This window comes from Mustela lutreola, chromosome 6 (genome assembly GCF_030435805.1).
Source record: "Mustela lutreola isolate mMusLut2 chromosome 6, mMusLut2.pri, whole genome shotgun sequence".
NCBI classification, from domain to species: Eukaryota; Metazoa; Chordata; class Mammalia; order Carnivora; family Mustelidae; genus Mustela; species Mustela lutreola.
Window position 1 is genome coordinate 31166539 of NC_081295.1, and position 72089 is coordinate 31238627.

The 72089-nt window shown below is 38.2% G+C and overlaps 1 protein-coding gene and 1 pseudogene across 1 annotated transcript; one reads left to right on the plus strand and one right to left on the minus strand.

Annotated features, from left to right (window-relative positions):
• The first annotated feature begins 29003 nt into the window (after positions 1 to 29003).
• Positions 29004 to 52178, plus strand: MCHR2 (melanin concentrating hormone receptor 2). The gene is made up of 5 exons (XM_059176323.1): positions 29004 to 29206; positions 37499 to 37708; positions 42204 to 42398; positions 45281 to 45400; positions 51863 to 52178. Exons 1-5 carry the CDS (start codon positions 29025 to 29027, stop codon positions 52176 to 52178), a joined length of 1023 nt encoding a protein of 340 aa, XP_059032306.1. The 5' UTR covers positions 29004 to 29024.
• Positions 52179 to 54554: 2376 nt separating this feature from the next.
• LOC131834862 (small nucleolar RNA U3) lies at positions 54555 to 54628 on the minus strand (annotated as a pseudogene).
• Positions 54629 to 72089: the final 17461 nt, after the last annotated feature.

Below are 72089 nucleotides of genomic sequence, written 5' to 3' on the forward strand. Positions count from 1 at the left end.
AGAAATAGTAAATGCTTTTCAACGAGGATATTGCAGTGGAAGTTTCAGTAACAGGTAAGAATTAGCCCAAGAGATGGATGAGGTGGGAGTTTTTTCCTCTTTCCTCAAAGGTGCCCTGATAAAATCTCATGTGTCACATTTGCTAATAATCACACACCCTTCTAGGATCTTGGCTGCTAAATCTCCCACTTTGAACTCTCTGTAAGTTCCCTTTAAATTCCATTTCCAGCATTCTTCCCCTTGGCTTCTCTGCAAGAGATTTTAGAACACATACTCATTTCGAGGCTATATCTTTTTACATAAAACATTAAGGTAAGTTCCAGTTCTAAAGTTTATAATCAGTGACTCCATACTTGCTTTTAAACATTCTGATCTGTTGAATTTTGGAGCCAATTTCTTTACTCTCTCAAGGTCTTTTTTTTTTTTTTAATATGTACATACATGACATTTCACCATGGCACTCTGACCACCCAGATTCTAGAAGGAGGAGGATTCTGAAAGATGCTGCAATCACCATTAATCATCATAGGGACCACTTACTGAGCACTTACTACCTGCCAGGCATGGTTTAAGTGCACTTGTATATGCCATCACAATGAAGCCTCACAGCATCCCTAGGAAGGAAGCACTTAATAGTCCTCATTTTACAGAAGGGTCAACTGAGGATGAGAGACATTAACAAACCTGTCCAAGGTCAAACAACTAATAGTAAATTACGAGGCTGGGATGGAATCAGGGCTGACTTGTCTTCCTAACCCTGTGAGGCTCTCTTGGGTAAGAAGTGACCCAGGTCCGGTTTTATAAATGTCACCTCATTTGCTAAGTAGCAACTGATCGGATCTGATGGGTTGGAAAGCATGAAGCTCATGGTCACTATGAAGCAGCTTTGTCAGCTTGAGTTTATAATTTGGGAGCTACTGAAGAGATTGAATCAGGCTAAGTCAAAGTTTCTGAAAAGAAACTAGCTCCTTGGTGTCATTGTAAGTTTCCCCTCCCTCCTCCCTCCCATCTTTCCTTTGAATCTTTGGGACATTAACAAACATTTTTGGGGAGGGGGGGGCAAGTCAGAATTCTATTCCCTCACTCTTCAGCTGAAAACATCTACAAATATCCACAGGAACATGATTACCAGTCACTAGAAACAATAGCTCTGGGAAGAGCAGAGACGTTTTAACATTGCATTCATGAGGGCTTCCCAAGCTCCTAGAAGATCTCAGGGCACATCTCCTAGAAGATGCTCAATAAAGGTGCTGATTGAATTAAGTGGCTTTAAGTAGCACCAGTAAACCCCCTGCTCGGGGCTGAGGCCGTTTCTTTCTCCTGGCACTCCCTTTGGAAGTGGAGGTAGGGTTGGCTCCAGACCTGTCTTAGCCCGCGCTCCCGACCCAGATCCTCCCACTCCTCCCCACCTTCCCCCAGAGGGACGGCAGCCCGGGGCGACTTTGCATCGAGGACCTGTCTGCTAGGTCTCCAGTCCCCGCACAGAGGGGCGTTCGGGCCGCTTGCCGCCGTGTCACTCCAGGGGGAGGACAGTGAACCCTCAGGTGACGTTTCAGCTGGCCGGAGCTCGGAGCCACGGGAGCCTAGAGTGGGCGCGTCCGAGGTGCTGGGGTCCGCGTTGGGGGAACTGTCCCCGCCGGCTCCATCCGCTGCCCCTCCCAAAGGGAGGGTTCACTACAGGTGTCCGATCTCAGAGAGCATCTTCTCTCCAGCCCAGGAAGGTACCGAGTGTGCTTCTGTGGCGGCGCCTGAGGGGAGGCGCGGGGGGGGTGGGGGGGGGCGGGGGGGGCGACTAGTTTCATACTCCGTGAAGAAAATGGAAACAAAAGTGGAAAAAGAAAGGCAGTATGGCTTTCAGGGAAGCAGCAGCTTCAGCTCAGGTGGAGCGCACGGAGCTTGTTTCTAGAAAGGGTAGAAGAGAGTGGTAACCGCGACGCATGGATCCCTGGGTTGTTTTCCTATCAGGATGCCTTTTCTGAACTAGAAAGGCCAAGGACATGTCCACACCCTTGGTACGTCTCTTGCTCAGCTTCTGCCTGTGTCGGTGTTCGCTCGCCCGTTTGGGCAGCCTTCTGTGACGCCCCCTCCCCACTTGGCTAACTTTAAATTACTCATGGATCACAGGAGGTGTGCAGGGTCTTCTGAACTCCCCTGATGGCCTCCCAGTTAGCAGGATACTGGGTTGAGAGGGATGGAGGGAGCCTAGATTTTGCACATCAGTCTGGGGCTTCTCAGAGCCTTTGAGAAATTCTTAAAGTTCTCTCTTTAGCAATGACAGAGCAGTGTGATTTCTTACGCTTCTTAATAAGGTTTAGCCCCCAAACCTTATTGGTATCTTCATTTGTAGTGGAATCTTCTTATTAAAACGGCCCTGAAGCTACTATTAAAGAATCAGGCAGAAACACAGAATTGTTTCCACTTGAGGTATGCACGGAAATTTCACTGAATTTAGCTCAGCACAGATTTACAGGTTGGGGTATTTTCAGTGAATGTTTTTTAACTTTTTAATATTGCATTTTCTACTTAAATATATTTGTTAGTATAATATAGTAGGCGGAGATGTGGGGAGGGGGTGCTGACTGGCTGGATATGACTGGGTTGGGTTGGTAACCCATTATTTGTATTTCATTTGGATCATGACATCTGTTTAATGTCACCATTGAATTGGCCTTTTGCAGAGCAGACATGTCCTCATCTATCATCTCATGCCACGACAAGATAATTACAAGGGCAATATTGTTTGACTTTTAGCCTAGTACTAGTTGTTATACTGCCCAAAGCAATCCAATTCCAAGAAAAGCGTTTTTCGAGCCTAGGGAATAAAGTACCATCAATAGACCATCTAATGTTTCTGAAATATTAATATAGACTGTTAAACAGAGATCAAGTTGGGAAAGAAAACCACAGGCACTTCAAAGAGGAGGCACGAACAGTCCTGTGGGTCCAAGATGCTGTTAGAGAACCAATTCCATTTTTAGTATCTGCTTAGCTTTTCCCAAACACCAAAAATGGATTTTGGGGCGAGATCTATTGCAGTGAGAAGTCCAGTATCAATCAAGAAGTGAGCCTTTAGCACTTAGCACAAGTTATGAGCTAAATGTATAAGGTGCTGTGGTTATCCCACTGGACATCCCAAGCTCCCCAGCTTACTAGGTTAGTCCCAGAGTAGGATACTGGGCTTTCTTTCAGAAGGACCTTTGGAAGCCCATTAGACCTGATGGATGGGGCAGTGTCTAGTCAGAGGTCCTAGGTCCTTAGGAAGGATACTCACATCTCACATGCCACAAAGTCAAAAGACAGAAAATGCTCCTGCGCCTTGAAGACCTCGCCTTTCTCTATGACACCCTCTCCTGGACTATGACACTCCCTTCTGTAATCCACAGGGAAGGAAGCCAAAGCTGTCACTTATCTTCTGTCTCATAGCTACTCATTCCCAAAACTTTGTACATTTATTTTTAACATTCTGATCTTCAGAAGTGAAATGAAATGAAATATGGATAGGGGAAACTGAGGAAAGCTGAAGATGGGGAAAGATCGGGCTGGGGCAGGAGGAGCCTTCTTTGTGCTTCAGGGGAGAAGAAAAGAAAAGAAAGAACTTTTTCGAGAGCCTACTCTGTTAAGCAATGTCTGAATGCTTCATTGCATTAAATCTTTGCAAGAAATATGTTAGGTAAAGAGTATCACTCTTATTTCACCAATGAGGAGACCACAATGAGGAGGTGGGTAACTAGCAGAAGTTACACAGCTAGAAAGTGACAGTACTAAGATCGGGCCTTAATATTACTGCCTGATTCCTCCAGAGAGGTAAGCATGCTTTACCTCTGAGGGCAGGTAAGAAAAGCCGGAGTGGCTCTGCTCTTCCTGTCTATCCACATCCCGGTTTTCTTTGGGAGTTGGAGCTTAGGCTAAATCTGCCAAAATCTATGCCCCAGGGACATGTATGGACACGAGGTCTCCTGCAGAAGAGGTGGACCCCAGAGCTGCTCCCCTTTTTCCCCATCCTTTATCTGCATCCCTGCTCTCATTCCTCTTTACCCCAAACTCTCAAATGCTGAGTGTCCAGAAACATTAGCACATGCACTTTCTTTCCCTTGAGGTCCCACATTCTCACCTCATGCTGGGTTTCTTTTTTCTATCCCACACCAAAATATTGGGGATGTTATAAAGATCCCGACAAATAAAGCAGGAGATCTACACTTAAGGATCCAGATGAGGCATGGCTTCAAAGTCTGCAGAATCCAAGCCCTGCCATTTCCCAAGCTGCTGGATCCCCTGGTGAGGGTGGGGTGGGGGAGGGGTGTTGAATGGGAATGCTCAGCCAGAATTAGGGGTTCCTTCATCTTGGGAGAGGGCAGGAGGAAAAGCAAAAGGAGACAGAGAGAAGAGAGGGAATGAGTCTTATCTAGGCAAAACTGTATGACTATAGAGAAGTGGTTAAAAATTAGATTTGACTGTGTAAAATTAGAGCTGACAAAAAATTAGTGCTGGCTAAATGACAGTCCTTTTACAATTTCTTATGGCTTGCAGCTAATTACCATGCAGCACAATAACAACTATGTATTTCATTAAATACACATCAGAGTAACTTTGGTACATTTTATTTAATTAAATAATAAAAGAATTCTTAACTCTTTCTATATACTCATCGTTTAAAAATGTTATTTAAATTCCAGTTAGTTAACATACAGTGTAATATTGGTTTCAGGTGTACTTATAGTGGATTCAACACTTCCATACAACACCCGATGCTCATCCCAAGTATGCTCCTTAATCCCCATCACCTATTTCACCCATCCCCCCTCACCCCCCTCCCTTCTGGTTACCATCCGTACGTTCTCCATAGTTAAGAGTCTGTTTCTTGGTTTACCTCTCTCTCTTTTTTCTCCCTTTGCTCATTTATTTTGTTTCTTAAATTCCACGTATAAGTGATATCATATGGTATTTGTCTTTTTCTGACTGACTTATTTCACTTAGCATAAAACTGTCTAGTTCCAAACATGTTGCTGCAGATGACAAGAGTTCATTCTTTTTTATGGCTGAGTAATATTCCACACTGTGTGTGTGGAGATATATAGATATAAATGTAGATGTATATATCTATATGTATAGATATATACGCATATATACACATATAGATACATACACAAACACACACACCTCACTTCTTTATCCATTTATCTATCGATGGACATGGGCTATTTCCATAATTTGGCTTTTGTAGATAATGCTGCTGTGAACATCAGGGTGCATGTGTCCCTCTGAATAAGTACTCTTGTATTCTTTGGGTAAATACCTAGTAGCACAATTGCTGGAGGGTCAGGTAGTTCTATTTTTCACTTTTTGAGGAAACTCCATACTTTTTTCCAGTGTGGCTGTACCAGTTTGCATTCCCACCAACAGTGGAAGAGTGTTCCCCATTCTCCACAGCTGCACCAACACCTTTTGTTTCTTATTGTCTTATTTTAGCCATTCTGACAGGTGTGAGGTGATAGCTCATTGTAGTTTTGATTTGCATTTCCCTGATAATGAATGATGTTTGAGCAACTTTTCATGTATCTATACATCTTCTTTGGAAAAATGTCTATTCACATCTTCCCATTTTTTTTATTGGATTATTCATTTTGGGGGGTGTTGAGTTTTGTAAGTTTTTTACAGATTCTGGATACTAACCCTTTACCAGGTATGTCCTTTACAATATCTTCTCCCATTCCATAGGTTACTTTTAGTTTTTTTTGTTTGTTTGTTTGTTTAAGATTTTATTTATTTATTTGACAGACAGAGATCACAAGCAGGCAGAGAGAGAGAGAGAAAGAGAGAGAAGCACGCTCCCCGCTCAGCAAAGAGCCTGATATAGGGCTCGATCCTAGGACCCTGAGATCATGACCCGAGCTGAAGGCAGAGGCTTAACCCACTGAGCCACCCAGGCAGCCCCTGCCTTTAGTTTTTTATATTGTTTCCTTTGCTGTGATTATTTCCTTTGCTTTTTATTTTGCTGTGATTATTTCCTTTGCTTTTTATTTTGATGTAGTCCCAACAGTTCATTTTTGCTTTGGTTTTCCTTGCCTCAGGAGACATATCTAGAAAGAAATTGCTGCGGTCAAGGCCAAAAAAGTTACTGCTTGTGCTCTCTTCTAGGATTTTTCTGGTTTCAGTCTCATATTTAGGTCTTTAAACTGTTTTGAATTTATTTTTGTGTATGGGTAATAAAGTGGTCCAGTTTCATTCTCTTGCATTTTGCTGTCCAGTTTTCCCAACATCATTTGTTGAAGAGACTTTTTCCCATTGTATATTCCTTCTTGCTTTGTCAAACATTAATTGGCCATGTAGTTGTGGGTTCATCTTGGAGCTTTCTATTCTGTTCCATGTATTCATGGTCTATTTTTTGTCAGTAACATGTTGTTTTGATCACTACAGATTTGTAATATAACTTGAAGTCTGGTATTGTGATGCCTCCAGACCTGCCTTTCTTTTTTCAAAGTTGCTTTGGCTATTTGGGATCTTTTGAGGTTCCTGACAAATTTTAAGATTCTTTGTTTGAGTTCTGTGGAAAATGCTGTTGGTCTATATACTCATACCTAATAGAAATGCTCATGAACCCAAGAATCTGGCATGATCAAACACACACGATAGTGTGTTTATTTTGTGACTCTAATATTCTGAAAGAACTAGATGGAAAGAAGAAGTTTTATCCTTAGGGATTTATATTAAGCATCTAAAACACTGGCAAAGCTTTTGCCACAATGAACTCTAGTCTCATACAGTCAGCAGTTCATTGCCACAATTTTGAAGTATGTAAGTACTATTGGGTTCTAAAGTCATCAAAAACATGAAGTTTCATTAACTGGTTCCCACCCTGTTCTAAATATATCCAATGTCCCAAGCCTTTTAAAAAACTAAGCTACTGAGACGCCTGGGTGGCTCAGTTGGTTAAGCAGCTGCCTTTGGCTCAGGTCATGATCCCAGCGTCCTGGGATCGAGTCCCACATCAGGCTCCTTGCTTGGCAGGCAATCTGCTTCTCCCTCTGCATCTGACTGCCATTCTGTCTGCCTGTGCTCACTCTCTCTCCATCTCTCTCTGACAAATAAATAAATTTTAAAAAATTAAAAAAAAAAACCTAAGCTACTCATTTTACAATACTCTGATAATTCATGTTCATTAAGACAGAAGTTTATTCTGGTTTTTTTTTTAACCCTAGAACTTGCAAATAAACTTGCATTAAAAAATGCCTTTTAAACTTGAAAATTGTACAAAAATAGCATGTATCACCACTCTTTTTTAAAAGTCTAGGTAAGTGTTTTCCTCCAACAGAATTATTAAGAAATTTAAAAGAAAAACTACTCTCTTTGGTAGAACACATATAAAAACAACTTTTCAAATAGAAATGGCATAAAATTAACTATTAAGGCATTTCATTGAGTAAATTCTACCTAAAATACTTTATATTTTCAAAATCTGGGAGGGAATTGATGCAGTGTGTTCTTTATAAAGAACTTCTATCTGAGATTTTCTCAAGATGTTTCTTGGTCCTTTTCAAAGAGCAATGACAAGGATAATCCATTAACCCAATGTCCCAGAGGCTCTTTGGAGCCGTTTGGGTCCCTAAAGGGAAGGGATCATTTCAGGGAAACTGTGTCTATTGCTTCCCACATCTTTTCAGTAGAGGTCAAAGACTTGGAGTCCAAGAGAAATAGGCTCAGTTTTCCCCTACCACTCATTACCAGGGTAATGTGAATTGTGAATTGCGTAATGTCCTTGACCTCTTAGCCTCTGCATCCCCATTTGCAGAAGGAAGATGACAGTAGTATCTGCTATGAATATGATTGTAAGAATTGAGATAATATACATGAAGTTTTGAGTACCATATCTGACACATTACACGTATTCTATAAATTTGCTTATTGAGACTTCTTTGTGTTGGTTTTCACGTCTTCTCCTTTTACATGAAAATCTAGGCAGTAATTTTAAATTTCAGTTGTATTTCTGTACATATGATCTTGGAACCCTCCTTGGCCATTGTAAATGTTTATTTTTAACAAGTACTTTATGTTTATTTTTCTCATTGGAGTCACAGGTGTGTTTGTGAGTGTGACTGCACATGTGTGTATGTGTAAATATTATCTAGCTCTTGAAGACATAAAGCCTGGTCTCTTCACTGACTGATAAATACCTTGAGACTTTAACCTTAGTCATGGGTAAATATTTATTATGGTCATTCTTGGAGAGAAATCCAGTGTGTCATTCATTATATTAAAAAAGTTATAGATCTAATGATAGCCACTTGTGCCCAAAACAATCAGCTGTTATATGCAAAAAAGAAAAAAAAGAAGAAAGGAAGGAAGGAAGGAAGGAATTGTGTGTCTTCAGCTAGCCCATCCTGACTCTCATTGATCCTTGAGAGTCAAAAGCGAGAGGCAGATTAGTCAAAGATGAAGGGTAAATTCTTTCTGTTCTGTCTCCCCCTATGACAAATGCTGTTGGTTGATTATTGTCTCCTTGCATTAAGTTTATGTGGCTGTGTGCATCAGGGGAGTCCACGTCCATCCTTAGTCCTAGGGTGGGCGCGGGGGGGGATCTAGATTATTTTAGACCAATCACTGTAATTGTGCTCCTCTTACTATTTATTAGTATAGCAATGAACAAATGGCGTAGCAAATGGCGTAGTTCCAGCCATTGATGCTTGTGGGGAAGTCTGCAGGAGAGGCTGCTTGGGAAGGACTGCATATTCTCCATCACTGTCCACAAAGAAGGGGTGGCTTATTTTCTGGTCTTTGTGCTTATGTGAGGATGTGGTGTTTGGAGCTGCTGCCTCCTTCTTGTATCCCTGGGGGGGACCAGCCTTGGAGAAAGGCTTACCTGATAAGGGAGCTGCAGTGGAGAAAGATGGAAAGAACCTAGAAACTGATGTCACTGTTAGGTCATCGAAATAAACAATCTTGGAACCACCACCATGTCTCTGGACTTGTCTGCTATGTTTAAGCTATTTGAGGTTGGTCCTTTTCAAACTGGAAGTTGAAGGCATTCCAAGTGATTTATAAACCAGCCAAGGAAAACCAAACCAGAAATGTCTTGCAAGAAACTATCCCTTGGGAGATCAAATAGGTTAAATATTCTGTCTACAGCTGCCTTTATTCAAGGAATGCACATTATCTCTAATGATTGTTAACCGTATTTTAATACCTTTTTTAAAAAGACTAACCCTCTCTAGGCTTGTTAATCTTTTTCCCTTTTATTTGACTTTATTATTGGCTTGCAAATATAAAAAATACATATTATCTTTTGTACCCACATTGAATTGTTTAAATAATTTTTATTTTTATGTTTTATGCCAGTGAAGTGAATTGTACTCTCATTCATGTATTTATCTAGATTTTATCATGTTTCCTTTTTATCTCTTTTTATACTTTTGCTCATTTTTCCTTTGTACTGTCTTGATCTCTTTTGCTTTCAGTATAGTTTATCTTTCAAATATGCATATTTCCACTTTCAAAAGAAGCATGACATAGTGGAAAAAAACACAAAATTTTGTGTCAAATTTTGGTTTAAATACTGGCCACTTTTTGTGGCCAATTCTTTACCTACAGAAAAGGAATGGCAGGGAACCCAGAATGTATTTAGCTGTAAAACCAACCCCAAACTCAGTGTAAGGATTAGGATGGCCTGTTAGAGGCCCTGAAAATTTGTAATTACATACCTATCAAAATTGGAAGAGGAAGAGGGAAAGAAAATGGGAGGTTTCTTGTGTGTTACATGTGAGTCAAAGGATAATTTACTCAAGCTGACAAAACAAGTATTTAAAATATAAAAAACCAATTGGGGCACCTGGGAGGCTCAGTGGGTTAAAGCCTCTGCCTTCAGCTCAGGTCATGATCTCAGGGTCCTGGGATCGAGCCCCACATCGGGCTCTCTGCTCAGCAGGAAACCTGCTTCCCTCTTTCTCTCTGCCTGCCTCTCTGCTTACTTGTGATCTGTCTGTCAGATAAATAAATAAAATGTTTTAAAATATATATATATGTAAAAACCAATAAAATGTACAAAGCTAAAAACTAAAAATATAACATGTTGGCCCAAAATGCAACAAAGAGGACAGGCCAGGGGTGCCTGGGTGGCTCAGTGGGTTAAAGCCTCTGCCTTCGGCTCAGGTCATGATCCCAGGGTCCTGGAATCGAGCCCCGCATCGGGCTCGTTGCTCAGCGGGGAGCCTGCTTCCTCCTCTCTCTCTCTGCCTGCCTCTCTGCCTACTTGTGATCTCTGTCTGTCAAATAAAATCTTTAAAAAAAAAAAAAAAAAAAAAAAGAGGACAGGCAGATACTTAAAGGCAAAGGGAAGAGCAAGTTGTGAAAAGGCAAACATGGAGCAGTTTGTGGCTGATTCCAAGACGTGAACCAGCTCTGTGGGAGTAGCAGGTACACAAGCTGAGGCAGGAGAGAGAAGCACAAGTCTGTCATCTAGCCTCACTGAGGTGGTGCACCTCGAGTCTGGGGACAATGTGGAGGTACTAAGCAGACAAATTATATCATCTGTTTAGTACTGGCTGCAGAGGGAGCAAGATAAGAGGCAAGGAAGCCAGTTATGAAGTTATTCCAGTAACAGAGACCAGAAGAGTAACCTACAGCATCCAAAGTCAGGGTAGTAGCAATGAGGCTAGAGACACGTGGGTGGATCTGGGGAAAGGAACAGAATGGAGAAGATCTGCTTCCTAATTAAACAGCAGGTAAGAGTGAAGGAGAAGACAATGCCAGGTGTGCAACTCGGCCAGCTGGGCGGAAGTGGTGCTCTCTTTGCAAATAGGGAACACAGGAGAAAAAGCAGTTTATAGAGGATGATTAAGTTTAGTTCTTAATGTATATTATTTGAGGTGCCTGTGGGAAATCCAAGGGTGATATTCAAGAACAAAGACAGAACTCTAGAATTGAAACACGCAGTGCAGGGTGCTGGCTGACAGTGCACGATTCAAGGCCAGACTGGCCAGTTCCTGACTCTGCACTTATCTGTAAAATAAGATCAATAATAGTTCTACCTCACAGGCTCATGGTGATAATTAAACCACTTAATACCAATTAAAATTCTTAAAGTGCATGGCGTGTAGTAAGACCTCAGTCCATATCTTCTTCAACACCATGATTATCATTTTAGCAGCAATACACACATATGCATGGGAACACACACAAAATTATTGAAATCAGGAAAAGATAAGATCTTAGAGAGGAGGAGGAGGGGTAAGAGGTAAGAGGTAGTGGCTTAGGACCAAACATTAAGGTGTGTCAACACCTTAAGGACTGAGGGAAGAGAAACAAGCAAAGGAGACTGAGCAGAAGATGGAGACAGTAACAAGAAAACTAAGCAAATGTGATGTTAAGGAAGTCAACAGAAAAGAGTGTTTTAAGGAGGAATTATGCAATAATGTTAGCTATTGCCAGGAAATCAACTAAAATAAGAATTCACTGTTTGTAGTCAACCATCAAATTATATAAGCTTGACAAAGGACCGTTTCACTGGAGTGATGAGACAAAAGCTAGACTGTGATCATCTCAGATTTTCTGTTTGGGGTGGCCTGGGTAGCTCAGTTGGTTAAGCATCTGCCTTCAGCTCAGGGTCATGATCCCAGGGTGCTAAAATCGAGTTCCACATTAGACTCCCCACTCAACCTCCTTCTCCCTCTAACTCTGCCTGCCACTCCCCCTGCTTGTGCTCTCTCTCTCTCTCTCCATCAAATAAATAAATAAAATATAGTTTTTAAAATTTCAAAAAATTCTCTTTTTGGAACAATTAGGAGAAGGCTTGCTTCTAAAAGTTCAGAGTTGCAGACAATGATAATAAAAGAGGAGAGGGTTCTAGTTACAGGAAGGACAATTGTCACATGTATTCTGCTGGTGTGGATAGTACTTTGAGACATAATTCTCTACTCATGACATCTTCTATGAATAAACATCTAAGCATGAGGACTCAGAAGCAAGAAAAAGCCTTTTCTAAAAGGGGTCTCTTAACGTCATGGCTGGCACCAGCTACATACACCTTGAGGAAGACCACTCTCCCTACAAAATATCTCACCACAAAGTACCTTTTGAGATGCAACAATTGTAACATGCCTTGGTACTGTTACATTCCTGAGCAGTCATCCTGAGTAGAACTGGGAAGAGGTGAGCTGATGTGCGTCAAACCTCCTAGGTTTCCCTAGGAGGCAGCTCTGACATGCACTAGGAAACACTGAGGAGCAATTCTGTTGTGGTGGGAGAGGAAGGGCCTAACCAAAGCAAGCAGTGGGGCTAAGAGAAGGAAAACCCAAAAAAGGCCCATCTGAAAGGAACACAAAGATGGTTGGGGAGCAAGGGGTCTCCCGCACCAAGAAATCACAGTCCAGAATGTGGAATTAGATGCAAGGTATATGGGAAGTTGTCAGGGGGAACATGGGTTGGAGAGAGAAGCTATCTGTTAATTCAGTCAAAAAGCAGATGTTGAACATATGCCACATGTTTACAGTAACTCACAAGTTGGGGGAAGGGGATTGTGAACATAGCACTAAAAATCACAAGATCTGTACAAAACCTAAAAGCATAGAGGCAGGTGAGAGGCAGGTGAAAAAAATGGAGGGTATTTCTCCAAGAAGGTGAGGCATTCCTAAAAAGAGGCATTCTCCACATCACCAAGGAGGGACAGGTACTTTCATGCAGAGAGAACATGAGCAAAGGCATAGATAGAAAATTAACAATGACAACAGCAATCTCCAGCACTTATTTCACACTTCCTGCATGCCAGGTGCTCCCCTATTCCAACTCATGTCCTCAAAACAGCCTTACAAAATGGGCTCTGTCATTCTCATTAAACGGGTAGGAAACTGAACTTACAAAACATTGAGAAATTTACCCACTTCTCAGTCCTGGCAGGGTAGAACCTGGATTCACTCCCTGCATCCCCAGTGGTTTTGGGGGGTGGGGGATGGTGGATTTTTTTTTTTAAGATTTTATTTTTTGGGTGGGGGGAGAGAGCATGAGAGAAGAGAGGTCAGCAGGAGAAGCAGAATCCCTGGGACTCCAGGATCATGACCCGAGACAGTCACTTAACCAACTGAGCCACCCAGGTGCCCCCAGCATCCCCAGTCTTATACCCACACTCCACTGGCCAGGTCCCCTTTGAAGAAAAGGCTTTTCCCAGAGGCCAGACTTTAGTTTTGAAGAAAACAGCTCAGGTCATAGGCTGATGCCCAGGATTAGATTGTCTTTATGGCCACCCTTTTCATTTTTCTTGAAACTCTTACCTGTCCACAAAGAAGGGGTGGCTTATTTTCCAGTCTTTGTGCAGAAAAATACCAATCATTTTTCTCTCAATTCTAGTAAATAAAATATCTATAAAACCTCATATACTGCCCTTTAGTTCCACAACAATCTCCTAGATACACAGAAGAAGGAATTATAGAATATGGGGTTGGGGTAGGAGAAGTGTCCCTCTCCATCTACAAACACTTATTTAATTGACTAGTCTTTTTTTACCCCTCTGAAACCTTTTTTTTTTTTTTTTTAAGATTTATTTATCTTAGAGAGAGAGAGAGCACACGTAGGAGGACCAAGAAGAGGGAGAGAGAATCTCATGGGTTTCGATATGAGAACCCTGAGATCATGATCTGAACCAAAACCAAGAGTGACATAATTGACTGTGCCTCTGAGGTACCCGGCCCTCTGAAATCCTAAAGCAGCACAGGGAACTTGTGTAGAGGCAATTCTGAGTGAGAGAGAAATAGAGACAGTGCCAGCAAAAGGAAGGCAGAACCACAAAGTTTGGAGAAAAGAGGCCATTATAGCAACAGATATCTTCCTATCATTGGAAATTCAGTGGGCTAAGAGGATGCTAAGGAAATATATTAAATAAACTAATAGTTGTCAATTTCATTTTCTACATCAACACTTTAAAGATTGTGGGCATAGAGCCATGAGGAGAATTAAATTATTCACTTAATATGAGCACTAACTCTACATCTGTCATGGTGCTTTAAATGCATCATTTCATATAATCCTCAAAACAACCCTTATGAGGTAGGTACTAATATTATTCCCCAATTTACACGTCAGGATTCTGAGGCATAGAAAAATGAAATGACCTGCCCAAGGTCACAGATAGTGTCAGAGCCAGGATTTAGTCTCAGGCACTCAGGCTCCAGAGCTTACACTCTTAATCATGAGACAAATCTCTAAGCCCTCTTATCTTTGTGAAATTATTTTAATAATTTAGTGGCTTCAGGAATGTTTCCTAGGCTATGGCTGGGTTCATATTAAGCATTCTTTCCCATAAGCACTCCTTATCAGGGGGCACCATTTAATTCAGGAGAGAGAGGAAGAGAGAGAGAGAGAGAGAGAGAGAAGGGCCACATCCTAAAAAGCCTGGGATGAAAACCAAATGTGTCCTCCCAAAAAAAAATTTTTTAAGGCACTAAGTTCACATGAGACTACTTAAATAATGCTAACAGAGTTTCAGCAGCAACCTTTTTTTTTCCTTTCCAGGATATGGGCTCAGGTGCCTGAAATGAGGAAGTTGGGTGACCATGATTATTTTTTAAGATTTTATTTATTTAAAAGAGAGAGAGAGAGAGAGAGCACAGCAGGGGAGAAGAGCAGAGGGAGAGTATCTCAAGGAGACTCCCTACTGAGCACAGAGCCCAACACCCAGCTCGATCTCACAAAATCAAGAGTCAGACACTCAACCCGCTGAGCCACCCAAGTGACCTGGTAATTTTTTTATTATTAAATAAAACATCTTTATTTTTTGTCTTCCGTATTGAATAGGAAGTGATAGATGTATGAATTCATAACTTTTTATTTGGACCATGGCTTAGAACAGTCTGTACTTTTGAAATTAAAAATAATAACAATAATAAAAATAACAAGCTGATGAATCATTATCTTTGATGACCAAGTGAAGAATTAGCAGTGAGGAAGACCCTTGTTTTTTTACTGTAGAAGATTTCTCATTGTCAACTAAGATGACTCCTATTTTATAAGCATTGACCTATTTGAAAGAAGTGTAACTTATGTAAGTTTCTTTTGTTATTCACTACCCCATCCTGACATCTATTCAAATATGTAATAACTTTTTATCAAAAAACCTGCATACTAACACTAACGAGTACTAATATTTCATGCATCCATTCTGGGATTATACCGTCTGAATGAATACATCTTTTCTTTGAAATTAGTTTTATGTGAGCAGTACCTGCAGGTGGACCACTGAATATTAACAGAATAAAGGATTCTTCCACGCTGTCATTGCTGTTATATATCTCACTCCCACTTTTTAGGAGAGCTGGTGTTTGACTCAACCCTGAAAATCCCAATATAGATGCTGTTTTATTGGCGGTAATGTCTAGTCCTTAGAAAGATTATGTCATAAAGTTCCCTCTCTCTCCCTCTCCCTCCTTCTCTCTCTTTCTCTCTGCCTCTCGCTCTCTCTCTCTCTCTCTCTCTCTCTCTCTCTCACACACACACACACACACACCCCAAGCAGTTCAATCTTAGCCTGACCTCCCTGACCTGGCAACCAGATGCCCCCAGGTAAGCTTGTCTCTCTTTAGCATGAGAACAGTCCAGATTCAATAGAGTATATTGACCTTCCTTTTGGTCCATCTCACTCATGCCCAAAGGAGAGTCTGCGGTGGGAAAAGTCATATATCTAGAAACCTGTATTTAACATAGGTCCCTAGCTGGTTGAATAAAGCTTGCTAGTGTACTTTTAGAATGCTTACTTTCTTATTAGTTTATAGATAAACTACAAAACAATAAACTATTACAAAATAATAAAGCTCTAAAACCATAGTCATTATATAAATTGAAGTGATCAAATTAAACAAAACTCTGTACCAAACATGAGTCACTATGTTCATATAAGGCTACTTAAATAATGCTACCAGATTTTCAGGAGCAAACAACATTCTTCTCCAAATAAAAACTTGCAGATCATTGGGCAAAGTGCCAACCCATTAAAAAAAAATTATTTTTTCTTTTTAACTTAATATCTTCACCATGAAGAAGCATCTATTTTTCAGAAATTTTCTTCTTTAGCCCTATTTAAGATTATGCCTCATATCATTCCTAGAGATAATATGAAGTAGATCAGAATTATACTAACAAAAGGGTATTAAGCTGGTGATAATGTAAATGATTATTGTATAAATTATTTTCAAGGATTTTTTTCTAGTCATATTTCTAAGGAAGAGCTCTGTTCAGCAGAAATATGAGCCACCAACGCAAGCCACATGTTAAAGTTTTCCAGCAGCCACATTTAAAAAGTTAAAAGAAACAGGTGGAATTAACTTTAATAACATATTTTATAATAGTATACTTCAGTTAACCCATTATATAAAAAATTATTATTTCCATATATAATCAATATGAACTAGTTATTGAGGAGTTATTTTCTATTTTTTCACACGTTGTCTTAAAATTCCAATGAATTTGACAATTACAGTGCTTCTCAATTCAAACAAGCCATGTTTCAAGGGCTCAGCAGTCACATGTAGTCAGTGGCTACTTTGGTTCTGGGGAAAGTTTAGTTTCATATGTAAACTGCACTACTATATTAGGTGATAAGAAAAAATGATGTCAAAAAACATGACTCCTGCCCTCAGTGAGGACAAAATGCAGGAATTCTTCAGGCTGAGGAATTTCCTGAAAGGATACAGGACTACTAGCATAAATGTGCCTTTCTGCAACTTATAGACTTCCCCAAGACACTTGACATCCATCTGTCAGAAAATGGATAAAATATGCCAATTTTATTAAAACAAAGCACTCTAATACCATCAGCCAGAAAACTGTTTTAATAAATATATAAACCTATGTTGTCTACAAAGTAAATAAACCACCCCCCCCCTTAGATGTGGCGCCCTTGGGCAGTGCATGACCTGCACAATTGTAGCAGGAGCACTACTGGTTCTCTTGGCCCAATTCTAGCAATGGCACCTTCTCCTCTCCCCAAACTCTCCCTCTCACACTCCAACCAACATCAGAAGAGCAGGACTCTCTAACACTGCTTCAGAAAGTCCACTGCCCCCTCATTCTGATGATAGTACAAGTTACGAAGAAGGGTACCTGGCTTCCTTTATCTGTACCCCCCACCCCACCCTCAACATACCATTCCTCCTTCAAGGAAGGTCGATGGATGGCCTATACTTCTACTGTCTTGACTTCCCATAGCCTCTGCCAGAATCTAAAAGTAAGGCAAAACTGGAACATTCCCCTTTAATGCAACCTGCTTCCTGAGAAAGTTCAGATGGCAATCCTTAATTCTGCATCCTGCATTTAGTCCAATACTTTTTTTTCCTCAGGGGTGTTCACATGATAAGCAATATTTGCACTGTGGATATGAAAGTCGACATTGTCAGTTAAGTTCGTTTCAGGCATCATCAGGCATTCATGGAGGGTCTTCTTCCTGGAGCTGCTGAATGCTTGTCTTTGGGTGGGGTCCTGGCAGACAGGCTGCTCAGCTGTACTTTCTTCTTTCACGTTTCTCCATGCCTTTGCCACCCAACACTAGACCCTCTGCTGAAGTTGACTCTGAGAGCGCTTTCTTTTCTCTAGCCTACTTAATTTGTGGGTATGATTATTGAGCTTAGCGCACATTAAAAGTATTTACTTTCAGTTTATATTTATTTCCAGAAATAAATATATGATATGGCCCAAGACTGAATGTTAGCATGATAAAGTATACTCATCATCTAGAAAACTTCACTGTGGTTCCACTGACTGGTAATAATAGTCTTTCTTCTAAGTAAGTGAGTCATCTTCACTCAAAGCTGAGGGAACAGCATGACATTTTGAGTTTCCAAGTCAACACTTTGTTGTACTTTTTTAAATATAAGTGGAATTGACTTACCTAATTGCACACAGAAGCCACAAAGCCCTAGGGCCAAGGAAATTTGTAGAGGCCAAAGAAAATGTTTTAATTTTTTCTAAACTCAAAAGGGAAAAGGAAATAGAATCCAACCTGGATTATATCTGTATTTATACCAAGGCAATTATAAAATATAACTTTTAAGTTTTTATGGAGGAAGGGGCTTAGGAAAGCAAAACTATCTAGGACCCAGCAGAGTACTGGCACATCCCTACTCTGGCTGATACCACAACTCCTGTGAACAATCTCGTGGACACTCTGTTCTTCATAAGTGAAGAGTATATTTCCTTCAAAATTTATTTCCAACTACTGTTTTAAAAAAATAAAATCTTCTTTAGCAACGATATGCTGGAGTTTTCCAAAGAATCCGAAGAGTTTAGAAAAAGAAGGCCTAGACTGTGAGAGTCTAGACTCTCTAACCTGTTTTGAAATCTGCATAAAACATTCCCTTCCAGCTATACAGTTCAAGGTCAAAGGAGATTTTGAACGTGCTAATTAAAATGTTAGATAATGCTTGAGCAGAAGAAGACTCATTCTTATTCACACATTTTGAGAGTGATTCATGAATGAGTGGGATAACATGTCAGACTGTATCCCAGACCTTAATCGCTTATCAAAAGTTAAGCATTTACTTACATCAAACCAAATTTACTAAATATAACTTCATAATAAAAGTGAAATTAAACTTAGAACAAAATCAGTAAGTCAGGTAGGTGTTAGCATTATGGTCTCTATAAGCTTAAGATCGCTCTTGATGTGGAATGTGTGAGTAGCTGACAAAGAAATGTGTGTGGCAAGAGGCCAGCAAGCACATGAGGCAAGAACTCCAGCAAAGGATGCAAATCCCTTAAATTAAAGGTAAAACAAATTTGAGCAGCACGCCTTGGATTCCAGCCAATGCTCCTTTCCTTAGCAAGGCCTGAGCAGTCCAGATGCAGAGACTGAAAGGTGCTGGTACAAAAGCAGCTGCCAGAAAGTGAGCTGAAGTAGGACCCAGGGTCTCAAAGACCCTAGGTTCATCAATAAATATGAGGTCGTTGGGGAGAGCTGTCAAAAAGCTATAGGTGATATTTCATGAAAGATGAAAGGCTTGGCGAGCCTGCAGCAGCCAGAGCTAAGGTAGCATTTTGGAACAACAGCATGGGCAGCTGGTGGTTTGAAGGACTGAGCTGTGGAGCAGCTGAGCCCCACAAGCAGTGCCTACCACAGCCAGGCTCCTTCATACCATTCCTCACCACTGGCTTCAACTCCTAGAGCAATAATGCCAACCACAGATGCCCTAAATCCATGCAGAAGGTGTCCACCAGACTATAAGTGGTTTTCACTTAGGCTAATAAAAATTCAGACATTAAAATGTTGAGACTTGGGGCGCCTGGGTGGCTCAGTCGGTTAAGACGCTGCCTTCGACTCAAGTCATGATCCCAGGGTCCTGGGATCAAGCCCCACATCTGGCTCTCTGCTCAGCAGGGAGCCTGCTTCATCCCCACTCCACCCCACCCCCTCCACCTGCCTCTCTGCCTACTTGTGATCTCTGTCTGTCAAATAAATAAATAAATAAATAATAAGATCTTAAAAAAAAAAAAAAAAGAAAGTTGAGACTTGTGCAAAATCACATAGTTAACTAAAGTGCCTAGGTGGCTCAGTTGGCTAAGGTGTCTAACTTTTCATTTCGGCTCAGGTTATGATCTCAGAGTCCTGGGGACAGCTCAGGTCATGATCTCAGGGTCGTGGGTTCAAACCCTGTATCAGGCTCCACACACCATGGATTCTGCTTATCCCTCTCCCTTTACTCCTCCGCCCTCTCTCTCTCTCTCAAATCAATAATTAAAATCTTTTAAAAAAGAAAAAAGAAAAAGGTTGAGACTTGTGCAAAATCACAAAGTTTTCTAAGGCTATAGATTCTGAACTGTAACAGAGACGATATTTTGTAATTGTTGTCATTTGTAGAGATAATTAAGGATTATGCAACCAAAACATGTAGGAAACAGGTATTTGTTAATCAATTAATGAAAATAGTATGCTGTTTTCCTGGATTTTGTGTTTAGGGTATTTTCACCTTTTAAAAGATTTACGAAGTGTCATGTCTTCTCTCATTCTAAAGAAACATCTACACTGAAATGTGTATTGTGACTTTGTTTTTACTTAAAGAGTACCCCCCATTGAATAAGCTAAAGCACCCACAAATCTGCATGTGTTCCTGACCATCTGCATACCCACCACCAGATGTAAGGTCCAATTCCTTCATCATCCCAATGAAGAGAACCTTCTCTCTGGTTAAGTTGGGAAAAGAATCCAAATGAAGGGTGGTGTGCATATTTGAAATAAAAAGTGAATTGTCTTTGTATCAATCAAGGGTGAACATAAAGTTCGGTTGGTTAGGCTGCATTAATTACAGTGCTGAGCTACTACTTACCCAAAGGAGACAGGTGAGAGGGAGAAATGAAGTGGTGGGTATGCTGAAAACACAGTCCCAGCCAATCTGGCCATATTTGCTCATCATCATCACCAACTCGTGATATAGTCATCATCAGGCTAAACTCTGTTAGTTCTTTCTCTCCAGCTTCTCCTTGTCACTTAGAGATATATGGGAAGCTCAGAAGTAAGAGTAATTCCTAGAAAGTTTTCTTTCTAGATGTAAGAGATCACCAAGCCTGGCTTCCCATGCTTAGATCAGGTCATTGTAGCTACTATCTAGGCAATGATGACAGGGTCAAGGGAGTGAGCCCTTTTCTTCTGGTTCTCTTTATTGTTTGAAGTGTTTGAGCTAAAATTACTGGTGCTATGTCTTGTTAAAGTGATTAAACAAGGAGGCCATTTGACCGAGGTGGTCCTAATGTCTTGGTAGTTTATATAATAAACTTCAGCCCTAAGCTGAAGTCAATGCACTTGAATCCACAAAAATAACACTTAAGAATCAACAATCAAAAACAGCCAATGAGGCTTTCCCAAATAAAACAACCACAAGCTACAGCCAATCAAATAATTTTGTGTTGCTTCTGCATCTTCTCTAGAAAAACCTTTCCCCTTGCCCCCGTCAGTGGGGCACTTCTAACCACTTTCAGTTTGGTGTTCCTTGATTCCAATGACGTCTGCTCAAATAAATTCTTGAAAAAAATTTAAATGTACCTCAGTTTATACCTTTAAAGAGTTTCTAAAGCCACTCACTGTAGATTAAAGTTTAAAAAGGTGGGGGGGGGGAACACCTGGGTGGCTCAGTCAGTAAGTGTCCAACTCTTGATTTTGGCTCAGGTCATGATCTCAGGGTCTGGAACCAAGCCCAGGGTTGGGCTCTGCACTGGGTGTGGAGCCTGCCTAAGTTTCTCTCTCTCCCTCTCCCCACACCACCCTTATTCTATTGCTCTCCTTCTCTCTTCCACCCTCTCTTCAAAAAAAAAAGGGGGGGGGTGGAGCCTTAACCACAGCCCTGCCTTGGTTCACAACTCTTAATTTTACAACTCTTATCACTCCATTCCGTCCTCAGGTTCTACACTCTCATAAGGAAGCTCTACTGCATTTGATGATGATGATGATGATGACTAGTTTAACAGAACACTTACTAGAACTCAATATGCTCAACACTTTTTCATATGATCACATTAATCATCACAACCACACTTTGTGATAGATACTATTATTATTACTGTTTTACCAGTGGGGGAACTGAGACTTAGAGAAATTACTTAAACAAAGTTACAGATTGCAAGTGGCAGGATTCAGTAAATTTTAATAAACCTTAAACCCTTATATATTAGAAAAATTCCAGGAGGTGGAAATTTTGTTGATCTTGTTCTTTGCTATTAGACATCATAAAATTTTTTTAAAAAATTAGTGAGCATGCCTGGAGATAATTAAAATAGAGATTTTCCAAGATGCCCGGGGGGCTCAGTCAATTAAGCATCTGACTCTTGATTTCAGTTCAGGTCATGATCTCAGGATCTGAGATCATGGAACTGAGTTCTGCAACAGCCTCCTTGCTTAGCAGGAAGACTGCTCAAAGATTATCTCTCCTCCCCTTCTGCCCCATGCCCCATTTGCACTCTCTTTCTCTCTCTCTCTCTCTCTCTCTAAAATAAATAAATAAACCTTTAAAAAAAATAAAATAAAATAAAGATTCTCCAAAGAGAGGTTTTAGTAGAATGGAGGGAGATAATTGAATTAGGTGAAAAATAAAGAACCCTGATGAGGTGGGCCATAACTTGGAAAACAATTCTATATAACTTGGACCTATAGGTAATGCGAGGAGGGTCAGGGCTATAGTAGGTAAATGTAAGTGTTATATTTAGTGCCTCAAGACCACTGAAACATCCTTATTGATATAGCTAGTTAGTAGGAGCAGAACTTTTTCCCATATAATTTTTTTTTCTGATATTTAACCTGAAAGAAATGACAAGACAAACTGCCATAAAGCTGGTTCATCGGATTCACTTAATCCCATCAACATGATTATGTTCATTGAAAAATTGTCAAGGATTATTATTTTAGGATTCATTTTTTAAAATAGTTGAAATTGTGTGAAATATCACTGCAATGTACATGAGTTCATCATCCGTTGATTTATTCTCTGCGTCACGCTCTTCTTTGCCATGTACATTTTCCTACCACTTCTCAGACTTAACACTCTCACTTTTTCTTAAAAAAAAAAATCTAATTTCCTTTCTATCCATTCCTCCTTTTGCTTGTCCTAGTCATCATGAATAAATTGTGTATGTATGAAGATGTCAGTGTACATAGATGAACAATGTGAATCAGAATACATTAAACTGACACTGTCAGTCTTCTCTCAACACCAACCTCACAAGCATAAATTTCCCCCTTTTATTTTTTTAAGAAGAAAATCTTCCTACAAAAAGATGTCTTCAACTAGTTAGGACCAGATTTCTGGAGTTTTATTCCACATAAGTGTCAAAACTTGCAATTTAATAAATGAGAAAGAGTTTTCCACCTAAAAGCTTCAAGGGGAAAGTACTTTCACTTAATACCTGGGTGGAAGAATTTACCCTCGAGGTACCACATGAGGACAGGCAGTGGCAACAGAGATAGTTTTCTGCAAAGGAGTATTTATAAGTGAATCTTTTTAAAAAATTTTATTATTATTTCTTGAGAGAGAAAGAAAGAGAACTCAAGCATGTGAAGGTGGTGGGGAGGGACTGACAGAGATGTAGAGAAATTCGTAAGCAGGCTCCATGCTAGCCCTTGAGATCATGACCTGAGCCAAAATCAAGAGTCAGACAGTTAACCAAATGAGCCACCCAAGCGCCCCAAAGTTAATCTTATTTAAGTACTGGTTTTCCATTTTTTTTAATTTTTTTTTTTAGTTTGTATTTAAATTCCAGTTGGTTGACATATAATGTAATGTTATATTCAGGTGTACATTTTAGTGATTCAACACTGGGGTATAACATCTGTTACTCATCACAGCAAGTGCACGCCTTCATCCCATCACCTGTTTTATTGATACCCCCACCCACCTTCCCTCTGGTAACCATCAGTTCATCCTCTCTAGTTAAGAGTCTGTTTCTTGGTTTGCCTCTCTTTTCTTCCCCCATGATCATTTGTTTTGTTTCCTAAATTCCACATATAAATGAAATGCACCCTGATATTTATAGCAGCATTACTAACAATAGCCAAAGTATGGAAAGAGCCCAAATGTCTCTCAACTGATGAATGGATAAAGAAGTTGTGGTATGTATGTATGTATGTACACACACACACACACACACAAAGAACTATTACTCAACCATAAAAAAGAGTGAAATTTTTCCATTTGCAATGATGTGGCTGGAGCTTGAATTTTAATGCTAAGCAAACTAAGTCAATCAGAGAAAGCACTGGTTTTCATGATAAAATTAGAAGGCACTGTCCTGGATGAAAATGGCCATTAGATATAATGAATTCTTACCTAAGAATTGAGAGATTCTTACCTAAGAATTGAGAGATTTTACACAGATTCTTTTTGTAAAAGATTTTTTAAAAATAAACCTTCTGAGTACATATTAACAATATTTAAAATATGAACATAATTTAAATAAATAATTCTTAAAAATTTTTCAACAACTAATATTCCACAATAATCAGTGAATTAATATTTCATTTCTGTATATTTAACTAGTGAGCAGTGTCTATAAGGATTAGATAAGAATACAGTATAAGGATAAGAAATAAGGATAAGAAAGATAAGAATATGGTACTTGCTGAGGCTGGTGAAACACCAAATATTGTTGACCAGCAGCTTTTCATGTTAAGCTTTTCTCATGCTCATATACTAGAGGGAAAGCAGGCCACTGCCTGTCACAGGTAACAAGACAAGGTAATGGACAAGAAGGTTATTTTCCTTGACATAGGTTTATTATTCAATTGATGCATTTCTCAAATTTGAAATTAGGTGAGTTGGTAAAGCAAGAAATTTTTTATAAATATGACAGAAGGACTCATAAAATTTTAATTGCATAGAACTTTTACAGATTCAGCAATCTGAATTCCAACATTTACAGGAAATGCTATACAATGGTTTTAATTCACATCAGGAGAAAAACACTAACTGCCAGAGTAACAGGGCTCTTCACCTTGTCAGGTTTTTAATGACATGAGCAAAGATTATAGATTAAAGGTTATGGTTTACATTCAGGGTTCTTTCTACATATGGTGTTCTTTCACAGATAACTTTTTCCCCATTCTCTGATGTTCCTTTCTTCCTCAGAGAACTTGAGAACTGGGATAAATAAAGGAAGAGGTAAAGAGAGATGGAAAGGTGAGGCTGAAAAGATTTGGGCTGAGATTTTAATAGCTCAAGAGCTGTTGATCACAGGTGAGCCTTCTGACTTTGCAATTTTTTTTTATTAAATGCTAAAAAAAAAAAACACACACACTCATATCAATTATACTCCCAAATCTTAGACATGAGATCATTAGTCTTAGAAACATTTATTAGCATGACTGTTGGCTAAAACTTGGGGAGTCATATTCCTGTAAGTTATATTTGGAGAAGAGATAATTAAATACATAAATGATTTGGGAGATAATAGATAATGCTATACATAATTCATTATGTAGGAAAATGTTTACCTACATCTTAAATTTAAATCATTTCTATAAAATACATTTATGTTCCCCAAATCTATTATTTTGAATATATAATCCATATTTTCTTTATCAAACTTGTGGAAATGCTTAAAAACAATTGTTGTAAAAGTTCATTTCCACCTATTAAACACTAGATTCTTGTGTATCCCCCAGAATCTTTCTTAAGGATTGGTTTTTCATGATCTAAATAACAGAATGAAGACTGAAATAAATTAGTCATCTTGGCTTTTTCAAATAGCCACATTTGCTTTTAAAACAACATGAGGTACCTGACTGTGAATATGTTTCTCTGTATGAGATGATTTAATGAGTTCAGCTAGTCGGTCATATATAACTGTTTTGCTTGAAAATGGCTTTTTTGCAAAATTTTTGCATATATTTTGACATGAAATTTCAGCATAACAGAAACTCAATCAAAGTTAACATTTATATTAGCTGATTTTTAATGTTTGAAATAACAGGAAAGAAATACGGAACAGCACAGAAGCAAGGTAGGAAAATTAAGCATAAGATAAGTATTAATAAAGAAGAAAAACAAAGATTCAGATTACTGCCTTGAAACTGTATGGTTAGGTATTAGACTGCATTTTAAAATCTCTTTTTACTGTTAATATAACCTGCAGAGCCGTGCATAGAACCCTCCCATCAATCTGACTTTTCCAGTTATCACTCCTTTGCTTTTCTTTATATTTTCACTATTATATCTATCTCTAATTATGCAGATTTGTTTTGCCTATATTTCTAAATTCTGTGTAAATGGAATCATACTGTATGAATTGTTGTCTTTGCCTAACTTTAAGTCATGATATTCATCCATGCTATTTTTGGCTATCTTAATAATATCTTTTTTCCCAATTTCCATGTTACCTTTTATTTTTTGTGAAAATGTTTTACCAATAGGTCACTGACTGAATTATTCCAACTAGAAAATGTAATAGTCACTCTGCCCCATTTTTCAAATATCCATTTTGTCCTTTCACATATGTTTTTTATTATTGAGGTACCAATCCTCTTAAGTTTTTAAATGAATGGTAGTGTTGAATATTGAACAATCACAATGTAATATAGCAGATCTCTAGCACTTTTTCATCTTGCACAACTAAAACTCTATACCCATTAAGTAGCAACTCCCCATTGCCTCTTTCTACTACCATTGGCCATCATTCTGTTTCTATGAATTCAGCTTTTTTAAGTTCCATATATAAATGAGAACATATTGTATTTGCCTTTCTCTGTTTGACTTATTTCACTTAGCATAATGCTCTGAAATTCCATCCATGTTGTCACAAAAAGCAGGATTTCCTTCTTTTTCATGGCTGAATAATATTCCTCTCTGTGTGTGTGTGTGTGTGTGTGTGTGTGTCTCTGGTGTTTTCTTTATTCATTCATCCATTAGGTTGTTTCCATATCTTGGCAATTGCAAATAATCATACCATAAACATGGGAATACAGATATCTCTTTGAGATACTGATTTCCTTTCCTTCAGATATATACACAGGATTGTGATTGCTGGGTCTTATGGTAATTCTTTTTCTTATTTAGTAAGGAAACTATATTGTTTCCAATAGTGGCTGTGCTAATTTACATTTCTTCCAATAGTGCAAAAAAATTCCCTTTCCTCCACATCCTCACCAACACTTGTTATTTCTTGTCTTTTTTTCTTTTAGCCATTTTAACAAGTGTGAGGTGATCTCATTGTGGTTTTAATTTACATTTCCCTGATGATTAGTGATGTTGAGCATCTTTTCATGTGTTTATTGGCCATTCAGGTGTCTTCTTTGGAAAGGTGTCTATTCAAATCCTTTGTCCATTTTTTAATTGTACTATCTGTATCTTACTACTGGGTTGTATGAGTTCTTTATTTTTTTTTTTATAAAAACTGCTTATCAGATGAAAAGTTTGCAAATATTTTCTGCCATTCCATATGTTGCCTTTTCATTTTGCTGATAGTTTCTTTTGTTGCTCAGAAGCTTGTTAGTTTGATATAGTCTCATTTACTTATTTTTACTCTTGTTCCTTGCACTTCTGGTATCATTTCCAAAAAACTTGTTGTCAAGACCAGTGTTGAGGTGCTTTTTCCCTGCATTTTCTTCTTGTAGTTTTACAATTTAGGGTCTTACTTTTAAGTCTAATCCACTTCAAGCAGTATATATGCTTGTATCTTTGACTGCTTGCTGGCCATTAACCTCAAAAAATATTTTGAGAGTTCCCTGGGGCCTTGGGATAACTGCTTTCCCCTTCAAAAAGAATTTGCATTTGCATCTGCCCAGTACTAGGGGCCTCATACTCCTGGACCATATCCGGCTAAATTCAAGTCCTGAGAGTCCCTGGGCTAATTCGAGCACTCAGAGTACAAATCTGAGAGAGGATTCTTCTGGACCCTCCTAACGAAAGGTCTCTGGAAGCCACAACCCCAGAGGTCCATTTTCTCCTCCATTGCAAAGATAGCAAGGCAACCATCTGAGCAGTTCCCAGTGGTGGCAGAGGTAGGAGAGAATAACCTAAATCCAGTTCATCCATACCTGAGGATGTAACATCTGGGGCTCCAGCTCAGAAGAAGCATCCTCCTGCAAAATCTCCCACCTCTGTAAGCTGTGGGCCTTGACCTCTCCCTGGACACGATGACAAACATGGAACCAGAGCTCAAACAGCTGTGGCAACAATATGTGCCTTCTGGATAAAGACAGCCTTGGTGCTTTAATATTCTGCTTACCTCCCAGTTACAGGATCTCATCCAACACTGGTCAGATCTTGAACATTTTTAAACTGCTGTATACACACACATACACATATTCATACATATACATATAAACTTTTGTCCAGCATACTATATTGTTGTCAGTGGGAGGGTTAATCTGAGTTACCCAATTTACCATTACCAGAAACAAGACTTAGATGACACTTCTAAGTGTCTTTGTCAAGCAAATAATTTTCCAGATCTATTTCATTTTGTTTATTTGTTTTTTAGCACACTTTTCCTGTGCCATAAATATACTTTGTATGTGGTACTCCCCTTGCTGTAATACTTTTTCCTTCCCACATTGTCCTTTACTGAGCTCTTTTTTAAATGTATCCCATTTCTTTTATTTACTTACTTACTTACTTATTTTTTTAAGAGAGAGAAAGAGAGAGAGTGCGCGCGCTGGGGGAGGGGTGGGTGCAGAGGGAGAGGAAGAGAGAAAATCTTAAAAAGTCTCCATACCCAGCACAGGGCCCAACACAGGACTCGATCTCATGACCTGTGCCAAGATCAAGACTCAGACACTCCACCAACTGAGCCACCCAGTTACCCCTAATGAACTGACTCTTATTCATCATCCTTCAAGATAGCCCAGGAATCATCTCAGGAAATCGTATTGCATTCCATTCCCAAATCATCAGAGTTGGTGTCCCCATGCACTTTACCGCAGACAGAGAAGACATGTTTAACAGTATAAGTATTGCAGGGGTTCTAATCAATACTAGTAGACACACAGACAAATAAGAACAGATGCCAGCTGTAAATGACCAGTACCTATGTGTACTGAGTAAGTATCAGCAGTGTTCAAAGAAAACAATAAGGTGTGATAACATATGCGTATTATCACAGTGCACTGTTTTGTAATCTGCTGTTTACATATCCCCTTTGATAATTTGTGAGGCCATTATGGACTGAGAACAGTCCTATTCACCTGGAATCTAATGTTGCATGGGTTATTGGTACAAAGAAGGCCCCAATAAATACTTTTTTCAATGAAGTTAAAGAAATGTTGTTTTCGTGGAACTGTTTAAAAAACTCATTAAATAAATCACTTCTTGGGGCGCCTGGGTGGCTCAGTTGGTTAAGCAACCGCCTTCCGCTCAGGTCACGGTCCCGGAGTCCTGGGATCGAGTCCCGCATCAGGCTCCCAGCTCCATGGGGAGTCTGCTTCTCCCTCTGACCTTCCCGCCTCTCATACTCTCTCTCACTGTCTTCTCTCAAATAAATAAATAAAAATCTTTAAAAAAAAAAAAAAAAAAGAAAGAAAGAAAAAAAAATAAATCACTTCTTATCCTTTCACAGCTTTAACCACTGGAAGTTCATAAACAATGAATTCACTTCACTCATCCTGTTGGAACACCTCTGCTGAACTTTTAAACAAATCCTGCAATAAAGAATCTGCTTATCAAACCCTCAGAATTGTGGATACAATCATCCTCCCTTCTATGATTGGGATTATCTGTTCAATGGGGCTGGTTGGCAATGTCCTCATTGTATTCACTATAATAAGGTAAGAGTTTCTATTGTTTTCCAGAATTTAGGCACATTCCATACTCACTACATGAATCCTTTTCCCTCTATAGGATTTTTCTTAATGAAATCGGTTTTGGAAAGATTTGGTTAAGAGCATTAAAGAAGGTTCTACAGATATTAGCATCATGTATTAAGTACCATCTGAATTGCAAAACTCAAAATGAAAAGACAAACAATGCTTCCTGCTGGGTTGGTAAATTTTTAGAGCCATGATTCTCAATCTTAGCCCCATATAAGATTACCTGGGGAGCTTTCAAAAATCCTAATACATAGTTTCATTCTAGACTAATTAATTCAGAATCTCTAGAGCTGGAGCCCAGGCATGGAGTAAAACTACAACACAACCATTTTATTTTCAACTTTCAACAACAGGAGTTATCCTGTGTACAGCTCAGAGATGGTTATACAGCCAATAAAGATGGAATTTTGATATTTATTCTTAAAAAAAAAACAAAAACTGTGCCCCCCCCCAGTTGGTTAAAGAGATTATTTTGCACTCATTTGGGCAAGAGAGAGACTCCACCTGATCACCCAAAGATTCAGGCAGTCACCAAGCGTGAGCTGTTCCCTTCAGTGTAGACCAGCCCTATGTAGGCCAAACTGAGAGCCATCTGCTCCCAACACCTGCTGGCTTTGCTTCACATCTCCCACCTCACTCAGGTAATTCCCTCCGTCCTCTCAACCCCGTGGCATAAAGCTCAACCTGGAAAATAATAATAGATTTACTTGTTTCCCATGGGTTCAGAGGTAGTGTGCAGAGTCAGTGTGCCCCATCACTGCTTGATATCTTTGCTATCCTGATAATTTTTACATTTAAGCTTTACTTGTTTTAATCAACATAAGATCTTAAATGTTATTGCCCTAGTCTGTAATCATGCTTATAATCATCATTAAAGAAAATTTCATCCATGCTTCTATATAAGAAAACACAGTTGAGAGTACCTCCTAATAGGTGAATATTAACACATAACTACAACTACAACAGTCTTTTGCGTATCATATTATACTTACAAAGCAGATTGCAACTCTGTTGCAATCTCATTTAATCCTGAAAAGAGCAGTACTATTATTATACCCATTTAGGGAAAGAGACTTAGGAAAGAGAATAACTTGTCCAGCATCACACAGCTAGAAAGTGATAGTCCTGGAATTGAACTCGGATCCCATTATTGAGAATCCCAGGCTATTTTCTCCACACTAATAAAAACAAACAAATTGGGGCACTTGGGTAGCTCAGTCGGTTAAGCATCTGCCTACCACTCAGGTCATGATCCCAGGATCCTGGAATAGAACCCCACATTGGGCTCCCTGCTCAGTGGGAGCCTGCTTTTTCCACTGCTCCTCCCTGCCTGCTTTCTCAAATAAATAAATAAAGATCATTTTTAAAAAATCATCAAAACTAGAAAGATGGGTGTATCTACCATGTGGATAAAAGAATCATCACAGAAGCAATTAAGAACAAGAGCAGCCATCATGATGGTGATGGAGATGACACACCCTCCCTGAGAAAGCTCATAACGGGTCGCTTTCCTCAGGTGGCTTCTCATCAGCATGCCCACTTTCAAATTTTTATTGTCATTATCTCTGCAGTTAAGTGTAGCATTATGAATGGCATTTTTTACATCATCCATTACTGAAGATTTATTTAATATATTAGAATTTTACTGTCAATGAATTCAAGGTATTTTGTATTGTATCCTGTAAAGTCATTAGTGAACATCAAGCACTTTATTTTTTTTTATTTAAATTTTAAGTAGTTAACATATGGTGCAATATTGGTTTTTGGAATATCAAGCTTTTTACATTAATTTTTTTAAGTGCTAGAAGTAGTTCAACGCAGTATGTATTACTAATACCTATTGCAAGCCCAGCACCAAGGGTTATGAAAATATCAAAGAAATGTGGCAGCATCTGACTCTAAAAAGTTCCCATTTAGTGGAAAAGATTTAAACACATAATCAGGGTGCCTGGGTGGCTCAGTTGTTAAGCATCTGCCTTTGGCTCAGGTCATGATCTCAGGGTCCTGGGATCCAGCCCCACATCGGGCTCCCTGCTTGGCAGGAAGCCTGCTTCTCCTCTTCCACTCTCCCTGCTTGTGTTCCCTCTCTTGCTCTCTCTCTCTCTTTCTCTCTCTCTGTCAAATAAATAAATAAATATATATTTTTTAAAAGATTTAAACACATAAAACTGAAAAATAATATAAGACATCAGGAACAATCAAGTGAAAAAAAAAAAAAAAAAAAAAAAAGATGGCTCAAATAATGAGTTCCAGGAAGGAAAATAGAGGTAATCAGATATTCTCAGGAAGGCTCAAGGAGGAAATAACACCAAGTAGAGAGTTAATAGTCAAAAGCATGAGAATGTTTCTAGCTCTCTCTTGTTTGCCTGTTGCTCCTGCTCACTTCTCCTTCCATCTTCCTCTCATACTCCTTGGTATTTTTGCTGGCCTCTCCTAGAGATACATGCAGCGTACCTCACACCCATAGATCTAGCCTTGAGGAGAAATCGAGTTCTTTGCAGAACTGGTTGCATTTTTTACAGGCAACAGTTATATGCAAAGACTCTTCAATGTTAAATTTCAGACACTGTGAAAAGCTCTTGAAGAGGTCTATGGGGACAGAGAAAATTCTTGGTTCCCCTCAAATTACACCAATAGATAATGGTCTGACCCTATCTACCCATCTGGAGACAAATCTGGAAAAAAAGAAGAAATGTGGAGTATGAACTCTTCCAAAAGTCGATACTGAGCTATAATTCCTGGAAACAGATTCTCAGCATAAAACAAATAACCATTTAACTAGAAAAAAGAAAACCTGTGCCATCATACTGACCAATTTATTTGCAATGACTGTGAAAAATCTGTCCTTTGTGTCATTACCATTTTATAGATAATATGTGAGAAGATATATGTTAATGGAGAATTTAAGATGAATCTTTTAGTCCCACAAAAAACATTTGGAAGCAACTTAATTTTAACTTTCATTACTAGGACTTTAATATTTTTCTTTGCAAATTGCTCTCCAAAAATGTATTCATCTTTTAAAAGTCATGTGGAAGCAAATTAACTTTAATTTCTTTTTTGGCTTGGAATTAATCTAACACTTTTTTTTTAATTGCTCTCCAAAAATTTTAAGGCAATTTGTTATTAATATTTTCATCATGTTTTGCCATGATCTTCTACTTGTTGCCTTCTTAACAGATGGGTGGCCTAATTAGAATACTAAAACTACCCTAAAAATAAGGAGAAATAGATACATCTAAAGATTTAGGGACTTTCCTATTTATGATGAATATTTATCTCAGAAAATGAATAGAACTAAAATCAGTAAGATCATTAGTGATACTGGGAAGAAAGCAATGAACTAACTTCTAACTTTGCACAGGAAAACTAGAAACATGTATGAAAAAAAACAGATTTGAGGAAGACGGAGGTTCTGTGTGGCTATTTTTAAGAGTAAGAAGCAATTTGTGCATTACAAAGGTGACTATAAAAGTAGTGAGGCCAGATCATTACTAGTCTGTCACACGTTAAATTCACAGCTAGTCAAAAGGAAGCTAGATTAGAAAAATGTAAGAGGGAAATTGGGCCAATTATAGCGTAATCATTTCTCCCTTTTATTCTTCAGAGAGAGACTAGCGAACTTAACCCCATTACATAACTATGTTCCACGGTCTCAGTGGGCCCTGGGAAGCTACTTCCACAAAGGGGAGGATGTTCTTCTCCATCAGTCCCTCACCCCTACCTCCTGAACACATCATTCACCTGTCTGCTGACAGTCAGCTTCATGTGGGCAAAGACTCTAAGGGATGCTCTTCTTCCTGATAAATAAAAAGTCCTCTTCTATCATTCCCTAACCTCAACTCCCTATAAAGTCAACAAATTCACACTAAATCATGAATTATTAAAACACCTTACTTTAAACCCTCCTAACGATGTCTACATTTTATACAGAGATTACAAGAGGGTCAGTGCTTTAACCTGAAGGAACACTAATAATCTGATGGTGGGAGACCATTTGCTAAGACAGATGGGGAGGGGAAATACTTAGAAAAAGGCTTCTTCCTTTCTCCAAGTCAGCTTAAATCATAACTACTGGCTCCCTCTGACCCAGCCCTCAGCCATTCTCAGAGTATCAGTCATACGTAAGCTCTTACAGATAGACCGTACTTTTGCTGCACACATATCCTATGTTTTAGATACTGCAGAACTTTTCAGTCACATCTATTCACCTGAAATGGAAAGTTGTTGAGAGAGCCTCCTTGCGATGTGCACCAAGTGCACCAAGACAACTCTGGAATCTAAAGGGGTTGAATGCCTTGCCCAAGGACACTATGGGGGCATAGAAATGAAAATGAAAGGTTCTCTTTCAACTGTATTACACTATGTATCTAGAGCAAGGCTGACAAATATGTCCCTTGACCCTAACCTTTCCCATCCTTGCCAGTCATCTCCAGTCTGAGCACAGGCTTGTCCTGTAAGTAGTACCTGGGTGAAGATGAAGAATTCTTTCCAGCACAGTGTGCTCCACAAAATCACTACTAATCCATTGGGGTTGGTTGGTTCAAAATAGGAATTTAATTCAATTCGAGTTAAAAACCTAATGGGGGCTGGTAAGAAAACCCAGAGATACACAAAAGCAGAAAGCTTCTACCCTGTCCTACCACCATCTCCCACCCCAACACCACTTCCCTTCTCCTGGCCCCTGAGCTGGATGGAGAAAAAGAGGCAGGTGGTTTTACCGACCTCAGGAGTCTGGGCTGCCTAATGGGAGCTACAGCCAGAATGGGGTCTGGGGCCATGGAACAGGGACTATGGAATGAAGGTGGAACCATGGATGGAATGCAGCTACTGCCCAGAGATGCCAACAGTAGAAAGAACAAGGAATTGCCCTGGCCTCTCCTCTCCTCCATCTTCCAGTTTCCCCCCAGTAGTGCTTCCTATTGGCCAAAACCAACCAAAAACCAGTTGGCAAGGACACCTAGGAACAGAGCTGGAGAAGGTGGGGAATGGATTTGAAAGCAAACTGACCAGCGAAATGGCCTTCTGTGTGTGCGGTGTTGTATGTTTCAGCAGTTTTCTTTAATCCATAGCATATATTCTCATTTCTGACTGTAAAATGTAAACACATTTTTAATAAAAAAAAAATTTTTTTTAAGATTTTTATTTATTTATTTGACAGACAGAGATCACAAGTAGGCAGAGAGGTAGACAGAGAAGGAGGGGGAAGCAGGCTCCCTGCTGAGCAGAGAGCCCGATGCGGGGCTCCATCATGACCTGAGCTGAAGGCAGAGGCTTTAAACCACTGAGCCACCCAGGCACCCCTTAATAGAAAAATTTTAAAGTCAAAATCAGTCCTATTACTATTACCCAATAGGTAATCACTGTAACCAATAGATAAATGATTGCAACATATTTTTAAACACATGTTGACATACATTATTTAGATGTTACATAAATGTATGCTATATACATAATTAGGAATTTTTTACTGAATCAGTATGTTTCCCTTTTGATTAAATATCCTTGCAAACTATGGTTTATAACAACTATATAATTTATTGCAGGGTAATGAGGAAAACAGTAATTTGTTTTATCATTCTCCAAATTAGTGAACATTAGATATGGCCATGTTAACCATATGGAAAACATGTTAGCTAAAACGTTCACACTAGTCTATATTTTTTATTTTAAATGTTTGAGTCACGAGAGACAGAAATCTAATGAAGCCTGGCAATGGAAAATCTGAAGATAAATTAAACCTAAAAAAAGAATGCAAGTTATATAGATAGAGATTTTACAATTTCTCTTTATTTGTGTTTTAATTTCTATGCTGTCACTTTGAGTAAAGAAAGCAGTAATAGACATAATGTGTATTTTTGTTACCCTATTATCTTATGCCCAGATCATCTTTTGCTTCAGAATTCTCCTTTTCTATACAGAATATCATTTAGAAACACTTAATTTTTTTAATTGCCAGTTAATGGCCTGTACTGTCCTCAACAATGGAATTACCATAATTCATTATCAGTAAATGATGGGTCCTGTCTGGAGAAGAGCAAGGGCCGTGAATCTAATTGCTGCAATTAGATCCTAAGCAAGCACTTTATATCCCAATTCAAATGGAAATAACATCTGCTTATAGGCTAAGATTTATGGGAGTTTTTGTGATGTTTCTGCTTTGTTTTTGTTTTTTTTTTTTTTTTTTATAATCATATATTTTTTATATACATATATTTTTATCCCCAGGTCTGTGAATCACCAGGTTTACACACTTCACAGCACTCACCAAATCACATACCCTCCCCAATGTCCATAATGCTTTGTTTTTTTGTTTTTTGTTTTTCAATGTGGAAATTTTTCTACCTGACCTCTAGGGTCTATCCTTCATCCCTGCTATCTCCCATTGCCACAGGCCTGGAGAAGACAGGAGGAGAGACCAAGGACAATCCTTGGCTGCTCTTCTGGTTGACAAGATCTTTTCCTCAAATCTCTTCTCATTTTGGGTCTTTCTGATATGAGTCATCCCCTGCTGGGGACAAGGAGTCAACATAATTTATAGTGGCATCGACAACGCCCAGAGTGTGGTTGCTGAGTCAAGTACTCAACGGCAGTAACTTCCCACACAACTTGGACTTGCCAGGGCCTGGGTAAAATATCCTCGCTGACTAGTCTCACAAGAGGATTCACTGGCTTAGAAATAAAATTCACGGGCTGTAGAATTTTTAGCCAATGAATAATAAAGACACACACTAGCCTCCAAGCAAGGAGCAAAGCCCTGAACTAGCAACTGTGACATAACCTTAGGGCTAATTTTTTATATGCTCTTAAAAGTCTTATTTGTCCTCAGTTCAGATGCCACTTCTGCCAAGAAAACTGCTTTGACTGTCCCCAAGGGAGGGACAGAGGCCTGTTTTGTGTGTCCCTGTGCTTGTACTAGCTTTCTCTCATCGCCCTACGGGATCGTGTATTTAGATGTATCTACAGTACTAACTCTTTGATGCTCTGGTTTATAGATTATTTAGCTTTGCAGCCCCAGAGCACAATATTATGCTTGACCTATAATAGGTATTCAATAAAATATTTGTTGAATTAATGAATATCATCTCTCAGATAAAGATGTTACCTGTTTATTATTGTATGTCCCAACTCCTTGAACACAGGGACCAAGTGAATTTTTAATATAAATTTCTGCTCTTAGGAAATTCTTTTGCCTATGAAGAAGAGTGCCATATCTAGGTAGCATTGAAATCACTCCCTCAGCAGAAGCCATGAGATCATCCTCCCGACCTCTACCTGTCTACCCTTTTCAGATTTCTTCTCTTACTTTGTCTGGATTTCGACATCTTAATTTATAGTCTTTGCTAGTGGGTTAAAGTTTCTTAGGATATTTCTAAGAAAAGGTTGAAATTTCCTTAGCAATGACCTGTTAGGATTGACTTCCACTTCAGTGGGGGGAAAAAAATGCATTATACGATGGAAACCATTTGTTTTCCCTGTTCTGCTATCTTTGGTGATAGGCATAAGCAAGGACTTAGCCTTTCTCTGGAGTAAGCTTCAAGTTGGTATAATTTGTTGCTATGTAGAAACTACCTCCAAAACTTAGTGGCTTAAAACAATAAACATTTATTATCTCACACCATTTCAAGGGGTGAGAATCCAGGAACAACTTAACTGGGTGGTTCTCTCAGTGGCTTGGAGTCTCTCACCAAGCTGCAATTACGCTCCTCTCCAAGGCAACAGGAGCATCTACTTCCAAAGTAGCTCACTCACACACCTGGAAGACTGGTGCTGGCTGTTGACAGCATGTGGACCTCTCCATGTGGATGTCCCCAAAGAGTTGCTTGAGTATCTTCCCAAGATGGCAGCTGGCTACCCCAGAGAAAATGATCCAAGAGAGAGCAAGGAGGAACTCTATAATGCCTTTATGTTCTATGTCACACATTGTCATTTCCACCAAATTACATGTGTGAAAAGTGGGTTACTAAGCCCAACCACCCTCAAAGTGACAAAACTAGGTTCCACCTTTCAAAAGCAATATCAGAGATTTGGTGGCCATATTTTTAAGCTACCACAGTTAGTTATTAGATATGTAGTTCAGAATGTTTAAATATGCACAAGACTAAGCATTTGTATGTGCATTTGGGTAGGTGTTCCTTTAACTTCTTTTTAAAATTCATTTTTATAATTAACAATTTGCAACAGGTGGCATAAATTGAAGAAGGGGCATATTGTCAATATCAATCCTCAGTTTCCATGCTTTTCTTTCAGGTCCAGGAAAAAAACCATTCCTGACATTTATATCTGCAACCTGGCTGTAGCTGATCTGGTTCACATCATTGGAATGCCTTTTCTTATTCATCAATGGGCCCGGGGAGGAGAGTGGGTGTTTGGGGGGCCCCTCTGCACCATTATCACGTCGCTGGATACCTGCAACCAGTTTGCTTGTAGCGCCATCATGACTGTGATGAGTGTGGACAGGTAAGTAAAGAAACTTTGAAATAGCTTAACATAATTCAGAAGTGCCTGTTATTTCCCACTGTCATCCCAACTTAAGCAACATTGGTGCTGGTTTGTAACAGCCAAGTTCCTCTTCCTTTGCTAGTTTCATTGGAGGACTTAAAAATCTTCTTTCCAACTTTCATAGAAATATATATATATATATATATATATATATATATATATATATATAGTTTTAAGATTTTATTTATTTACTTGACAGAGACAGATCACAAGTAGTCAGAGAGGCAGGCAGAGAGAGAGGAGGAAGCAGACTCCCTGCAGCAGAGAGCCCGATGCGGGGCTTGATCCCAGGACCCTGAGATCATGACCTGAGCCGAAGGCAGAGGCTTTAACCCACTGAGCCACCCAGGTGCCCCGAAATATGTTTTTTAATGGAAAAACTTAAGACACTAAAATCTGTTTTTGAAAATCATTCTTCTTAACTATAGTTTTATTTATAATTCACTGAAAGATTTAAAAAAAAAAATCTGGAAATCATGAAAGGTTGGAAGCCAGAATGAGTGCATCGTTCTTGCAATAAGGAAGCTGAGGTCCCAAGAAGTGAGGGGCTTTTCTGAAGGCACTTGGCAAGTCAGTGGCAGAGTTGAGAACTAAAGTAGGTCTCCTCACTCTGTTCAGGGCTCTTTCTGGTATGTTCAATATCTTACTGGTATGTTCAATATCTCACAGACTCCTGTGATCACCTAGCATTTTGAAGGAATCTGGGGAATAGATCTGGGCTCCTGAATAGCTATAAAGAGATGTTCCAGTACCAGGAAGACCATTTTTATACCCCTTGTTATAACTGGTTAATGCAAATGCTACCATTTTACATTAGAAGTGCATTTGACTGTGACCTGGAATGTACCACAACCATATTCACCAACAATGTAAACTAGTGTTATTAAAGGAGACGATAGTGATGGTGGGTACTTGTGAAGCCAGTGAGTGGTGGAGCCCAGTCCAGGACCAAGCTGTCTCTAGAGAGGGCAGGTTGCTAGTAATTACCTCCTTAACTGGCCTCTGTAGGACGCAGGCACACTAGGATGTCCCTGCATCATTCAGAAGCTAGGACCTCCAGACTAGGTCTTAGCAGCTTTCTCCAAAGAGAAACAAGCCCTAAAGACACAGTAATATGCATAACGGGAATTGTCTCAGAGACCAACCCACATAAAGTCTCCATCCATCTTCCCATCCCTACCCCAAGCCAGCACACTTAACCGCCACCCGGATCTGCTTTATCTGTCTCCCTTGTTGCCAATATATCACATAGTTTAATTTATTTTATGTGTGCATGTATTTGTGTACTGTTTATTGTTCAACTTCCCCTGCCCCTCAGAGGTAAATTCCACAAAGGCAGGGTCTTTGATCATTAATATATCCCAAGTATCTGTGTGACAGTGCCTGGCACAGGGGTGCTCAGAAAATATTGATGAATGAATGACTCTCAGTCTTGAGGGCTATGTTAAATTGCCCTGGGTCCATCTGCAACTCCTTTCTCAACTCTGTCTCTTTTACCCTTCCACATGTGCCTTTGGGGTGGAGAAGTGATGAACAGTTTTTCAAATGAATTAACAAAGGAATAGCAAGGTTTAAAGAAATCATTCACTGAATCATTATTATTCAGACATGAATAATGATGGTGATGTTCAATGTACTTTTTATAACCTGTTGCTTTCCTGTAAAAGAATTCTCAAAATATAGAGTGTGCTTCTCAATTTATAATTAACACTGCATTTTTAAAATCAATGTACTGTGTAGGTCTGGTTAGTTCAGCTGATGCCAGCCAAGGCTGAAAGTGTCTTGAGTAAAGCCTGGTGAGCCTGCCAGCCTCCCAACACAGGGAGAGGGCTCTGCACAGGGCAGGCCCACTGCAAGAAACTTAAGTACAAGTCTTACCAACTGTAATCCCATTCTCAGAGATAATAAAATTTCTTGCAACCCTAAACCCTGAAAGCCGGAGAGTATTGGCTTTTTCTTTAAAGAAGGAAAATCATACCTCTTCTGTAAACCTCTTAAGCAAACAAAGAGAACGGACATTGTCCTCATTGGAGCAGACCAGCTGTACACAGGTTCTTTTACTGTGAGTGAATGTGTGCATGTGCATATGTGTCTTATATACCTGAATTTCATTTTTTTTTAAATCTAGTGGACACACTATGCTAAAATTTTACTTCAGAATTGACACTAGGACCCTTATCCTTCTCTCTGCCCTCACTCGATTACATGACCAGAGAAAAATGAAGTTTCTATAAAACTGAACCTTTTCCTCTTCAGCATTTCTTTGAGTTCCAACTGTACTATATGCATAAAACTTCAACCATATCTTCAATTTTTTAAAAAGAAATGTACTTCTCTTTGCAAGGCCATAACCATGGCATTGACTATGTCAGTGCCATCAGCAAGCCTTATTGCTTATACATTAAGTGTTTTTTAATTGCGAATTCAATAGAGCCCAAGTTTTAAGTGTTTCTGATCATTTTCATCCTTCTTGCTCTGATAAGTAATATCTACATGTATGTGTAGTGTTTCCAAAGTGGGTGCCTACCTCCAAATCCATACTAAAAAAGTTCTGTAAACGTCCAAAATATTAAAAATATATACCTCCAAATGAAAGCTGCCTAGATTACTTTTGTAAATAAATTCTCTAGAACTTCAAAAATCAGTAAGCAGAAGCCAAATCCCCTATTCATTTATTCACTCATCCAGCAGATTTTTGAGTATGTCTATAGGCCAGGAACTCTGCTGGATATAAGAGATACAGCAGCATTAAACTAACAGTCAAGGTTCCTTCCTTCGTGGGGCTTCCACTCCTGAGATGTAGACAGATATTAAGTGAAGAGTCACATGGGTGAATCTGCATTTCCACACAATGATAGGTACTAGGAAGGGAAAGGAGAGTTCCCCTACAATCTGCATATATAGTCACGGGCCCTTGTAGAGAGTGAGTGGTCAGGCTTCTCTGAGACACAGACACAGAGACTCCAAGGAAGAGCAAGAGCAATCAGAGGGAGCCAGGCAGGTAGGACAGCATACACCTGGCCCTGAAAGGGAAGAGAGCTTGAAGGCAGGCCAGGGAGAGACTAACACAAGCTACAGCCTGAGGGACAGGCAGTACCAGGTGAAGAAAGTCTTTGCAAGCCATGGTAAGAATTCTGAATTTTATCTGAAAGGCCATGGAAAGCCAGGGAGGGGTTTTCAGCTGGAGGAAGGAAGGTGTTGGGGTGAGGATACAATCAGAGAAGATTCCCTTATCTATTGATGCCGTAACTCCTTCACCCTTTAATCCCTGACAGAATGATGGCTGGGCATCTGTACAATCACTGCTCCATTCCCTTCCCCAGCAAGGGGGTGGGGGGAGGAGTCCTTCTTTCCTTAGCCACAGATAATGAAGGTGCCGTGTGCAGAAGGAGGAGTGGCTAAGGTACCTTGAGCCTCAAAAGTCTCCCTTCATGCCAAATGGTCCCTTAATAAGTATCCCTTAGAAAGTCCTGCCTTTTATGCACAATTGAAAGAATAGGGAAAAAGAATGTTTTTTTTCTTTTTATAAATCTTCCTTAAGAAGATTCCTTAAATCTTCCTTAAACATTAAATGACCATCAAAACATATTTTACATTAATGTAATGTCTACAAATACTGCCTTCCAACACCTGCACCTCCAGCAGAAGTGTGTGTCCACAAACACTCTTCCTTCTGGGTCTAGCCTCTTTAGTTTCCAGTTGGTTCTGAAAAATTCTTCTTGGATTTCCTAGAGAACCAAATATATATGGTATGTCAGGACTTCACGTTTAATTCATGATTATCCTTTTTTTCTGAATCAGAAATGGGGAAAAAAAGAGAGAAGAAAGAAAACACCCTTCCCTATGAAATTAGCCCCCATCCCCCCTCTGGGCTCCAGCCTAAGTTCCTTGAGGAATTTGCATTGTCTGTACCAGTCACGTTTGTGTGTCCTCACTGTGATTTCTGTGAACTGAACCTCCAGGAGCCTGGGGCCCCCAATGGAAATCCATCTGGGCAAAATGTCTGTCCCAGTGCGCCAGAGCCTCATCCCGCCAACGGGCTCTCCTACCAGCCAGAGCACTTGCCTCCTTCCTGCCTCTGCGTCACTAAAGAGGGCCTCTCCCTCCTGGAGGAAACCCCCACTCAGAGACAAAGTTTTCCAGAGCCTAGCCTGCATGGGAACCACCTTTGTAGAGAGAGAGTTTGCACAGGACTAAATTTCACCATTATCAGTGTGTTCGTGGAAACGACAGTTATTTCAGTGAGTGGTTTATTCAGACTTGCGGGGTCAGGAGTTGTTTTCTCTACAGGTACCAGCCAGCTCTTAAAAAATATAACTTTCTTCTACCCTGATAGAGGTGTGCTTCAGGGAGGATAATAATACTAATAATTTACTCTTGTCATGAACCTTTCATCCTTGGAGCTCAGTGCTTTTATTGATTGTTCCTAAACCCTTCTTAACGGGCTTTGCAGGTACTTGGCTCTCGTCCAACCATTTCGACTTACAAGTTGGAGAACGAGGTACAAGACCATCCGCATCAATTTGGGCCTTTGGGCAGCTTCCTTCATTCTGGCGTTGCCTGTCTGGGTCTACTCGAAGGTCATCAAATTTAAAGACGGCGTGGAGAGTTGTGCTTTTGATTTAACATCCCCTGACGATGTACTCCGGTAGGTTGTTAAAACTTAAGAAAAATAGAGTTGAATTAAGTTGTGGAGTGCTTCATCCTCCTTGTCAACGTGTGAGCAGCCGTGCAGAGTGTCCTTGGGGACCCTCCAAGGGGCAGTCTCCCCGCTTACTTTTCTGCTTTCCGCAATCAGGTTGGTAGTTCGATTTTAAGGGGAGGGTAACCCTTAGAAAAAGATTTGGAGTTTAATTACGTAGCTTCAGTGGACAAAAATATATTTAAATATGGATTTTAAAGGTCCATGGCAACCAGGTACAACAGAAACACAAAAATCAAGGCAGAGGCAAAATTTCCAAAAGGGTCTAGGAAGTTACTGAGACTCAGACCGTATCGGTATGCCACTGGAGTTTGGTTGAATGGTGTTCCTCCCAAAAAGAGATAGTCAAGTCCTAATTCTCAGGACCTGTGAATGTGATCTTATTTAGAAATAGGGTCTTTGGGGACGCCTGGGTGGCTCAGTTGGTTAAGCAGCTGCCTTCGGCTCAGGTCATGATCCCAGCGTCCTGGGATCGAGTCCCACATCGGGCTCCTTGCTCAGCAGGGAGCCTGCTTCTCCCTCTGCCTCTGCCTGCCATTCTGTCTGCCTGTGCTCGCTCTCTTCCCTCTCTCTCTCTCTGATAAATAAATAAAATCTTTAAAAAAAAAAAAGAAAGAAATAGGGTCTTTGCAGATATCATTAAATTAAATGAAGTCACGCTGGATTAGAGCCAGGCCCAAATCCAGGGATTTGTGTCCTCCTGAGAAGTGAGATTTGAAGGGACTCACACAGGAGAAAGCTTGTGGATACTGAGGCAGAAACTGGGGTGATGCATCTACAGGTGAAATAACACCAAGCACTGCCCAAAACTAGCAAAAGCGAGGGGAAAGGCATGGAACCGATTCTCCCTCAGAGCTTCCCAAAAGAGCCAGCCCCACCAACACCTTAGTTTCAGACTTCAGTCATCATAATGGACACGATAAATTTCTGTTGTTTCAAGCCATCCAGCTTGTGGAAATTGGTTACAGAGCTCTCAGCAGCTAATACAGCAGCCAACACAGGGACTTCTCACATTTTAATTTGAAAAGAAAAATTAAATGAAAAATTTTATTTGAAATTTTGAACACAGCATTGGAGTCTATAACTAAAATTTTTTGATGGCCTACTAAGTGCCACGTATTGTGTTAGGTGCTTTTTGCATATATTATCTCAAGTCGTTCTGGAGGATTCCTTTTTCCCATACACCACTTGTTGAAGAGATGAGTGATTTCTGCATCATGTAGTCATGGCCTGAGAGAGATGGTGCCAGAGGCCCTTGCAAGGCTGCAAATCCAGTAATGAAAATCTCCAGAGGACTGCAACATATGTAGGATTTATTGTTTATTCGTTATTTCTCCCACCAGCACTGGCTGCACTTACAGGTAAAAGCCATCTACCAATCTAAAGGGAAATGATATTTATTTATTTGACAGACAGAGATCACAAGCAGGCAGAGAAGCAGGCAGAGAGTGAGGGGGAAGCAGTCTCCCTACTGAGCAGAGAGCCCTATGCGGGGCTTGATCACAGGACCCTGAGATCATGACCCGAGCCGAAGGCAGAGGCTTAACCCACTGAGCCACTCAGGTGCCCCGGGGAAATGATATTTAATCACCACTGGCTGATACATTAATATGGACCCCAACATATCTAAAGAGGAGCCCAACCTGAGATGACTGTATGACTTCAGCCTTTGCCAAAGAAATAATTCACAGTTTTGCACCAGAACCTGCTTCTGTTCTTTTTGGTTAGTTGTCATAAAGGATATTCTGAAGTTCTAGCCTCTGTGGATCCTCCTAGAGTTAAGTTCTTATGGGGAACTGAGACTGGAACCACTGTACGGCTTTCAGAGTCCCTTGGGCTCCAGGTGCTCTCTCTCCCTGTCACTCTGTCCACACCCACCCAACGTGGGCTGCCTGCTTCCACCAATGCCATGCTTCTTCCCAGAAAGGAGGACACCTGGCATCTGTACAGAAATGGAGTTGGCCTACCTGAAAATTTCCCCTGAGGGAGCATGGAGGAAAAGACTGGCCTATTTCACAGCAGGCCCTTTGAGAGACCATCTGGAGTCTTGATTACAAGCGTGGGTTGTGCAGCTCAACTGTCTGTCTGGGTTCATCCTACCCAGATGCTCATCACTAACTAGCTGGATGACCTTGGGCAAGCCACTTCCCACCACTGTGCCTTAGTTTGTTCCTCTGTAGCAGAATACTAATGGCAATTGTACTCATGGGGTTGTAGTAATTCAGTGGTTTAAAGTATGTAAAGTACTCATATCCGTGCCTACTCTATAATAAATGATACCTGCTGTTCATTATTGTTGTTAACAACATTAAAAGATAATGGTAATACATATTCTCTCCTGTTCCTACTCCGTAGCCTCTGGCTTGGCTAGAGAAGAGATAAGCACTGTTGCTAGCACACAATGGAAAGCAAGAGCTTTTTTTTTCTTTCAAGATTTTAAATTCAAGTTAGCTAACATATAATGTAGTATTAGTTTCAGGACTAGAATTTAATGATTCATTATTTGCATAATAACACCCAGTGCTCATTCCATCAAGTGCCCTCCTTAATGCCCATCCCCAGTTACCCCATCTCCCCCCCCCCACCTCCCCTCCAGTGAACCTGTTTGTTCTCTATAGTTAAGAGTCTCTTATGGTTTACCCCCCTCTCTGTTTTTATCTTATTTTATTTTTTTCTATGTAAAAGCAACAAAAATCCTTACCTTTTCCCCAAGGACTTTTATCTTAAGCCCCCCAAAATTTGAGAACCATGCCTCATAAACTGTAAAAGTTCCTGGCATTGGGAATATGACAGTTATGTCTTCTCTCTTTCTCTCTCTCATTTTACAGGTATACACTTTATCTGACGATAACAACTTTTTTTTTTCCTTTGCCTTTGATTTTGGTGTGCTATATTTTAATTTTATGCTATACTTGGGAGATGTATCAACAGAATAAGGATGCCAGATGGTAAGTGTTTACCCCATTTTGCTTTACTTGTTGAAAGAACAATTCAGAGATCCTAAAACATCTACAACAGAAATTTAAACAACAATCACTTGAAACATACATTTAGATGTATGGGCATTAATGTATACATGAGTGATTTCTGAAAACAGGACAAGTTCTGAAGCAGCTATTTGAGTATCTCTCAGTGATAAATGTCACAATCACTGATGTAATGGTTTCATAAAAATGTAAACAGAACTCAAGATACTATTTAAAGAATATCTTTATGTTTGTCATCAACAATGTTATTTAAATGTTTTATTTGTACATTTCGCAGAGTTGTATACATATATGAATATCTTAGATGCCATGTATAACTTTCTAACTTCTATGTTTTAAATTTTTAATTTGGAGGATAGGGGTCTCATTAACACATGAATACTTAGGACAAGATTAATTAGTACTAAGTAAAGCCAAAGACTTACTAAGACAATAGACTTGGGAAGAAACGTTAAAGATATTTGTCTATAAAACTCTATGAATAGGGGCACCTGGGTGGCTCAGTGGGTTGAGCCGCTGCCTTCGGCTCAGGTCATGATCCCGGAGTCCTGGGATCGAGCCCCACATCGGGCTCTCTGCTCGGCAGAGAGCCTGCTTCCTCCTCTCTCTCTGCCTGCCTCTCTGCCTACTTGTGATCTTTGTCTGTCAAATAAATAAATAAAACAAAAAATCTAAAAAAAAAAAAAAAAATAGTTGTTGTTTTAAAAAAAAAAAAAAAAAAACTCTATGAATAAATCTAAATTATTTTCTAGGGGGTCCTGGGTGGCTCAGTCCATTAAGCATCTGACTCTTGACTTTGGCTCAGCTCATGGTCTCAGGGTCCTGAGATAGAGCGCTGCCTGGGCTCCATGCTCACTGAGGGGTAGGGGCTTGGGGAGGGTCTGCTAAGGATTCGCTCTCCATTCCTCTCCCTCTGCCCCTCCCTCCCATGCACACGTGCTCTCTCTTTCTCTAAAAACAAACAAACACATCTTTTTAAAAAATTATTTTCTACTTGAAATTATCTATGCCAAGTTGTTTGAGTGAGTCAGTGAATATATAACATGTTGGGTTTTAAAAATATTATTAAAATTTGTTGTCCTTAGACTGGACTACTGTATTTATTTTGGACAGACAAAATCACTAGATTTCCCACACATAACTTCCTCTTAATTAATCCCCTCTTAATCCCTTTCATGTATTTTAACCTTCCCTCCACCCACATCCCTCTGCCAACCAGTTTCTTCTCTAGTTTTAGCCTATTTTTTGTCTCTTTTTTTTTTTTTTGCTTTCTTCATTTGTTTAGTTTCTTCTACGTATGAGTGAAATCATATGGTATTTGTCTTTCTCTGACTAACTTAGTTCCTTCAGCATTATACTCTCTAGCTCATCCCATGTTGTTGCAAATGATAAAATTTTATTCTTTTTATGGCTGAGTAATATTCCATTATATGTATATATCACACATTCTTTATCTATGTTTATCGATGGACACTGCAGTTGCTTCCATATCTTGGCTATTATAAATAATGCTGCAATAAACACAGAGTTACATCTATCTTTTTCAAATTAGTGTTTTTGTATTTTGGGGGTAATTACCCAGTGGTACATTACTGGATCATATGGTAATTCTATTATGGTATGTCATTGCAAATACCTTCTGTCATTTAGTAGGTGGTCCTGTTGTTTTGTTGATAGTTTCTTTTGATGTGAAGAAGCTTTTTATTTTGATATAGTTCCAATAGTTTATTTATGCTTTTGTTTCCCTTGCCTCAGAAGACCTAGATAGAAAAATCTTGCCATGGTTGATGTTAGAGAAATTACTGCCGGTGCTCTCTTCTGGAATTTTTGTGGTTTCAGAGCTCACATTTAGGTCATTAATCCATTTTGAGTTTATTTTTATTCATGGTGTGATAAAGTGGCCCAGTTTCATTCTTTTGCATGTAGTTGTCCAGTTTCCCAACACCATTTGTTGAAGAGAATGTCTTTTTCCCATAGCACATTCTTGCCTCTTTTGCCAAAGATTAATTGACACTATATATATATATATATATATATATATATATATATATATATATAGTGGGTTTATTTTTGGACATCCCAGGGATAATCCCACTTAATTGTGGTGAATGATTTTAATGTCTTGTTGGATTCAGTTTGCTAATTAATATTTTGTTGAGGATTTTTGCATCTGTGTTCATCATAGATATTGGCCTATAGTTCTTTTTTTGTAGTGTCTTTATCTGGTTTGGTATCAGGGTCATGCTGACCTCAAACAATAAGCTTTCCTTCCTCTTCTATTTTTTGGAATAGGTTGAGAACAGGTATTAACTCTTCTTTAAATGTTTGGCAGGGAAGCCCTCTGATCTGGATTTTTGTTTGTTGGGAACTTTTTGATACTAATTCATTGCTTGTAATCAGTCCATTTCAAATTTTCTGTTTCTTCCTGATTAAGTTTTGGGAAGTTATACGTTCCTTGGAATTTATTCATTTCTTTCAGGTTGTTTAATTTGTTGGTATATAATTTTTCATAATATTTTATTATCGTTTCCATTTCTGTAGTGTTGGTTGTTATTTTTTTCTCTTTCTGATTTTATTTGAGCCCTTTTTTTTTTTTTTTTTTTTTTTTTTTTTTTTTTTTTAAATGAGTTTAGCTAATCTTTTATCAATTTTGTTTATCTCCTCACAGAACCATTTCTTGGTTTCATTGATCTGTTCTGTTATGGGTTTTTTTTGTTTCTGTTTCATTTGTTCTGCTATATTATTTACTATTTATTTCCTTTTATTGATTTTGAGTTTGTTTGTTCTTGTTCTAGCTCTTTTATATATAAGAGTAGGATGTTTATTTGAGATTTTTCTGCTTTTTGATGTACGCCTGTATTGCTATAAACTTCCCCCCTAGAACAGCTTTTGGTGCATTTGAAGGATTTGGGACCGTTTTGTTATCATTTACATTTGTGTCCATTTTTTAAACTTCCTCTTTGATTTCTTGATTGACCCATTCATTATTTAGTAGCATGTTATTAAATTTCCATGTATTTGTGTTCTTTCCAGATTTTTTTCTTGTGGTTGATTTTTAGTTTCATAGCATATGGTCAGAAAAACATATATCATATGACTTCGATCTTCTTTAATTTTTTAAGACTTGTTTTGTGGCCCAAGATGTGATCTATTTTGGAGAATGTTCCATGCACACTTGAAAGAAAGTGTATTCCACTCTTCAAACGGAATGTTGTGGGCGCCTGGGTGGCTCAGTGGGTTAAGCCGCTGCCTTCGGCTCAGGTCATGATCTCAGGGTGCTGGGATCGAGTCCCACATCGGGCTCTCTGCTCAGCAGGGAGCCTGCTTCCTCCTCTCTCTCTGCCTGCCTCTCTGCCTGCTTGTGATCTCTCTCTGTCAAATAAATAAATAAAATCTTTAAAAAAAAAAAAAAAAAAAAAAACGGAATGTTGTGAATATATCTCTTGTATCTATCTGGTCCAATGTGTCATTCAAAGCCACTGTTTCCCTGTTGATTTCCTATCTGATCTATCCATTGATACAAGTGGAGTATTAAAATCTCCTACTATTAGTGTATTAGTATCAATTACTTCCTTCATTTTTGTTTATAGCTGCTTTATGTATTTGGGTGTTCCCATATTGTTTCCATAAATATTTACAATTGTTACATGTTCTTGTTGGATTGTTCCCTTTTTGACTATGTAGTATCTATCCTTTGTCTCTTGTACAGTCTTTTTTTTTAAGTCTATTTTGTCCAATATAAGTAATGCTACCCCAGCTTTTTTTTTTTTTTTAACCTCCATTTGCATGATGACTCTTTTCTATCCCTTCACTTTCAAACTGCATGTGTCTTTAGGAATGAAATGAGTCTCTGGTACGCAACATATAGATGGGTCTTACTTGTTTATCCATTCAGTCACCCTACCTTTGATTGGAGCATTTAGTCCATTTACATTAAAATTAATTATTGATAGGTATATACTTATTGTCATTTTAAAAATTATTTTATGGTTGTTTTTATAGTTCTTTTTTTTTTTCTCTTACCCTCTTCTCTCATGGTTAGATGGCTTTCTTTGGTGATATACCTGGATTCCTTTCTCTTTATATTGTGCTAATCTATTACTGGTTTTTGATTTGTGGTTATAATTAGGTTATATATGACATTTTATGCATAGTCTGTGGTCTCTTAAGTTTGAACCCTAGATCTAAAAGCACTAAATTTTTACTTCCCTCCTCTCAATATCTTAAGTATATGATATTATACTTTACATCCTTTTATCTTATGAATCCCTAGGCTGATTATTATAGATATATCTATTTTTGCTGCTTTTGTGCTTTCTGCTTTTCTTACTCCTGCTTATGATCTTTCCTCTCCACTTAAAGAATTCCCTTTAATATTTCTTCTGAGGTTGGTTTAGAGGTGATGAATTTCTTTAATTTTTACTTGTCTAAGGGACTCTTTATCCCTCCTTCTATTCTGAATGATAGCCTTGCTGAATAGAGCATTCTTGGTTGCAGGGGTTTTTTTCTTTCAGCACTTTGAAAATATCATGCCACTCCCTTCTTGCCTGCAAAATCAATTGAAAGTCTTAAGGAGTTTCCTTGTTTGTAAATGCTTTCTTTTCTCTTGCTGCTTTTAAAATTCTCTATCACTGTTTCTTGTTACTCTAATTATTATTATCTTGTTACTCTTGCTGTGGATCTCCTTAGGTTGGTTTTATTGGGAGCTCTCAGTGCCTCCTGGATCTAGAGGTCTTTTTCCTTCCTCCAATTAGGAAAGTTTTCAGCTATTATTTCTTCAAATAAATTTTCTGCCCTCTTTTCTCTCTCTTCCCTTTCTGGAATCCTTGTGATGCAAATATTATTATGCTTGATTGTGTTACTGAGTTCCCTTAATCTATTCTAATTTTTCAATTTTTTCTTTTCTCTTCTGTTAAGTTTGATTGCTTTCCATCATTCTGTCTTGTAGGTCACTGATCCATTCTTCTGTTTCCTCTATTATACTATTTTGTGCTCACTTTGCCAGCACACATACCTCTAATCTACTATTAATTTTCTCTAGTGTATTTTTACTCTCAGTAATTTCTCCAGTCCACTGAGTATCTTTATGATCATTACTTTAAATTCCCTAACATTCCCTAACAGGCATTTTGCTTATCTCCATTTCATTTGGCTCTCTTTCTGTGACTTTGTCCTGTTCTTTCCTTTGGGGCCCATTCCTCTGATTCTCATCTTATCTAACTCTGTTTCTGTTTCTATGTGTTAGAAATATCAACTACATCTTCTGCTCTTGAAAGTAGTGGCCTTCTGAAGAAGAGATCCTTTAGTTCACCAGAACCCAACACTTCAGGGGTCTCTCCCATACATGTTGCATGTCCTTACTATTATGGCTGAACTGCATTTCCCTTTAGTCCAGTAATTCATTAGTAATGGCTCTCTTTGCCTCCTGTGGGCAAGGTTTTATTTCTGTGTTGTTAATGGATCAGTATGGGGTTGCCTTGGGCTTAAGTTGGGTCAAACCCGCATCTGCCAGAGTTGCAGTCACACTGAACTGTAAGGCACTCTCCCTGAGTTGTCTCCTGAGAAGCTTTCATTGATGGTCAGTGCACAGCACTTTTCTCAGAAATGCAAAGAGCATAACTCATACTGTCCAGTTATGCCTCAAAATGGAAGAAGTTAGAGGAATGATGGTGCCTGCTGTGATAAACTACAGAGGAATCATTACCTTACAACAACTTTCAGTTGCTATGCTTTTTTTTATATTATTCCCCAGGCTTATTCATCTGCTTCAACTATGTCCCTAGAACATTTCTATTAAATGCTTAAATATAACATGACAAAACTTGGGAATTTTGAAATATTTTTTATTTTGGAATCATTTTAAATTAATAGAAAAGTGACATAAACAGTAGCAAGAGTTCCTATATATGCCTCACTTCGTTTCTCCATTAATATTCTACCTTACCATGATGCATTTGTCAGAGCAAAGAATATTGCATTAGGACATTACTACTAACTAAACTCTATCCCTTATTGGACTTCTCCAGTTTTTCCATTAAAGTCCTTTTTCTGGTCTAGGAGTCAATGCAGAATACCATATTGCATTTGGTTGTCATATCTCCCCAGTCTCTTCTGGTCTATGACAGTTTCCTAATTTTTTTATTTTTCATGACCTCAAGAGTATTAAGGAGTACTGGTCAAGTATCTTGTAGAATGTTCCCAATCTGGATTTGTCTGATATTATATCTGATATTATGTCTGATATTATATATCACAGTTAGACTGTAGATCTCTGTTTTGGAGCAAAATCTGTTCTTCTCATCACAACATATCTGGGAGCACATGGTAACTGCATTACATCTCTGTTGATGAAGTTCTAAGAAACCATTGCCCACAATTTCTATGGTTGTTTATATTCTGTCTATCCTAATGTTTCCTTTGTAGTTACAACCCCAGTGTTCCAAAAGAGAGAGTGATGAAGCTGACAAAGATGGTGCTGGTGTTGGTGGCAGTCTTTATCCTGAGTGCTGCCCCCTACCATGTGATACAACTGGTGAATTTACAGATGGAGCAGCCCACACTGGCCTTCCATGTAGGCTATTATCTCTCCATCTGTTTCAGCTATGCCAGCAGCAGCATTAATCCTTTCCTCTACATCATGCTGAGTGGAAATTTCCGGAAACGCCTGCCTCAAGTGCAAAGAAGAGTGACTGAGAGGGAAATCAACAATATAGAAAATACCTTGAAATCAAGCTTTTAGGAAAGTATATGGATCACCAAAAGTCTAGATAGACTTGCCTATGTTATTGGTATTATTAGAAAGGGCAGGTGAAGCAGCGTGCTTGTGTCCATCCTTCCTGTGCCCTTGTGACTCTTAGGAGCATGAAATGGACAAGTAACCATTCAAATGCAATGATTTTAATATGCTAACTTTACTAAAATGTAAATATTTGTCTGCATTGAAAGTGAGGAATGGGATAGTCTAAGATACCTGAACTCCATGGTTGTGGATGTTATTTCAGTGTATTATAAACTAGTCACTGATAAAAAGTCATCCCATGACTATTAACTGAAAACTCACAAAGAAATCTGACCTTGCCATCCATACTTTGCTCACTGCAACAGTGCTCTTGAGGTTTCTAGGAGGGGAACATTGTACAATGAGGTCTGAAATTTGGCCACTTTTTATCTACAAAATTTCATATGGTCCCATCTAATGTCTTTGATAATCAATTCCACTTGTTAGCGTAACAGTCACCATGTATTGAAAATATGCAATATGTAAGATCACATGTAACAAACCCATAAGGTATGTATTACCTCAATTTACTTAGCCTCAGAAAGGTTAAGTGATAGATTGATGCTACGCAGTACAAAGAGATGGGCTAAAATTCGGGTCTTCCTGTTTCTGTCCTTTGAAAGCACCATCTTGGCAACTTATAACTATCATTCTGGAAAGTCAATAATTTGGGGGGTTTTGCTTTCTTATGTAGCCCCATAAGGAAATAACTAATGTCTGTAAGAAGTTAGTCAATGGTTTAAGCATATTTTGCATTTAGCTTTGTTCTCATGCTTATGAATTACAGAAACCAGCATCTGCATATTAATGATAGTACTCTTCAGGATGTTAAGCACGTACTTGATACATTCTCTTTAGATACAATATATGTTTGTTCAAGGGTACAAAAGTAATACCCCTAAATTTGTAGATATTCACTACATCTATCTCTTCCTCTTTGGGCTTATATAAAACATGCGCTTTGTATAGAAAGAAAAAAAAAAAAGACTTTTATAGCCTGTATTCTCAACAAAGGTTAAACACTGTTATTTTGTTTGTGGATGAAATCTATAAACCCACCTCCTTCATCTAAATCATAAAATCACTTGCTCCGTGGATGTCTTAAACTGATTTTTAATCTACCCTTTATAGAAAAGAGTCACAGAGACCACCTTTTTTTAACAACGTAATGTCAAGTTTTACATCTCAATTATCAAGACACATGACTTTTGACGCAAAGTACTTGGTTCTAGATCTCCTAAAGACCATTTTGAAACAAGGTAATATGTAAACACATATCTGGGTTAAAGGTCATGTAAACAACATGAGACTGATGTAGGTCAGTTCTCTAACTGAACTCTACAGAGCTACACCCAGAGCCTAGGTGCTCCTTTACAAGGTCAGAAGAAGCTGGGTCCTTCCTTCTCACTTCCCTAAGGTGCATAGTCGGGGTTCAGTGAGTAACCCTGATATCTGAAGACCCACCACCACGGGTCATACACAGATATTGTCATCTGGTAATTGAAAAATAGCTGAAGACTTTACCTCCATTGTCTTTTTTAATACAGACAATATTATGAATTTAAAGATTTAAATGACTTTAAACCAACAGACATTTTTCTAATAGCATTTCCAACAGGCCTCAAAAATTCCAGTATATAAATTGGTTAGTGATTTAATTTATATGTATTAAGACTTGTAAAGAACTTTAACATTTAATTAAAGTAAAAAATAAAAAGGGTGACTATTAAACTCATTTCTGTGCCTCTATACAGTTTTTCTATACATAAATGTATACACACACACACATGGACAGATGCAAATTTGCTGAAGTGGTTTCATAGAGATCCTCTGCTTCGTATTTTTGCCCATGATATGTGTACATGTTTACTTTCAAGACAAGTTAATGATCAGTTTCCCATATCTAATTAATACTTGGGAATTGGTCATTACTTACAATCAGAACTATATGCTTATTCAATTTAAGGTACCTCATTTAAATTTTGACCAATTAATATGAATTAATGAATAATGCTTGTATAATTATTTACTTCTGGCTTGTAGCTTGTATTTGTAAGGCTTTCTTATATAAAGGATTTCACATTTCCTTAATATAGCTTCTCCTGAGCGAAGCATAAAGAGTTCAGAATTAGTAAAATGTGTCCTAAATATGGCTAATAGTCAAACAGCACTATCACATTGGATTCTCAGAAATTGAGGCACTTGTATTATACCTGAAGTCTTAGAAATTACTGCTTTTCATGGGTTACGTTATCACAGAAGTCATGGAATCTTGGACTTGAAAGATAGTTTAGAGATTATCAGATGCTACAGATGAGAAAAATAACACCGAGAAAGATCATTATTTTTACACATTCAGAGACTCTTCTCTAGTAACAAACTATAGAAATGATCCCTGAAAGTATAGTTTTAAGATAGAGTTATTTTTAACACAGTCTAGTGTGTGTCGAGAGAGCCACTCTTAATGGGCAGCTAAAAATTAGTCCTGAGTTCTTTCCAGCAAACTTTCCTTCCTTTGGGGACAGTGAGAAACAATTAATAAGAAAATTAAAGATGATACTTAATGACTATAACAAATTCCTGAGAGTTCAGTGAGTAAATCAAGATTGTGTAAGTATGTATTAAAAGCTACAGAATTGGGAAAAAAAAAAAAAAACCTGATTCATCATAATTTGCTTGGGCTTCTATTCAAGATGGCAGAGATGAATTTTCCATTGATTTCCCAGAGTCTATACAATGAGCCCAAAGCAAAATATAGAAAGTAACAATATTTTCTTTTACCATCCCCAGTTTTTTCATTGACACTTTTCAATACCAAAAATTTAGTTCGTTCTACACGTAGCCTCCTCCTTGCTTATTGCTTAGGAATAGCCCAGAGCTATGACTCCTTTATGACTTCACCCCAGGAAGGATAGTATTAAATTATTTCATTTGCTCTTTCAGCAGTTAGCTCAAATACAGCAATGTCCATCCAAAAAACTATGCTAAATTCGTATCTTGATTTTTGGTGTTTGTATATTCATTATTTTAACAGATATCTACATAAGAATTTACCGCTAGGATACTATGCTGGACTCCACGGGGGAGGGGGGGCGGAATTAATGCCTAAAACATTACCCAATCTCAAGAACTGAAAATCCAGTGTCTCCTGTTTCCTATAGATCAATTCTACCTACTTGGGTGATGAAAAAAACGATCTCCAATGAGTTCTCAATTCTAAAATACAATTCATGTTTAAAATGCACCATTAATTTAATAACCGCCTTTGGGAAATAAATACACAACATTAAATATTCACATTAATAGTAAGAATCATAGAAAAGAATCTAGATTAATTAAACACCTCACAAAATGTTTTACTTTTTTTCAGGCACAGGATTGAGAAAGAAATGTAAATAATTGTGAAATAAATTTTATTTCTATAACAACAAAGTCACAAATACTTGCTACTTTAACAACTGAAAAACTTAACATGGCATCCTTAAAATCAAACTTTGAGTTTCTTGAGAATAAAATTTATCTTGGGCTCCATTACTCCTTTCTGGGAATATAATTCTGGTAGATCTGCTCCTCGAGACTGCTTCAAAGGTATATCAGAAGCCTATTCAAAAGTGTAGAGTCACATTCAAATCAAAAGCAAAAAAAAAATTTCTAAAATGCATGATTTTTACTGAGAATACAATTGTTTTTCTAACACATATAATAAAATATGTTCTTCTTAATTTAACACCATATAGTTGTTATTTCTGTGGGGAAAAAACATCCAAGGCAAGTATCTCTTTTATGAAAAGATTTAAGTAATAGTAGACACTTTTTAATAACAGCTCCCTAGGGATGCTTGGGTGGCTTAGGTGGTTAAGCTTCTGACTTCAGCTCAGTCATGATCCCCAGATCCTGGGACTGAGCCCTGCACTGGGCTCCCTGCTCAGCAGGAGGCCTGCTTTCTCCTTCTGCCTGCAGCTTCCCCTACTTGCGCTCTCCCTCACTCTCTCTCTGTGATAAATAGATGAATAAAATCTTAAAAAAAAGAAACTCTCTGAAATATCATATGTAGATTTATTCCTGTTAAGTAACAAAAATTCAACTGAGTAAATTTTAAAAATCTAATTGACATCATTAAAGGAGTCATGAATCCGGTAGTATCCCATCTAGCAAACAGAAGGGCTCTCAGAGGAGTTGTACAAAATGGAAGGTCCTTACAGAGGAGATGGGGCAAGAAAGCTCCTAACAAAAGGAAAGGATTCTCCCAGGCAAGACCACTTTCCCGTAGGGGTCAAGGCAAGAGGTCTGCCCCCAAAGATGATCTCATTTCCCTTTGGAGGATGGAGAGGGCCCATGCAGCAGACCTGTTGGCAGTGATCAAAAAATTCCTGACTGACTAAACTAATTTCCAGAAATAAGACATTAGCAATGAGGTCCTGTCCTCAGTTTTCAATATCGTGCAAAGCTCTGGAATTCCTAGTGTACAGTAGAGCTGGTTTCAGCTCCAGCATCCTCAATCACTGGATGTAAAAGACCTTGGTAAAACTATTAACCAAACTACTTAATTGTCGGAATCGGGAAAATTGGAGCCCAAAGAAGGGTAGACAAAGTCAAACAGCTTTTTCTTGTTAAAACAAGGGCACAATTCTGAAGCTCCCACCTCGGGCCTTTCCATGTTTCTCTCTGGGAGGTCTCGGATAGTAGGAGGCTATAAATTTCCTGCAAAGAAGTTTGGCTAACAAATGTAGTAAAATGCTAATGAATGCAGTGAGAGGCCCTGAAGTTTTTTGAGGAGAGCAGTATCACTATCAGATATTTGCTGGTGGAAATTACTGTCACTCGAGTAGAGGATGGGATGAATGCGGAGAGCCTAAAACTAGAAAAGCAGGCAGGAAATTATCACAATGGTCCAATAGGAGAAAAAGTTGCTGTCAACTGGACAATGACAATAGAAGTGTATGCTTAACTAACATGTGTTGAGTACACCAAATGTGCCAGATATTGAGCATAATCTTATCTAATCCTCATGTCAACCCTCAAAGCTACATACTGTTATTGTCATTACTGTCCCCATTTTATAGATGAGGAACTCAGAGCTTGAGGTAGCCAGCCTCAGATTACATAGCCGGCAAGGGGCACTCAGAATCCAAACCCAGATCTGATGCTCTCATCCATTCACTATGCCACTGCTTCTCAAAATGTATAACACAGGCCTATCGCTTGGGGATACTGTTAAAATACAGATTCCCTTTCTTGCCCAAGTTTTAACAAAGGATTTTTTCCAGATATATTAAAGTGTAATTGAAAAATAGGGATACTATTTTTTAAGGTATACAACTTGAAGTTTTGATATATGTATCAATTGTGAAATGATTACCACAATCAAGTTAATTAACATACCATACCCATCACCTTGTTTGTTTATTTGGTTATGAGAACACTTAAGATCTACCCACTTAGCAAACTTCAAGGATACAATACAATATTGTTAACTATAACCAGCATACTGGACATTAGATCTCCAGAATTTACTCATGTTGTAGAGCTGACACTTTGTACTCTGACCAACATCTCCCCCATTCACCCCACCTCCTAGCCCTTAGCAACCACAAATGTCACTCCTTGCTTCTATAAATATGACTATTTTAGATTCCACCTAAGTGATATCATGCAGTATTTATCCTTCTGTGTCTTGCTTATTTCAATTGCCATAATGTCCTCCACGTTCATCCATGTAGTCATAAGTGGCAGGATTTCCTTCTTTAAAAAGCTGAATAATATTCTTGTGTGTATGTGTGCAAAGCCTGTGTCTGTGTGTCATCTGTGTGTATTACATTTTCTTTATCCACACATCTGCTGATGGACATTTAGGTTGTTTCCATATCTTGACTATTGGGAATAATGCTGCAAAAACATGGAAGTGCACATACCTCTTCCAGATTTCATTTATTTTGGATATATACTCAGAAGTGTGATTGCTAAGATGTATGGCTACTCTATTTTTAATTTTTTGAAGAATCACCATACCATTTTTCATAATGGCTATACCAATTTACATCTCATTAATGGTATACAAAGGTTCCCCTTTTCTCCACATCCTTGACAACATTCATCTTTTGTCTTTGTGATAATAGCTATTCTAACAGATGTGAGGCAATAACTTCTTGTGGTTTCAATGTGCATTTCCCTGATGACCAGTGAAGTTGAGCAACTTTTCCTCTGCCTATTGGCCATTTGTATATCTTCTTTGGAGAGATACCTATTTAGGTCCTTCACCCACTTTGTAATCAAGTTATTTTTTTTCCTATTAAGCTGAGTTCCTTATATTTTTTTGGATATTAACCTCTTATAAGATTTATGGTTTGAAAATATTTCTCCCATTCTGTAAGTTGTTTCTTCATTCTGTTTGTTTCCTTCAGTAGCAGGAGTATTTTTCTTTGATACAATACCATTTGTCTATTTTTGCTTTGGTTTCCTGTGCACTTAGTGTCATCTCCATGAAATCAATGCCAAGACCAATGTCAAAAGATTTTTCCCTATCTTTTCCTCTTGTAGTTTTGTATCTCAGTTCTTACATTTAAGTCTTTAATCTACTTTGCGTTGATTTTGTATCAATTATCTCTTATTTCTACATGGTATGAGAGGAGTCCAATTTCCTTCTCCATGTGGATATCCAGTTTTTCCAACAGTATATATATTAAAGAGATTATTCATTCTCCACTGTGTTTATGGCACACTTATCAAAGATCAGTTGGCCATAAATGCATGTATTTGTATTTATTTCTGGGCTTTCTATCCTGTTTCATTGGTCTACATGTCTATCTTTATGCAAGTACCATACTATTTTAATTACTGTGGTTTTTAAAATATAGTTTGAAATCAGGAAGTATGATGCCCTCTAGCTTTGTTCCTCTTGCTCAACATTGCCATGGCTATTTGGAGTCTTTTGTATTTCCATATGAATTCTAGAATTGTTTTTTCTATTTCTAAAAAGAATGCCATTGGGATTTTGATGGCAATTTCACTGAATGGACATTTTGACAATATTATTTATAATCCATGTACAAAGGATATATTTCTATTTGTCTGTGTTTTCTTTAATATCCCTCATCAATATTTTATATTTTCAGTGGATAAGCTCTTCAGCCCTTTGGTTAAGTTTATTCCTATTTTATTCTTTTAGTTGTTATTGTGAATGAGATCATTTTCTTAATTTTCTTTTCAGATAGTTAGTCATTCCTGTATAGAAATGCCACTGATTTTTGTATATTGATTTTGTATCCTGCAACTTTATTAAATTTATTTATTAGTTCTAACAGTTTTCTGCTGAGTCTTCAGGATTTTCCACATATATGGTCATGTCATCTGCAAATAGTGATAATTTGACTTCTTTCCAATTTGGTGTTTTTTATTTCTTTTTCTTGCCTAATTGCTCTGGCTAGGACTTTAAGAACTGTGTTGAACAAAAGCAGCAAGAGTGGGTATCCTTGGTTCTTAATAAATCTTAAAGGAAAAGGTTTAAATTATTCACCATTAAGTATGATGCTAGCTGCCAACCTTTCATACATGGACCTGATTGTGTTGTGGTAAGACCCTTCCAATCCTATCTTGCTGAAAATTTTTATCTTAAATGGATGTTGAATATCGTCAAATTTTTTTGCATTAAGACATTCAATGTGGTTTTTATCTTTCAGTCTGTTTATGTAATATATCACATCAATCAGTTTACATATGTTGAACCATCCTAGCATCCCAGGGATAAATTCCACGGAATTGTAGTATATGACCTTTTTAATGTACTGTGGAATTCAGTTTATTAGCATTTTATTGAAGACTTTAGCATCTAAATTTATTAGAAATATTGGCCCATATTTTTCTTTTTTTAAGATTTTATTTATTTATTTATTTGACAGAGAATAAGCAGGGGAAGTGCCAGGCACAGGGAGAAGCAGGCTCCCCACTGAGCAGAGCATGGAGCTTAATGTGGCACTCCATCTCACCACCCTGGGATGATGGCCTAAGCTGAAGGCAGATGGCTAACAACTGAGCCACCTAGGTGTCCCAGCCTTTAGCTTTTTTGTTGTATCTTTGGTATCTGGGGATACTAGCTTCGTAAGATAGTTTGGAAGTGTTCTTTCCACTTATAAATTCGGAAGAGTTTAAGAAAGATTGATATTAATTCTTCTTTGACTGGTGCAATTCACCAGTAAGGCCACTTGGTTCTGGGCTTTTCTTTGTTTTATTGTTGTTATTGTTGCTTAACTGACTCAGTCTCTTTCCTCATTATTGGCCTATTCAGGCTTTCTATTTCTTCTTGATTCAATCTTGAAAGGTTGTATGTTTCTAAGAATTTACCTCTTTCTTTTAGATTATATAATTTTTTCACATAGGATTGTTCATCTTCATTGTTCTTATGGTTCTTTGTATTTTTGTGGTATCAGTTGTAATGTCTCCTCTTTCATTTCTAATTTTATTTGTCTTCTCTCTTTTTAAATGCAGATTCTGATTTAGCAGTTCTAGGTGCAATCTGAGATTCTGTATATCTAACAAGTTCCCAGTTGATGCCAATATTGCTGGTCCCTAGACCAAACTTTGAGCTGCAACAAGTTATGCCTAATGGAAGTGTGAAGGAGGAGACAGACAGGAGAAACCTTCCAAAAAAATAAAGCTGGCTATGCAGACTGAAGAAGACTAGAGAAAGAAAAATTTTTTGAGATGTCTAGCCTATGAGAAATTACCAGTTGAAATAGTAACTCAAAAGGAAGACCAGTTGCAATTTGTATTAACTAAATAATTGCTGCCTGTTCTTAAACCAATTTTATTAATTTTATTATTTTTTAAAGATTTATTTATTTATCTGAGAGAGAATGAGAGGGTAGTGTCAATTACAACCACACAACAAGTGAGGCTGTGTCAATTCCAAATGAGAGCACATGAGCAGGGTAGGGGCAGATAGAAAGAATCTCTAGCAGATTCCCCACTGAACATGGAGCTGGACATGGGGCTTGGTCTTACAACCCTGAGATCATGACCTGAACCAAAATCAAGAGTTAGATGTTTAACTGACAGAGCCACCCAGGTGCCCATTAAATCAATTTTTTAAAGGGTTAAATGACACTCATAACAATAATAATAAAGATAAAAATAAATAAAAAGGACTGAACCTACTTTCTAACATTATCAAAATCAGGCTACCAGTAGTAGTTAACAATGCCGACACATAAACTTATTTATTCAACTCTATTGTTTATTAGCAACCCAGCCAAAACAATAATCTATGCTTACTTAAATCAGGATTGATGGTGACATAGAGAGGGATAATCCAGATAGCAGGGATTAGTTTCTTCATAAAAAAAGAGTACAGAGAAAGGGAAGGAGGGGAAACTATAGGCTAAAGTTAGTCAACCTATGTTTCCATATCTAAATTTGTATAACACTTTGAGCAAGTTCTTTAACTGTTCTAACCCTGTTCCCTGTCTATAAATTGAGGATGATGATATCACCCAATTCATACTTCTTTTGTGAGTTGTAAATACTTAAATCACTTTGAACACTGCTTATTGTAAATACTTGGTATTTAGTATCACCCTCATCATCTTCATTATCATCACTTTAAAATACTCAACAAATTGAAAAATGTATGAACAACATTTTATAATCCCTCTGACTGAGTAGAATTTTTTTCCCCCATCCCTTGAAGCTATGCTGACCTCGTGACTTCCTTCGACCAATCAATTATGGCAGAAGTGAGGTTGTGTCAATTCCAAAGTATAGGCCTCAAGAGAGCTTGTAGCTTCTATCTGTGCCCTCTTAGAATCCTGCACTCAGACACCATGTAAAAAGCCAATGTAGCCTACTAGAAGATGAGAGGCCATGAGGAGGAGAACTGAAGCACCCAACACCAACTCCCAGATGTGAGTGAAACCATCTTGGACCTGAGAGTTCAGCTGACTGTCCAGCATTCACAGTCATATGAGTGACCCAAATGAAAGCCACAGAGGAACCACCCAACCAATCCACAGGATCGTGAAAAATAATAAATAATTGTTGTTTTAGTCATAGCTTTTGGGGCAACTTGTTCCACAGCAATAAGTAACTGAAATAGCACCCATAAAAGTAAAATTAATAAAATGGCCCTTGGTGATTTAAAAAATTGTGATCTTCTGAAGTATTAGTTATTATAAACGTTGATTCCTTTCTTTCTTCATTCTATAAAGATTTGCTGAGCACCTAGCAGTCTCCAGATAATATACTAACATATATATATATATATATATATATATATATATATATATATAACCATAATATATAAATTGATAAACAAAACATTTTCCTGCCCTTACAGAGTTTATGGTCCAGTTAGCATTACAAATGGAACATGGAAATACATATATAATTATAAATTGTGGAAAGTACCTAGATAAGAGACTCACAGAGATATACCTTAGTTGTACTGGACAGGTTTTTTCAGTGTTTAGATATAGCGATGCTGTGAAATAAATGCTCTCCCATTGATTTTATTTTAAAAGAAATGGCTATTACATCAAACTCAAAACGTTTAAATTATGAGGAAACTGTTGTTCCATCTCTTTTCTATTTAAAATAGTAGATATAAATAAACTACCTCCAGAGATGGAGAAAGCAGATGGATTTGAAAATTCAAGCTCACACTGAATATAATTAACTTGGAAAGGGAGAGAAGCTAATGACGCCTGAGATTATAGGTGCCCAGGAGACAGGCAAAGGGCTAACTTATTTTTAACACTACACTAGTCTCAGCAGTGAGGAAAATTCAAACTTGATTAAAGTCTCTGAGGAGGTGAAAAAGCAAATGAAGAGAGAAAAAAAAATGTGGCTATTGGAGAGTAATTAACATTTTGACCCAGTTGCCAGACTGAGTAGGTGTTCAGTGCTTATTAACAAAGCTGGGTTTCTTGGGTCATTGCAAATGAGAAGGTCTTGTGAAAGCACTCTGGGCATTGTTTACTATTTGATTCTGAAGAAGGTATACCTGGAAAGAAAAATGGGCTTAGGCAAAGCACTTCCTCAGCGGGAATGGAGGATTGTTTTCTGTTCGAGGAGGCCTTATTTGCATTTCCAAATAGAACCCTCCGGGATATTAGATCAGGCAAAGGAGAAGATGACTCTTGGCCTTGAAGCTTGATAATGCTCAGGTCCAAGGTCACTGTGATTGAGACTTAAATAAAGCCTGGTCTACAGAGCCCTTCACAATCGAACCCCAAGGGCCATTCCCCTTTGCTCACCCTACAATTTGGTCAGTCCTATACAAGGAATACGCATTCACAAACCCGAGTTTTTTTATGTGCCATTCCTGCTACCTAATAATAATTATTATAACTCTTTTCTTCTCCACCTAAGAAGCTCCTGCCCTTCACTCCAGTATAATTGTTATTTCTTTACACTCTCACCCCCAAAGCAAGACAAATTAGTCATTTCCTTGTTGGTACATACTACTCTGTGGCATCCTCTGTTATAACAGCATTATGTACTTACCCACTACATTTGTAAGCTCCTCAAACCAAAACATATCTCATCCATCTAGGTATTGGTTATACTTAAGTATCTATCACATAACAAATGTCTGGGAAACAATCAATTGATGGAATAAATAAATAAATAAATAAGAAAAGGAGACAAAGAATACTTGAAGAGATGCTGGGGTGTCTGTGTGGTGTGTGTGTTTCTGTATCCATAGTCATATGTGGGCATGGAAAGATACATATCTAAATGTTAACATATAAGAAGATTTCTCATATAAACTATGAAAAGACTTGTGATTGAAATATGTTACTAATCTCTTTAAACTTCTTTTCATTTTTTATTTTGAATGTAGCAATAAAACACTGGTATACCACTTGTGTATTAAAATGCTTGCAGACATTTTGCCTTAGTTAGGTTTTAGCTAGGATTTTCTAAAAGGCATCTGATTTGCACTTCTTAAGATTTATTGTGAAAAAATGTAAGTAAATGAGATAAAAGGATTTAATGTGGTTTCAAATGCCTTACTGTGAAGCTATGAGAACAATATTTGATAAATGTTGCAAGTGCTTAACTTAAAGCTTAGACCTCTGTAAACCAATTTCTAAACTTTGAAACCGCCTAGTACATTTAAGAACATTTGAAAGTTCAAAGTATAACCTTTTCAAAATTACATAGTAACATCAGATATCAAGCAGAAAATACTCAATTCTGTCTTCTTTTCCAATGAATCAAAATCCCATAAGTGTTATCAAGCAAATAACTACATGTTCTAAAGATGGCTGGTTCTACCAAGTGTCTTCTCTACATGAATATTCTTTCTTGCCTCCATAGAATTATTATAACTTGACAGGCACTTGAATATATTCTTGCTGTCAAAATCTGCTTTTAAATAATGCTTTTTTTCTTCTTTGAATTTAGAAAAAATATAAAACTGCTCAATATAGAGAATTTGAGAAGCAAATAAGTAATTTTCTTTAAAAGAAAATAAAAATCATCCTAAATTCAGCAGCCCAAGATAATTATTGCTAATATTTTATTATAATAAATATTTCATTAGAAAAATAATATAGAGGGGCACCTGGGGGCTCAATTGGTTAAGCATCCAACTCTTGATTTCTGCTCAGGTCATGATCTCAGTGCTGTGAGATTGAGCCCTGTGCAAGGCTCTGCACTTAACCCAGCCTCTGCTTGAGATTTTCTCTCCCACCCCCACCCACCATGAAGTTTTAGAATTATAAGTGAGGTTCAGTGGGATGAGGTCTGGAGCCGTTGACCAAGAAAGAATTCTTGAGACATCTTGGGGCAAAATGGTGGTTTATTAAAGCACAGGGACAGGACCTGTGGGCAGAAAGAGCTGCTGCCCCTGGGTTGTGAGGGGTGGCAAGTTCTGTAGAGGGTTGGGGTGGTAAGGAAAAGGGAGGTTTCAATAGAACTTTCATATGCTAAAGAGGACCTACAAGCTATCAAGACACGGAGGCCATTTTTCCCTCTAGCAAGATATTAACATTAAGATAGGTGGGAGATGCCTAAAGAATGTTGCATATGTCCCAGGCAGGAGTGGGGGTGGGGGAAGGTTGCAGGGTGTCAGCTTTTGCTTTGTCCTCAGCCAGTCTTCTGTTCCCTCATCACCTCCCCCACTGCACTTTCTCTCTAAAGTAAATAAATAAATCTTAAAAAAAAAAAGAATATAGATAGAAAACTTACAAATATAAAATCAAAAAATAGAATGAAAATCACAGTGTTTTCTAGAGTAGTTTTTCCTAAGTATATGTTATTTTAACACATATTGGACCATGGTGTATATTTTTAAATAGAATTTAGGTTACTCCTAGGATTTGGTTTGGTTTTTTAGTTATAACTAATTTTAGTTATAACTATAACTATTACTTATAACTATAACTTATAACTATAACTTAACTATAACTATAACTATTTTTTAGTTATAACTAATACTGCAGGAGAATTTGTGTGTAGGTATTTGAATTTTTAACTACTTTTTGAGAACAGATATATAGAATAGAAATAAATAGATCAAGGAGTACCCAGTTTTTAAAACTCTGAATACATGTTGACAAAATACTCTCCAAAAAGTTATCACTATGGAACTTCCTACTTGCAATAGATAAGAGCATCTATTTCCTATCTCTTCAATAATATTCAGTATTTTTTTTGTCTCTGCTATTATGACAGGCCAATGTTGTTTCTCAATAATTTTGCCATTTCTTTTATTATGAAGTGAAGTTGGCCATTTTTCACATGTTAATTTGTCATTTGTATTTCATTTACTGCGAATTAAGCCCCTTGAGGACAAGGGTGTTTTTCTCCCACACTGTAATGACTCAATAACTACTGTTAAAAGAATCACATTTTCACATACTCTGACCATTTGTTACATTGGTATTTAGTGTTTTTCTTTTTGATTCTAAAAGCAACTTATATTCTAGGTATTTGTTGTGAAAGACCCCTCCCCTAGAAGATAGATAGGATAACTAACCGCTTGTTTGCTTTTCTGTGAACCGCTGGCTTTTAGGCGTAGATTAGGTTATTAATTGCTTATTAATTGCTCTTTTGCCCTTCTGTAACTGCTTGGCTTATAGAAATAATAGAAGACGCCATGATGGCATTCCTACCTTCCCCCTTCTTGTTCCCCCTCCCTGCCTCTCTCCTCCCACGCGCGGGCCCTCAGAACCAATCAGCTTGTTCCCCCTTCCCGCGCCTCTCTCTTTGCGTGCGCGGGTCCCCAAAGCCAATCAGCAAACTCCACGTATGCCTTTTTCAAAAGTTCTAACTGTCAACCAATCAGTTGCGCCCCACCCAAAACTTGTTTGTACCTGTCTATAAAAACCCGGCACCACCCCAGCCAGGTGTGCTCAGCTAGCAGGAGCTGCTGACCACCCGCAGGCGCGCGCTGACCACCCGCAGGCGCCTGCGTAACAATAAAGAACCTCTTGCTGATTGCATCCAGTGGCAGTGTTGGATTCTTGGGTAAGGGGATCCGCGGGTCTTTCAGTTGCAATTATTTTCCCACAATTTCTCATTTTGCTTTTACTCTTGTTTATAGTTTTCTTTGATGAACAGTCTTTCACTTTATATAGTCATCCATTCACCTTTTTACTTTGAATTTCTTCTATTGGTTTTAGGGCTTTATGAACCCCTCTTCAATTCTGAGATGATTTTTACTGTAAATATAACTCATAGTAATTGTTGGGTGGAAGAGGGTATTTATTCCTTCTGTCAAGGTATTTAATTTTCAGAAAAGGAATCAGGGTCCCGTGAAAATAACTTGAGTAATTGGTGTGTTCTAGCAATCCCTAAGAAGTGAAAATATGAGACTTTAGAAAGTTTTTATTTTTCCTTACAAGTATTCTTAATCTGGGGTGAGTCCTCTATCAAGTTCAATGTGCACTTTTCTAGATAGAGTCTGAAAAGACCTATGATTCCAAAATTGTTAAGAATCATGAGATGTTCTTCAAGGATTTTTCACATTTGACACTATCTGGATTCCCCAGTCTCTAAACTTTAAAAACTTTTCTTCAAATCCAGAGTTTGACATCCCACAAAGAAGAAATGGCTGAAGAATAGTGATTGGTGTTTTTAAGTTAAAGAATAAATCTAGCACAAGCTTTTCTAAAGATGCTGTCATGCTGAACACAAACTTAACCACTGATAACTTAGAACACTGGGTGCCAGGCTTACATGGGTACCAACCCATGTGTATGTCATTGAAAATTCAATAGATCCTAAGGTCTAGAATGTCAATCTTTTCACATAATTTAAACTCATACAAGCTCCCAATTGGATATGAACTATTTAAGCCCACAAGCCTTAAAATCCTACATCACCATCCTCTCCAAAATACCTCCAACAGCAGTCACCAAATCAATGATTAAAGATTTCTAGGGATAAGAAGCTCTTTGCTTCTTAAGACAGTTCACTGCAGAATTTCTCCCTCCAGCCCTTATTTCATGAAGATCTAAGTTTTCCATTTATCTTTCTGAAACAGTGGAGCCCAGGTAATCAGGCACACCTGCAGGAAATCTGCTGAAACAACTTTTCAGCCTTCTTAAATGGATGAGCTGAGACATAATCAAAACAGCATGTCACTGCTTTGTACAGATTTCTTGCTGAAACAGTGTGAGATTTTGAATACAGAGTGCTCCCTAAAAATGAAGGCAGCATTTACGTTTTAAAAAGTATAGTAATTCTCCTAATTTGGGGAAACAGAGATGGTAGTTAGTTTCCATGTAGACAATCATTATAGTATAAAGTCAGCCTACTTCCACAAAACTGGCCAATCATTTTGACAAAGCTAAGCAAATGAGCAGAGATATTGTCAGTTTTGACTTGGAGAAATGTCCCAATGTTAGCATCGACAAATGTCTCTGGGGATTTCCAACCTGCCATCTAGATTCTTCTAACAATGGGAAGGGGGTGTAGAACTGAGTGTGTGGTTGTTTTCTAGGGAAAAAAATGTGCATATGGATGCAAAAACACATGTGAGATAACTTCAATATGTACAAATACTTATTTTTTAAAATAATCTTATTATTCATCAAAAATAGCACGTGGACTAGATATGGGAATTAGCCTGCTAATTTATACATCACTCACAGCAATAAAGAAAGTTCAATTAGAAACCCATGGAGAAGACAGAACTCAATTAGGATGAACTCAAAGGTAACATGTTATAAACTCTTATCACTACCTCTAGATCCCTAAAGAAAATAATTCTACTTTTTTGAGACTCGTGCTCTGTTTTAAATAATTACTATAAAGGGTTTTTGGCATATGGCTTTTTTATTGCTTATCTGTTTATATAAAATACTACTAATAGTGTTTTTCAAGGCACAGGTCACAACCAGAGAGCCATGAGACCGAGTTAGTGGCTCTCAGCCAGCTGTTTTTCCTCTCCCCTGAATTAAAAGAACATAAAGAGTTTGCGTCTATGTGTGTATGTTGTGTGTCCACATACATGCAATAGTATAAACTGTATTTCTTATTCTAGGTCAAAATCAAGTATATTTGAAAGACATTCTTTTATAGATTAGAGAATAGATAGAGATCAATAAATGATAGATTCCCATTTGTTTAAGAAAAATATTATGTCCCTATCACCAAAATCATAATATTTTTTAAAGTTTTTTTCTACCATATGCTACCAAAGAATTTTTTTTTTAAGATTATTTATTTATTTATTTGACAGAGACAGAGACCACAAGTAGGCAGAGAGGCGAAGGAAAGCAGGCTCCCCACTGAGCAGAGAGCCCAATACGGGGCCCGATCCCAGGACCCTGAGATCATGACCTGAGCCCAAGGCAGAGACTTTAACCCATTGAGCCACCCAGGCACCCCCAAAGAAATGTTTTTAAATTACTTCATTCATCTTCACAACTCTCCTGTGTGGAAAAAATTGGACTTAATTAAATGGTGCTGTCAACTTCACTTTAAAGGAATGGATTTCTATAGATAGTAGCTGCCAATTTTTATTTGCCAAACCAAAGATTTTTCAAGAACACAGAATAAGATTTCTGAATTGTCACTAAGCATGAAATGTCAATGGTAATTTATTTCTGATGACAACAATTTAGACCAGGTCAAAATACAGACTCAGGAAACTTAAAATTCCACATATACAGCATGCCTTCTCAACTTCTCTCAATAGCCAAGTCCCACTTATCTAGAAATGGACTACCTAAAGTGTGAATTATTCATGTAAAACTCTCACAGATAAAACAAGGGCATGCACATATATTCTCTATTGCCATGTTTGTCTTGCCTTTTTGTCTTAGACACAAGGTGCCAAATGCTTGCCTAGAGCACAGCTGGGAATCTAAGCCCCTAGATCACCATCCCAGACTTGCCTGAGTCTCTGATGTTAGCCAACTGTGCTCCCACTCTACCTCTGCCTGTCCGTCCCTAGTAAAAAGATTTCTGCCAAACCCTGCAACCCCCTTCTTGAAAATCTTCTTTGTTCATATCACACCATTTTTCAACAATAAATTCCCATGCACCATGGCCATACATTTAATTTGGAGTCTCATGGTAAATTACAAACTTCACAGACTAACCTGTGAGAAACATCAACTACAGTAAACTTCATCTTGTACATTGGCCCCAGTGTAGCTGGAATTTTTCCTCAGATCATTCAGCCACTCAGACAATTCCTGAGAGACTTAGTAGGGGGGGAAATATTGTGATCATTTACTGGAAGGTGGTATGCTTAGCGAACAGAATTAAACACACTCAACATTTTTCTATTTTTCCTTCAATTGCAATAGACCTTCAAGGTTACATCCAACCCCACTAACTATACAAAAGAAAGAGCTCTTAATTGGGAATTATGAGACTAAGACACTTCCTATTTTCTCTAATGATAAACCCTAAGTCCTGTTCCTCCACCATTGAAAGGATGCAAAACAGATCTAGGTGTTCACAGGTAGGCACTGTAATCACCCTATTGAACCAAAGAAGAGCCAAGCAAAAGTAAGGAGAAGACTGACACATTATGAGGGACATATACTGGGAAAAGATTGAACTTAGAAGAGTTGGTAAGAAGTGACTGATTAAGGGAAGGGCATAAAGAAAATTCTAAATGTCAAAGACTACATTTTAAGCCTTATATCTTGGATAATCTTTTGAAAAATATTAAGCTCTAATGGTTATCTTGTCATACAATGCAAACTATTTCTAAACTAGTATTCAGTAATTCACTGGTTGTAATAAAAATACATTTCAAATAACTAAGAGAGGTAGAATGAAGTGCTCAAATAGACATTTTTATTTAATTAATTACTCCATTCTGTCAAAAAGCTGGTCAGTTTAGTGAAGGGGAAAATAGACAAATAGCTATGCGGCTTAACTGCTTAATCAAACCAGTTTCAATGGTTGATTCCTGCATTCTACACAGATCCAGCTCCCAGTCACCTGCCCCCCACAAAAGAAGAAAACAAGGATTCAATTTCATAGCATTTGTTTCTATGTCAATATATTAGGTTCAATTCTACCATGAATGTTCAGTTCTACCATGAGATGGCCTATATGTGGCATTCTGCCCATTTTTCAGGACCAATACATAGGATAAAACAGAAAAAGGATAGTCCAAGAAGGAAGGATTTCCAGAAAACAAGGGCAAGAGGCAGAAGGTCCCAGCAGAAAGAACTGCCCTTCAGGTGTGTGGACTTCAAGGATAGGATGGTCTCCAAAAATGCCAGAGTTCCTTCTTTCCTAAACACTTGCAGCAGATAAATAACAAGGGCTAATTCATAACCCAGTAAGTGATGCTTTGAATTATAAAGATATAAAGAGAAACTCCAAGAAAAGTTTTGATTTCAGGGATGTGAGAGGGCTTGCATTTTATAACTGAAGTAAATATAACTGGTGAAATAGAACATCGATCCTGATTATAGCATCAAAATAAATTAATTCCCCAAGTTCTTGAGGTGGGCTACAATGTCCTTGATTCAACAAATTTCTGTAAAAATTTATTATGTCCCGGTCATCAGTGAGTCTACCTCCTTCAATACTTCTCATTTACAAGAAATTACAGAGCCATCATTTCCCAGTCCATCTTCAGAGTCTTCTTCTATCCCTCTCTGCACACCTTTCTCACCCCTGGATTTCTGGCTACTCAATGAAAACATCTCACCTCTTCTTATCTCCTAGTATAGTAAGAACTTCTAGAAGCAAGAGCAGGGCTCCAACAACAGCAGCAGCGGTGGCAGCACCAGGGGTGGCAGCTGATGTCTAGGTAACATATTCTTTTCTGATTTGCTCCTCCATCCTTCCAACAAATTATCAATCAGCTCCCTGCATTGATCCCTCTCGGCTTGAAATACCTAGTGCTTTCTATTTTCCTGACTGAATCCTGACTAATAGAGACAATCTTTATCTTCATTGCCCATGTTTCTCCACTTCTTCCTTATATTTTAGTAATTTACAAATAAATACTACAAATGAAATGCTGTAAATGTATTTATAAATATTTCACTTTTTACAGGTAAAGAAACTTTAACCAAATAAATTATTCCTGAGTTTTAGAACTCTCAGATAGCTACACAAGAAGATTTAACCAATAGGCCTAAAAATTGACTAGAGTCTGTTTTGCTCTTCTGATGATAGAGTAGCCACTTAACAAAATAAGACCTTTATTTTTACCAGCCCAATATCGTCTAAAGAACCTACAAAGAGACCAGCTGGCAGAAGGAGGTAAGAGTGTTTGAAGATTAACTCTTCTGAATCAATTTAGAACAAAGTGTGGCAAAAAACAGACCATGTAAGTGAACATTAAATGAAATATGGTATTAAATTACCTCTGAGACACATGTGGGTTCTGAAACTATTGAAACCAAGTCTAAATGTGTTTGGAGTTGAGCACAAAATGCTCAATTT

What these genes read in the sequence shown, in the direction of transcription:
- MCHR2 (XM_059176323.1), top strand. Translation starts at nt 29,025, where the DNA reads ATGAATTCACTTCACTCATCCTGTTGGAACACCTCTGCTGAACTTTTA. An exon ending in ATTGTATTCACTATAATAAG is followed by an intron (nt 29,207 to 37,498) that starts GTAAGAGTTTCT and finishes CTTTTCTTTCAG; the next exon opens with GTCCAGGAAAAAAACCATTC. An exon ending in ACTGTGATGAGTGTGGACAG is followed by an intron (nt 37,709 to 42,203) that starts GTAAGTAAAGAA and finishes CGGGCTTTGCAG; the next exon opens with GTACTTGGCTCTCGTCCAAC.